Source organism: Pseudopodoces humilis, chromosome 16, assembly GCF_049639895.1.
Source record: "Pseudopodoces humilis isolate 2021_Gansu_Grassland_sample_001 chromosome 16, ASM4963989v1, whole genome shotgun sequence".
NCBI lineage: Eukaryota > Metazoa > Chordata > Aves > Passeriformes > Paridae > Pseudopodoces > Pseudopodoces humilis.
Window position 1 is genome coordinate 5,953,656 of NC_142215.1, and position 57,545 is coordinate 6,011,200.

The 57,545-nt window shown below is 46.6% G+C and overlaps 1 protein-coding gene across 2 annotated transcripts; it reads left to right on the forward strand.

Moving 5' to 3' along the window:
- The first annotated feature begins 22,468 nt into the window (after nt 1-22,468).
- On the forward strand, nt 22,469-38,900 carry FAM174B (family with sequence similarity 174 member B). 2 transcript variants are annotated; one of them, XM_088063345.1, is made up of 3 exons: nt 22,469-22,743; nt 29,723-29,854; nt 35,060-38,900. In XM_088063345.1, exons 1-3 carry the CDS (start codon nt 22,469-22,471, stop codon nt 35,061-35,063), a joined length of 411 nt encoding a protein of 136 aa, XP_087919471.1. In that variant the 3' UTR covers nt 35,064-38,900. The 2 variants fall into 2 exon arrangements, with proteins under 2 accessions (XP_087919471.1, XP_087919470.1); XM_088063344.1 differs by having other exon boundaries at nt 35,675-38,900.
- The last annotated feature ends 18,645 nt before the right edge of the window (nt 38,901-57,545 follow it).

Consider the following 57,545-nt stretch of genomic DNA (forward strand, 5'->3'; position numbering starts at 1 on the left):
CTGTGAGCGTGGCCATCTGCCATCCTGCTCGGAGGCAGCTGCCTTTCAGCCTGCTCATTAGTGTGCATGTCATCACATCACACACTCTCTGCTTGCTGTGGGGAGGGGCTCTTTTTTGCAGTGGAGTCTAGTAATACAGGACAGAGATTTACAGGAAATGAGGCTTTACTTCCTGCTCATGGAGAATCATGTCCTGTTTGTCTGATTAATTCTGGAGGCATTATGCTAACGGGTGCACATTCCACTGCAGGACACACATAATGCCAAACTAGCTCCCTTGAGAACACTTGAAAGGGGAAACCAGTGTTTTGGCTGCTGTGCTCCCTCTCAAGCCTCCAGCAGGCTGGGTCAAAGATCAGTACCCCAGTTTTCCCCTGATGTCAGCATGGCTGTGCTGGTGAATGCCAGCACCACAGCTTGTCCTTTTCCACCCAGGAACTGCAGTTTTCCCTGTGCCACCCACTGCAGTGCATGGGGCAATTGGCAAAGCTTCGCTATGACTTGCACCTGGCTAAAATTCCAGCTGTCCGGGAAGAATGGCACATTATCCCGAGTAAACAAAAACCCTTTCATGGAGAAATGAATGTCAATACCAAAGGTGGGTAAGAGATTAAAGTAGTGTTCAGAGGACACTGGGTTCCCCTGGGGACTTTGATTTCACCTCTGATGCTGTGGTTTGGCTCAGCACTGGAATTTATTCCTGTTAAATATGTACCTAATGAGACCAGTGACCTCCTGGGAGAGTTGCATCAGTTTTCATCCCAGCTGTTCCAGCTTCTGCTAGAGTTTCCATTAAAGGACTGGTAATATGTGGCCCACTGGTCCCATTTATTTCTTTTAGCTGGGTCTGGGACTGCTCCAGCTCCTAAACCTTTACCTGCTGCTGGCTTGGGAGGTTTGTAGAAGCAGGTCCACAACTCAGTCCTGTTGCCAGTGTGAAATGCTGAGGTCCCCTGTGTGCCTCATGGAAGTAACTATGAAATACAGAGAGATTAAATCAGTCCTGAAATGCCATTTCTCTGCCACGAACTTTGTGCCCAAGGCTGAGAGGTGAATATGGTTCTGCTATGCTGAGGAACAAAACAAACCCTATGGTTTTTCTCATCTGTTTACGAGATTGAAATATAAGTCATGGCTTTAAGGTATGTATTGTAGGCTCTCTTCTTTAAACACATAAATATTTTATCAGTGAATATTCTGTTTCAGCAGTCACGCATGAGCTCACTCCAAAGGCTGTTGCAATTGCAAGTTGTTGCAATCTGGAGTTAAGCAGTCATTCAGATTGTGCAATTTCCTAGTGTTTGGGAATATCCCAACAGAGAAGAAACAACAGAAAATGGAAAATGTTGTTTTCTTAATCAAATCGATACCAGTAGACTTAAATCCGTCCTGTTCAGAGCCGTGGATAAGGATTTTTTTCAAGGATTTTTTCCTTAAAAAGGAGAAAAAAGAAGATCTGCTTGTCTGGCAATGTTTCCTGTCCAGCACCAACCACAACAGGGCACAAACATCTGGTATATAGAGAGAGGTCAGACCTGAAACCCAGCCAAAACCAACACAGAGTGTGTAAAGGAAATACATCTTTGCCATGTACTGCTTTGTCCACAGCAGTAACTTGGAAATGAGACTTGCCTATTGCCAAGAAAAAGAAAAGGAAAAAACCCAACAAAATCAACCAAACCTAAAACAAAAACAACAAAAAACCATACAAAAAAACCCCAAGCAACCAAAACACACAAGAAAAATAAAGTAAAAAATAAAATAAAGTAATGAAAAGACTGCTAAAATCTGCCTTATTCACTGTGTTAACAGCCAGGAGAATTGAACTACATCAGATATTCAAATTAAATATTCAGGATTAAATAAAGCAAAAAATATGAAAGACAACACAAGTAAGCTCCCACAGGTCCATTTGGAGATCCCAGAGGACAAAGGTAGGGGAGCCCTCTTACCACCCAGCAGGAGCAGCGTGAAGTCCTTAAATCTGGGGCCTGCTACATCAAACCCTAATCTATTTTAACACCCCTAAATCAAACCCTAATCCACTCTAATGACCCTGAATGAAATCCTAATCCACCTTAACACCCTGCCAGTTGCATGGTATTGCCTCTATCAGTGACTGGAGCTAAATCCTATCTACACCCGTTCCCAGCAAAGCTCAGCCCGAGGTTCTCATGGAGCACATTGCGGGGAGTGGTAAAAAGGCACCTCTCTGGGGTGTATGGAGAGCTGCTCTGCCGAGCAGGGCTTGGGGCTGCTGCTGTGACTGGACATGACCCGGCCATGTGCTCAGGCAGCCCACAAAGCCAAACACATCCTGGGCTGGGTCCAGAGCAGCGTGGGCAGCACGGGAGAGAGGGGATTGTGCCCTCTGCTCCACTCAGGTGAGAGCCCACCTGCAGAGCTGCCTCCAGCTCTGGGCCAGCACAGGAAGGACACAGAGCTGTTGGGGCAAGTCCAGAGGAGGCGACAGAGATGCTGACAAGGCTGAAGAACTTCTGCTCCGGAAAGGGAGGGGGAGTTGGGGATGTTTAACCCGGAGGAGAGACCTTGGAGCCCCTTCCAGTACCTAAAGAGGCTCACAAGAGAGATGTGTACCATCTTTTAGCAGCGCCCGTCGGGACAGGACAAGGGAAAATGGTTTTCAACTGTAGGAAGGTCTATTTACATTGGATATAAGGAAGGTATTTTTATAACGAGGGTGGAGAAACTGGCCCAGGCTGCCCGTAGAGGTGGTGCTTTCCATCCCTGGAAACATTAAAGGCCAGGTTGGATAGGGTTTGGAACAATCTGGTGTAGTGGAAGGTGTCCCAGCCCATGAAAGGTTCCTTCCAACGCAAACCATCCGTGGTTCTGTGATTCGGAGCAGGGGCAGCTCGGCGGGAGCCGCGGCATTCCCGGGATGCGGGTCCGTCTCTCCCGTCCCGCTGGAAACCGGCTGCTGCTGCCCCCGAGCGGCGGGACCGGCCCGGCGAACCGAGCATCCCTGCTCCTCTCCGGGACCGAACCGAGCATCCCTGCTCCGCTCCGGGACCGAACCGAGCATCCCTTCTCCGCTCCGGGACCGAACCGAGCATCCCTGCTCTTCTCAGGACTGAACCGAGCATCCCTGCTCCGCTCCGGGACCGAACCGAGCATCCCTGCTCTTCTCAGGACTGAACCGAGCATCCCTGCTCCGCTCCGGGACCGAACCGAGCATCCCTGCTCCGCTCCGGGACCGAACCGAGCATCCCTGCTCCGCTCCGGGACCGAACCGAGCATCCCTGCTCCGCTCCGGGACCGAACCGAGCATCCCTGCTCTTCTCAGGACCGAACCGAGCATCCCTGCTCCGCTCTGGGACTGAACCGAGCATCCCTGCTCCGCTCCGGGACTGAACCGAGCATCCCTGCTCCGGGATCAGCAGGGCTGTGCCCAGAGCCCAGGGCAGGGGGCTGAGCCACCGGAAAGCTGTGTCTGTAAACTCTGGCCTTAGAGAGCTCAAAGGCTTAAGGATGGATCTATCTATCTATCTATCTATCTATCTATCTATCTATCTATCTATCTATCTATCTATCTATCTATCTATCTATCTATCTATCTATCCATCCATCCATCCATCCATCCATCCAGCTAGATAGCTATTTAGCTATCTATCTAGCTATCCAGCTACCTATTTCCTACCTCCCTGACCACCAGAGCAGGATGCCAGGCAGCATGGGCATTCCCTTGCCTTGCCTTCCCAATGTATTTAGATCAGACGGGCAACAATACTTTCATCTGATCTAATTTTCCATTTGTTTAATAGGAAATTCGGTATCACTGTGGCTCTGTCTTGTACAGCTTTTAGCATTCTGTAAACTTCTTGAAATAAGGGAAATTTTCCCACCTGCAGCTCCCTCAGGGATGTGACAAGTGTGCTATCCCTGTCCAATGCCAAGCTCCTCCAAAAGCTGTTGTGTTTAAGCATGTGTGTTATTTCTTCTTGGACCAAATAAATGCACACCCCACATGGAAGCTCGTTTTGCTATTAGATTTATAGAGCGTCACTACATATATAACCCCAAATCACTGCATTAAACAGCCTGTGAAACTCCTGCAAGCATATGAGAAAACACATGAGGACAAAATGGTGAGCACAGCTTTTCCCTGGCATTTTTAATGCCTGCAGCAAGTGTTGGTTCCCCAGCAGTTGGTGCAGAGAGAGCTCCCTCTCCTGCTGAAAATTCTCTTTAGCCCCTGTCCACCCATAGGAGACGTTCTATTACCCAGCATGTACAGGGATCAGGCCAGTGGCAATGGGAGATGCCAGAAATAAAAACATTTAAATGCACATAGACACACAGCAGTGATAATTTTGTTCATCTCCTGTATTATTTGCAAGAGAAAAGGTCATTTCTTGATTTTTTTTCCTACTGCTGAAAGACTATCCCTGTCAACAGGAATCATCCAGCATGCAAACAGTTAATCTGAGAGCCTGTCACTTCACTAAAAACGTCAAAATACCCTGGAATAATCCTATTGACTGCTGCAAGGGATCAGTAGCTGACAGTTTTAAGCAGGTGAGATGCTCCTGTCCTGCAGGTGACCCTGTGCAGTGCTGAGGCACCAGGCTTGCACTGCAAACTGCAGCTGATGCAGGGAGGATTTTCCAGGAGCATCCACGTCCAATCTCATCCAGAGTTTGCACTCAGTGTACAAATGTCTCCTATAAATAGGGCAAATGCTTGTAATAGGTAGCAAAGAGAGTGGGATTTCAGAGCAGCTGGAGAAATAATTGAGCCTGCATGGAATGGCTGTGTTATACCAGGCTGCACCAACAATTTTGACTGGCTATTTATACTCCTCTGAAGACTTTGCTATTTCTCACTTTTTTTTTTTTTTTCTTTTCATTTGACCTGATTTGTAATTAATAATCCTGATTTTATAAAACAGGAAGTGTTGTATGGAACATTTTAAAAAGCTCTCCTTTCCAAGAGTCAGAAACCGCTCCAGCTTGCCAAAACATGGCTATGGGTGTAAATCCTTCCTGATAAAGAGGAGGAATTCAGAACAGCAACTTGAGGGCAGCAACAGAGCTGATTGTAGCACAAGGTTTTCACTTCCCAGGGACATTAATAAGGAAAAGAAGGAGCCAGTGACAGTAACTGAATCAGGCTGGAAGGAAAATTGGTTGATTTTTGGTGTGAATCAGCAATCCAAGAAGAGGATGCTCCAGGGCAGAGCTGGCAGAAGCCCTCTGCCTCCAGGATGCATCTCAACCCTCCGGGCTGTCTCTGCTGCAATGTACAATGAAACACAGAGATCTGAGAGTCCTTGAGCAGGCCTGAATGCTCAGGGGGTGCAAAAAGTGAGGGTCCCATTGCTGTAGTGCAGAGTGTGATGCAATCCCCCAGATCCCAGCAGAGCTTCTATCCCTGCTTATCTGAACCTCATCCAAAAATTCCAAAGCTCTCAGCTCCCTCAAGGCCTCTGCCGCCCTGCTCCATGACCACAGCTACTGTGGTCACTGATTTACCCTCTGGGCAAATCCATGCTGTAGGAAGTATTTTCCATGGATTTAACAGGTGGGTGAGCTGAGATGGGGGATGAAGTGTGTCATTTGAGGCAGAAGTGGAAAGGGAGGTTTGTCATCCCACTCCTCCTCCTCATGACCACCCGCTCCATCTGTTGACACTTCAGCACACGATGCCAATTCCAGTGTGACTCCGATTAGTCTGCAGAGCGCTGCATGTTGATGTTGTGGTTTGATACTTGGAGAGCTCTGTGAAGATATTTAATTAGACAAAATTAATTCCTTTGAGAGCAACCTTCTGGCATCATTTTGGAAAGTGCTAGGAAGCTTCTGTTGTTCTGACACTTGTTAAAAATTGGCATTAGCCATTTCCTAATTTATTTTTGAAAGGACAATCAAGCCACGTTGCTTCCCAGGTCAAATGGGAACTGTGACTTGCCTGCCAGCAGTGCTATGAGAACACAAGGTGCCAGACCTCCTCACCAGAAGTCACTTCCCACAGTTGTCACCCTGAAAGGTTTCCCTTCTGCCTGAGTGGTCAAGTCCTTTGGCCTCTTTCTTCCTGTCCCTTTTTTCACAATCACCTTCACAGTGATTGTGGGGTCTGATGATGACAAGACAGACACAGTAGGAAAGGGAGCATCAGTGGTGACCTTGCTGGCCAGCTCTGCAATGTGACATCCCTTACAGCCACCTGATGGGGAGTGGGAGGTGAATGGGTGCCCCTCTCCCTCTCTGCCTTCTCCTGCAGTCCCACAGGGATACTGGAATTTATTGTGGGACCATCTGTGGCTAATTCTGCAAACCTCCTACACATAAGGGCCCAGAAGGGCAAAGTCTTAGTATGATTAAACTTCAGGAGCTGCAGAGGTCTGTGGCTACACCTGGTTTGGAGTGAGGAAGGAAATGGTACAGACTGGAAGTACTGTGCAAAACACCCTTTAACCTGGAACAATCCCTGTAAGCCTCTTCCCTTTCACAGTGCAGCCATGAGGCTCTGGCTGCTTGGGCCCAGTTATATCGTGGAAGAGCCCTTTGGGGTCAGTGGTTGGCAGAGGGGCTGTGTCAAACTGTGTATCCTCTCACCAGAGACCACTTCTCAGATAACCATTTTCTGTCCCAGCTTCCAGTCCCCTCCTCTTCTCCCTCCAGGCTTCCACATGGGTTTTTCAGCACCTTGTCCATCAATATCTGTGCAAAATAAAATTGTCACTTTGGGTGTTTGCTGTGGGTCTGTGTGCTTACACTGGGACAGAACATTCCATGGCTGCCTTGTAAGAAGTGAAGGGTTGCAGCAGCACCAAAAGGGATGGTGTTTAGCCCTCTCCTGACATAGCCTGAGCAGTGCAGCAGCACAAAGGGATGCACAGCAAGATATCCATTTTAGTCCCTCTCCTCACTTTCTTTAAATTGCCTCCTTAAAAAATCCACTCATATCACACCATAAAGGAAGAAGGAATCTATAGTTAAACTCTTAATTAGGAGATGTGTGCAGAGTGCTGCAAATGGGATGGTACCAGAGTGTGCTGCACATTTGCCATTTAAATATAGCTGTATACACACCCTCGGCCTCCTGAACGGCTGAAAGCCTCCTCCTAGCAGGTGATCACAAGCCTTTCTATAATTGAAATGAACTTAATCCCGACAAAAACGTAGCAGCAGCTGCTGTGAAAGCTGTGGCTGCTCTCCAAGTATTTCTTACATTCCCCTGATCTGTATATTAAAGCGAGACTGATTGCCGTGCTGCACAATCCTGCCACAGAGTGTCTCTTACAAGGGAGCTGCTGTGGTTTAGATTTAAGGGCTTTGTTGTATTTTTCATAAGAATGCTTTTCTCTTGTGTGATGATTGTCACATGAGGATCTGAGCTGCTCAGATATTAATTACTTAGGGCCTACAACAATACACTAAAGTAAAAGGTAAATACAGATATTGCCTCTCCCTCTCCTGTACACACTATAGACATACATGGGTGTTGCCTGAGTGGTGGGATGAAGAAGCAGAGCTGATTTTGGAGGTAAAGTGAGCTGCCAGCCCAGAGGATGTGTGCAGGATGCTGAGAGGAGACAGCAGCCGGCTGGAACATATGAGAAATTACTGTAGCTGCCCTCCTAATTTAACCTTCATGCCACAGATCTCTGCCTGAATCCCAATGTGCTGTGCAGGAGTGGGACAAGGAGCAGCGCTTTGTGTAAGTCCTGATTTCTCACCGCTGTTGATTTCTCACTGTCTGCCCTGGCTCCTTCGAGTCCTTCCTCCTCTCCTGTCCCTGGATCTCCCTGGCCTTTGCTGAGTGGGACCTGGCATTCACACAGCACAAACAACGAGCAACTTCTCTGGCAAGAGGGAATGTCGTGACCTCAAAGGCGAGCAATCCCAGCAGCAGAAATCAGGGCAAGCGTGGCTCAGGGAGCGTGCGAGACGGACGGTGCCGAGCAGAGCTGAGCTGCTCCTGCTCCCCCGGAGCCACAGCAGCAGCCAGGGGGTCACAGCCCTTGATAAATCCTCTGAGCAGGAGAACAAGCACCAGAGTCACGGTACCTCACCCCGGAGAGCGCTTGACTGCGAGCGATTTGCCGCTGGATTCCAGGGCTGGCCGGTCCCTGCAGAGCTGGACTTGGGCTTCCCATCTGCTGTTCTACCGCTGCTGTATGGCTTCGACTCCCAGCACGGAAAACATTAACTCAATCTTATTCCAATTGTTCCTTTGCCCCGAGCTAGCCAAGGCACATGCTCCCGTTCGCAGTGTGGCATCCCAGGCTGTTTGAAGGGCAGGACAGAAGATGGTGCTGCCGAGCCAACATATTTTAACAAGAAAACTTCCTGGAGCTGCTGGGTTTTTTGACAGCTCCTGTTCCAAAATAATCTTTGTTTAAACTAAAGAGTTGTCAAGGAGATAAGTTTAAGCAGCACATGAGCTACAGAGAAACATCCCACAGCAAGATCAGGAGCAGATGTGGTGAAATATTGATGGTCCAGGGTTCCTAATTACATCTCCTACTGAAGAGCTGGCTTGAAATCCGGAGCCTTCCTGCTTTGTATGCGGCACCGTTGGGATAAAGCGATGGGATCCCTTGCAGAGCTACATGGGCAATTGGGTTGGGATGTCTGTGGCTAATGAACAGGCATCAGCCTTGTGGGAGCTAATGAAATGTTCAGTACAAAATGTGTCACCTCCAGGTACTGTCTGTGCCTCGCTCCTGGAGTTTAATCCTCTTCCCTGCCGCTGCCTGGGCAGCCGTGCTCCCTGTTTACTGAATCTTCTCTGTGTAAAACAACAGGGGCAGCAGAAGGAACAAAAAGCACCTTTGATCATCAAACTGGGAGGAATGGTGTGAAACTCTTAGGCTTTGCTTTTATTTATTTCTTTCTTTTTGTTAAGACTTATGTTACCCAAAAAAGGCAAATAATTTCCATCCATAGCACTGGCTGCTTATTTTTAATAGGGAAACTTTAGCTCAAACTGAGAACAGGTGTAGGAAACTGGTTTATGTTTCACATCCATTGTACCCTAGTACTTCACAGTTCACCTGCCTGGGAATTTCAGTGGTTTGGTGGAAAGAAACATCCTAAAATCAGATGCCTTTTCTAAAACCGATTTACTTGGCAGCTGTAAATAAAGTGGCTGTAAAAGAAGGGGCTGTTTCACAGTATTTAATGTCTAACTCACACGGCACCTGTAAATGCAATTGAGCACAGGGTGCTGAGCGTTTAATGCACAGTGGGACCGTGTTCTGCTTCGTCCCTTCCAGCAACCCCATGCCTGGTGAAGCATGTGTGGCTGACAGGGCTGGAAATCAGAATTCATGCTGCACCTCAGCACATCTCGATGCTGACAAACGAGGGCTGTGCTGTTAATTTCTCTAGAAAAGGTGCCACACACAGGCACACCCATGGCAGCACAGATGATGATGGCCGTCAACAGTTAGGAGCCTTCACTTTTGGCCTTAATGTCAATTTTCTGGGTGAGCTCAGTGGATCCACTGTGTCTTCTTGTTTCCACTTCTCTGCCTCTAGAGCAACAATGACATTTAGCAGTTTTATAGATCACACTAAAAAGATTAATTTCCTAATGCTTGTTGAGTACTTTGAAGACACAAAGCAAGAAGTACATATTATAAAATAACTAACAGCAGTGAAATCCTCATGAATCTTTCTTTAATAAATGCTTATATGCCATTCTCCTGCATCTTCCATCAATCCAAATTCTGGCACTCTCAATATAGAATGGTCTGGAATTGCCTCAGTTACGCCATTGTGTCTCCAGAACAGCATTAAGTGGGATGATCACAAGCTTTTACTTATTATTTTGTCCCAGCATTCCTAACAGTATGGGAATGGGTGTATGCAGATCAAACACAGAGACACCAGGCTCAGGGACTGGCCCTTGAGCCTGTAATCCAAAACCACTTAACAGAAGCCTACATTTGTTAAACCAGACCATCCATCTTCAGCTGTTCCTAGAAAAGCTGAAAGGAGAGGAAGAGGCAGTGAATCTTTCAAAACATGACAGCATTAGAGGCCATCTCTTCCTGAAGCTCCTGTATTTCTTTCAGCGTTTTCTGTGCAGCAGGTCATTATGAATTACTAATTACCAGAGCAGGCCAGGCAGGTCTGTCGCTGACCTGCTGTGTAAGCTGGGGAAAAAAATGGGTCTGTCCCCTCTGCATTGACTCCGTGTAAAAAATGTGCTCTGAAGAGGCTTGAAGCTTAATATAGGTCTTGTTAAGTGTTCATAAAAGATAGTGAAACCCTTAGATTAAGAGGTACACCAGAGGAGAATGATAGGGTTATAAAATCTACTTCTACACATAACTCATATTTATATAGGGCCTTTCAATCTAACAGATCCCAAAGTTTTTTTTCAGCATAACACCCTGATATACTGTGTTCACTTCACCTACCAGTTCAAGGCGACCTCCTCTGAAGTGAAATGTGGCAGCTGTTTAAAAGCCCCGAGCAGCAGTAAGTTTAATAATAGGAAGGCATTTATATGGTCTTACAAACTTCAAAGAGTTAATTCTCTGCCCCTTCAGGAGGCAGACAAGGTTTATTATTCCCATTTCACAAAGGCAATATAACAAGAGTGGACAAGAGTGGAAGAAATCTGCACTCCCACAGATTTATAAAGCAAAATTCCGTGCATGAGCCTGAAGTGCTTTTAATCCCACATAGAGAAAACATATCAACATGTCTTATTAAAAAAAAAAAAAAATCCTTTTCTAAAAATAATGATGTGGAGAGAGCTCTGATCTGGATTCTAACACCTGCCACTTCTGGTGAAAAAAACCCCTTCTCAAGCACGTGTTGACATAGAAACATCATGGTCCACAAATGCTTCTGTGCCATGAAACAAATTGGGCGCTCCAAATATACTGCCAAGAATCAGACAATCTATTTTAAGAGGTCCCAAGAGTTACTAAAACCCTCTTGAAATACAGCAGGAGAGAAGCTGCAGCAGCCTCAATCCCAGAGCCAGCTCTCCCACCACATGCAGCTCCACAGTTCTCCCCAGCTGGTCTGCATCCCATGGCAATGGTGCTTCCAATGAGCAGGAAAAATTCCTTCTGTTATCCCCAGAGGTTCTGCAAGATGGTCCTGAACTTGGCAAAAGAAAGTTACAAAATTGCTTGGGTTTAATCACTTACTCATGGGGAACTGGAATCCCATCCCCAGGGGATAACACTGTTCCCATATAATTTCTTGAGTGCAATACTGATGCAGGATGCAGTAGGAGCTGAAAAGGAAGGTCTGATCCCTGGGGTCCTAAATACCTTTTCACTTGGTAGCACAGAATTCTCCAGCTTTCATTCCTCTTACTGTTTCCCAGCAAGGATTTTCCCTTTTGCAGGCCAAAGTCAGAAACACCCTCTTTTAGACCACTTTGATCCCTCAAAATCTGCTTGTCTCTCCCATACTGCATAGCCTGTGTCACAGTCTCTGCAGCCTCCCTGTAGCTCTGGGCAGCTTTCAGTTGGGGCTGCAAAGCCGTTTTCAGCTGTGCTGCCCAAGCTCCCAACAAATGAATCCGGAAAATCTTCCATCCAAAAAGCCAATCTCCTGCAGATGCCTTGAGTCTCTCCCACAGTGTGAGCGATGCTCGGGGCTGGTGGAGGGTGAGCTGTGGTCTCTGTGTCTGGCAGGATCTAGGACAGGGAACTGGGAGAGATGAACTGACCCACGCCGAGCATCATCAATCCTCCAGCAAAATGATTTCCATCACAGGAGCACATTTGCTACACGAATCACATCCCATTCATCACTGCTACTGCCTGGATGTAACTCTGCCAGCCAGGGCTTGGCCTCTCTCTCCAAAAAGCCCCTGATGTGCTGTACAGCAGCTTCACTGTGCAGGACCTGGATCAGTGCTCCTGCCCGACTCATTGCCCCCTTCCTCTCTTCTTGGGAGCTGTGGGAGCTGCTCCCTTTCATCCCTCTGCCTCACAGTCCCTGGATAAACCTGTGCCTCCACAGTCCCACTGCAGCTGTGGAAGGGTGGCCAGGGAAGGAAGGGAGCATAGTCAGGGAAAAAAAGGATAACTTCAGCACTGTTGGCACCATGCTGCAGGCAGGTACTGTGCCCTCCATCATCTCCCTGGAGCCATGCAGCCGAGGAAGCTGGTCTGAGAGCGACATGCTATGAAAAGCTGCTGCAGGGCCCTGCCAAACCACCTGGCATGAATTCACAGCCTGAGGATGACACTCCTTTAGGCACATAAATGAGGATGGAGAGCTCCGGTGCTCAGACATAGAGTGTGTGCCTTTCTGACATTGTGAAACTCAAACCCAGGAGCAAAATCAGTCCTTACTGCTGTGGCACTGAGCTCACAGCACAGAGCTTCTCACCTTCACCACCATGCAAGCCAAACAGGCCACCAATCTAGATGATGGCCCAAGGGATGAATCTCCTTGACATATTTGATGCCTTATGAGACAATGCAAATGCCATGGAGGAGATCCTGTGACTTTGCTTCCTTGGCAACCTTGATGTGAGAAGCCTGAACGTGCCACTGGCTCTGTACGGCATCCAGCCACGTTCATCCAGTGCTCCAGCCCTGGAGGGGAAGCAGCCCAGCTCTGCTGCTGCCCTTGGTGGTGACAGTGGCTCTGCATGGCCCCGTGGTCTCCCTGTTCCATGTGTTCTGCGATGTCCCAGCTCCACAGGCAGTGTTGGTTTTGCTCTCAGCCCTGAGGAATGAGTGTTATGAAGTGTGTTCTTGCTGGCTCTGGCTGACGATGTCAGCTGATTTCTCAGGTTGACAGGGAGATTTGCAAGCTTAAGATGGCTTACAGGTCCTTATTTACAGCTCACAAGATGAAGCCCAGACCTAGACACCCTTATATTTGTGCTCAGAGGCTGAGCAAGTAAAGGAAATGTTTAAATATCTCTCCCTCCCCTTGATTCCTTGCCTGTGGGATGACTATCCATCACAGGAGTGTGAGGATGGAGCTGCCCGTCTCTCCTTCACTGATGGCTCTGGGGAATCCCTGAATCCACATCATGGTGGGTGAGCCCTAGCTGGCTGAAATGAAGGGACAGAGGGAAGCCTAGGCCATTCTGGCCACAATTTATGGGATGAAAGCGTGGCACAGGCACAGGATTCTCCCAGCCTTCAACCAGTGTTAAGTCAGCAGAGCTGCCCCCACCTGAGAAGTAGGATTTTTCCATTAAATAAATCCTGCAGCTCTTTCTTTCTTTTTCTCCCCTTCCCTCTTTACATCTGAAAGAATCCCATTTAATCTGTAGGGAGCTTTTCCTGAACAAAAATCCCCACCAGGCTTGACCTTGACCTTTGCAAATGGAAATATGATGTAGTGAGAATTGAGAGCTGAGAGTCAACTGGCATCTTCGCTTTTGCTGCTGAAAGAGAACAGGTAATTTCACATTTCTATTATGAGCCTCAGATAATGGGGAAGAAAATTAGGTAATTCCATTTTTTGGATTAGTTGGTTTCTTGTCAGCTGGGAGATGAGATCTGATGTACGTGGAGAATGACTGGAGGCACAGGATGAACAGAACAGCTGGTCACAGATATTGTTTGGGATTCCATTTCTGCATGACCTGCTCTAGAGATATCAAAAGAGATTGTGGCTGTCTCCCCTGACATTTATACCTGTTTTCCAATGCTGACTTCAAAGCAGTTGCTCTGCATTGCCCACATTTGAACGAGTTGAGAATCTGGACCATTGTTTAAAGATAGTCTTGAAACTTAACTAAGCTTTGAAATGATTGAAAATGAGTTATGCATGGAGACATGAAAATTAAAGTACATCAGGGAACCCACAGACAATAGCAAGATGAGTAGGACAGGGAGCCTTGCCAGAGCTGACAGGTATTGGTTTATGGGGAGAATTAGAAGCTCTAGTTCAAAGTCTGCAAATTGCCCCATGAAAGCAGGGCCTCCTCATCACAGAGACTGAATTCTCCTCACAGGCACATGTGAAAAGAAGAGTTTTTAGAATCAAGAGCAGTGTTAGTGAGAAAAAAAAGAAAAACACCCCAAAGATCACTGCGTGAAACATCAATAAGCACAGTAAGAAACAACAGGATACCAGGCAATCTTTAATCTGAGAAAAAAAACCCACAAACCCAATGTCTAGAAAGCAAAGCCTGATTAAATTTAACAATAAATATTTTAAAACAAACAAAAAAAAAGCAGTATGTGTGATTAATGAAGCAAAGTGTTTGATTTTTCATTTCATGGAGTCTTCAACTCTGGACATTCTGGAAGAGATGCTTTAATGGTACCTTAGCAAGCTCACTCAAGGATTAAAAGGAACAGATTTGATGTTCTCATATTTCCTTCTGATCTTAAAAATCAGTGAGCCTTTTTGGATTTGGTACAGTACTTGATAACATATCACAAAATTTAGCTCTTTGGATGATCTGAATACAATAATCCATGGACCAAATCACAACTGAGTGGCTGCAAAGAAGAATACTAAACAGAGAGTGATTCTGATGCAGAATTATGTTTATTAGAACATCACAGAGATCAGGTCTTTGGTCTTTACTGACATTTTTATTGATGAATCTAAGGAAGGATTAAACAAAAGGATCACAAGCATTCACACAGTGACATAGAGTTGAAAGGGACCACAAACACCATGGTAAGCTGAAAGATAATGCAAAGGAATCTGGATAGACTGGGGCAAAAATACCCCAGTGCAATGAATCTGAGACCTGGGCAGATCGAAAGTTTCATCTCTGCAGATGCCTATAGGCTTTAAAGGTGATGCTTGTTAGGATCATGCCATGGGGTAAAAAGCCTAAAAAGTGCAATGTGTGGGGAGATGTTCCATGTGAAGCCCTAAAGATGTGACAACAGCGAGCCAGAAGGAAAACAACGGAAAGTCCTTTAGCATTTCTGGCAGACAGGTCTTTTAATAAACATATCTACCAAGAACCTTCTCTAATAAAACTCGATGTATCATTTCCGTTCACCGAGCTGGTGTCATGTCAGCAGACTGCACACGGCTTTGCCTCTTCCATGCATTAATTTCCATCCAAATGCCCAGGCAGAGCCTCTATTAGCCACCTCTGTTGACAAGAGTGGATTATTCAGGGAAGCGTAACTAACTCTCTCTTATTTCCCTGAAATCAACAATTGACTCCTCTGCTGGCAGATGAAAATTGAGAAGTGAAAAAGTCTACTGTGTTTCCTTTGGTTTAGGTGTTTGGAGCTGGATTTAAGGAGGGATTCTAGAGATTCCGAACAAGGTTTAGGCCTTGGAACCTGCTGCAGTGTGCAGGCAGTCTCCCTTAAATCATCTCCCAGCACCTCTTGGTTGGAAGAGAAGGGGGCTAGGACAGGGAGAGGACTCCTAGGGACACTCTCAACTGCAAATGAATCATTGATCTGTAAGCCCTGGGGAAACTGGGCTAATTTAGCCAGTTAGAGCAGCTCTTCTGTGCAAGTGTCCCTGCCGTGCTGTGGCTTCCTTCCCTTCAGGACACTATGCCAGCAGCCAGGGAAGGACTTTCTGGAGGAGAGGTAGGATGGAGCAGTGCAGCCAGGGAACTGAGACAAGAAAATCCAATGCCAGATTACTTTAGATGGCTCCAGAGCACCCCGTGCTAAAGGATTTGGAGTAGGTGCGAGCGGAGGAATGACGTTTGTCTTCAGGTTCCCAGCACCCTGCCTGGCATTAGCTGAAGCCCTCTGCATGATTTCACTGTTCTGTGACCTACAAGCCTGTCCTACCTTGCCTCTGCCTGCAGCTGATAGGAATCCATGTGCAGAGCATCCTGTGCCACCACTCCATCCTCCCCTGGCTGGCACTGCTGCCCAGTGTGGCTTTATCTCTCTGTGAAATAAAGGTCATTTTGGCGTTGTGCAGGTAGTGATGGCTTTGAAGAGAGGCTTTGAAGTACACTATAGAAGTAGACATTATTACTCACTGCCCAGGGATTTGGAGAATGTTTAGTCTGATTAAAAAGGCTTTGCATTCTGCTGGCAGGAAGCATGACATAAAGTGGAAAATTTTTCTGAGCTGAATTCAAATGAGTTGATTTTTCTATCAGCCCTTCTCCTAGAGAATGGGTATGCTGTTCCCTGCACTGGATGAGGCTTCATGCTCTAGCAAGGTTCACTCTACCAGTGAGGATTTGAATTTAGGACTGAAGTTTTAAGGAGTTTGATTTGAAATTAAGTTTATGGTACACTGGAAGACAGTAAGTACATCTGGCTCAGGAGAAGGGCTCATAGGGTTTTTGGTGCTCAGGATTTAGAGGCATGGCAGATTTGGCAGGCACAGGAGTTGGAGTAGGGACTAAATTAGCAACTCTTCATAGCTAGAACCCCAGTGCATCCTTAGGGAGGATTGTATGTTATGTTTGGCTCCAAATAGTGTTATCAGACTCCATAAACATCACATTCTTTCACAGATGTTTGGGTTGGGGATAGAAAATTAGGAGAAACAGGATAGGTTTATGGACTAGACATCTTTCATCTGAACTGCAGTAAACCTATTAGCATCCCACAGGTGAGGAAGGGTTTGTGGCACTCTACTGATAACAGCACTGACAGCAGATGTTTAGTGCCAGGCAAAATTCTTCACAGCCAACCTCATTTGAAGTGCTGCTTCCAAAAATCATCAGCTGTATTTGGGGTGATGCTAAAAATATTTTAAATGGTGTTTCAGGAAGCAAAAACAAGAGATGGGTAGAAATTGCAGCTCACATAGGCTGGCTTAAGTGACAATTTGTGTGGTAGGAAGCAACATTTATTTAGTTGGTTTGAAGGGAAACAAACATATTTTACACCCACTCCTCTTGTGTCAAAATTTAGTTGAATAAAACGGGTTTGCTGCTGAGGAACTATCAAGACATTTTCCCTTTCTGCTTTGCCTTTTAAAGGGAGTGGAAGGTAGGAGTGAGGTTTTCTCACAGTGATGAGATACCTGGATCTTCTGAGCAGCTCGATTCCTACCCCAGGTGTCTTTCTTATATTTGAATTAAATAGATGATAACAAGCAACAGTGAATTTTTGGCAATTTAAGAAATAATCCTTCCTTTCCTGATTGCTTATCTTTTATTTTTGGACCTAGTAAGGTCATAATCCTACTATTTCTTCACTCCTCCATAGAGGCCCTCTAGCCACACAAAGATAAGGCTTCATGATGCTGAAGTAAAACCAGAAAAATCCTTCTCTGGGAATCGCAACAAAAAAAAACACAAACAAAAACTCCACTAACAAACCACAGGGTTCAGCCCTTTTAGCAAGCAATAAACCAGAGTGAGAGCTCACGGATTTCCTGCTGTCAGCACACCTTTTGGTCAGCACACCTTCCTCTTGATATCCATCTTGCCACGAGAAGTCATAGGTGTGGTTCACACCAGGGATTTGGAAGCCTGGCTGCAGATGTTAACAGATGTTTCCCTACTTTCCCCAGAGAGTGGGTGCCACTTGTGCATCCATAATCCCCTATGAGCTGATCCCTGTAACAAGATGCCATAAGGATTTAATCTCACAGCTTCCAGGGGAGCTGCTTCACACAGGGAATTATTCCAGGCAACTCAAGATCACTGTCATGCCAGGGAGAAGGCGGGTGCTGGGATGACAGTTACAGGCACTGCTCAGTTAAACCAGGATTACAGTCTGCTGCTGCTGAAAGGGGGATGTTGGAGAGCCAGGAGGCAGTGTGCCTCATCCCTGCTCCCTGCTCTGATGGGTGCTGGGATTCCTGGGACCTGAAAACAGATGTTTGCCCAGGTGTGTGACTCCCAGCACCTCCCTCTTCTGTAGCCCTTTGGGGTGGTTCATGATTTACAGAAGAGCACGCAGGAGCAGCAGCTCCAAATCACAGACATGGTGTGGGACAGGGAGAGTGCATCACTTCTCCAGAGGGATGGATCCCACATGGGATGGAGATGTGAGTGACAGGCACCTCTGTGCCCTTCAGCTGCTCTGGAGATCAGCTGCACGCTGCAGGGGGATGTCTGCTGGTGAGGGCTGCACAGACATCCCGAGCTGCTCTCACTGCAGCAGTGACCATGATGTGTTAGAGCAGCATCCTACAAGGGCTCAGGTGGATTGCCTGCTTCTTCTGCCCGTGCAGGACTTCTAAGACATGGGTAAGTAGGTACTGATGGATGAGAAGCACTATCACAGCACAGATATTTCCCCTTTGAGCCGGTCTGACTTATTTTCCTGCAATGACAAAATAAGTGCTATGTCTGACGATGGTTCAGCTGCACTGGGAGATAGTGTAGAGGTTCAATCCAATTCTGTTTATTCCATATCCCGGTCACTTGCAATTCTGGATGGAGTCCTGCTACCTGGCAATCACTTTAACATCATCAATGAACCTCTAAAAACGTCTGAGCCTGCAAGATTAGCCACTAGCACCCTGACGAGTTTATTTCATGCAGCTGAAATGAAGAAAACCAATCTAAGGACACAATTTGCAAATAATCTTAATAAAATAAAAAAAAAAAGAGGATCAAATTATTTGTCAGTTTCCTTCAGGTTGCAGTTCAGCAGGCCAGCCAGGACAGACTGCATGGATAGGCAGTGAAGCAGTAGGAGGCAAAGTCACAATCGGCTTTTGTGTTCTTTGATTATTGTTATCCAAACTAAACAAAGATTTGTGGTTTGCTGCTGTCCTTCCTTTCCCTGTTTTCTTTAGATTAACTGCTGCACTGCAATGTTGTGTGTATTAGCAGTATTGTAGAACCTGCTGAAGAGATAATCTCTGCACCCCAGCTTAATGACAGCACCAACCTCATTTAAAAGGAATCTGCTGCTTATCATAGACTTAAATTACAAGCCTTTTTGCAGCAGTAACACTGGCTTTTAATGTCTGCAAAAAGCCATAAATGTTTTAGAGCGTTATAGAAGTAACAGGCTAATGCAATGTGCTAACTAGGAATGTGCAAAGACTTGTCCAAGTATATCTGAAGCTCCTGCTTGCTCTACACCACTGGTCTTTAATTAGCAATAGGACATCTTTGCAGCCCTTGGACCACTCATGATAGATGAGGCATTGCAGTTTTACTGCACTGCTGGTTGAGGTTATCTAGCAATAGTCACTGGAAGAATGATTAAATCTTGCAATTACCCTGTGCTCTCTTGTCTGACATCCAAGCTCAAACACGCTCTGATGGAGAGATGATTGCTCCTTGAATTTATCTCTCTGCTAGTAGCCTGGCTTTTTGGTTTTGAGATGTCAGAGGTGGGCTCATGGAGCACAGATATCTTACCAGCTCCATTTTATTTCCTTCCTTACTGGACCCTGGTCTTTTCCAGAAGGTGTATTACTTCTGCAGCAAATCCTTGGGAATGTAGTTTGCCTCATTTTGTACACATTTCATTTCTCTCACAGAAACACTTATTTATTGCTGCAAATCCAGCCTGCCTAAATCTGACAACTGAGCCAGCTTCAACTCCTTTGCTTATTTCTTCACTGCACAATTTCTTGCAAATTTTCCCCTATTCTGAGAGCTAAAAATATATCTGGGTGCTGCCTGGAGGCCATCTGAGAGCACAAAAGAAGGGGCAGCCTGAGCTTCATATGCATTGCTAAGCAGGGCATGAAGAGCCTTCCCCACAAACAAGGTTGCTCCTGTATCAGGCATCCATAAATACAGAAATCTGCCATTCACAGAAGCAATTGCATACAGAAACACACTCGCTCCTTCTATTTAGCCAGCACAGACTCTTCAACAGAAAGAGCAATTGCTACTGAGAGCTCCAACTTGTAATGACACCGAACAGGTGTAAATGGGAAGAAAACTCAGCAGGGAGAAAAGCTACACCAACTCCCACCCCTGCAACCCGCAGAGCCTTCTCCTACAGGAGTGTGTTTGTGTCAGGGATGAAACACAAGCTTCATTGGAGGGGAAACCAAATACTTTCTGCATTTTTCACTGTCTGAATTTCCTCTCGATTTCTCAAAATTGTGTTCTTCTACCAAAGCTCTCGGGAGCGCTGGCTTTCACAGACACCACTGCTAAGGGGGAGATGAAACCAAGATGTTGCTTCCTTGTTATCCAAATGGGAATCTTTGTCCTACATACATGGAAAACATGACTTACTAGGTAAAATCTAAACCCCACAAATTAGTTCAGTTCCCCAAAAGATGACTGTTCAGATAAAATGCTTTTTATAGAAGGGCTGGTAAACTCCTCTTGCTCTCATTTATTACTGCTGTGTTCAGAACAAACCACATGATGTCATTGAAGAACAGAGTTGCGAAATCCCACATTCCAGACCAGGACCTAGGAATGATTCCCAAATTAGGCAAATGACATGTGAAATATCAGTAAAGCATCTGAGGAGAAAACAAAAACAAACCTACAAAAAAGCCAAACCAAAACAAGAAATCCTGAAGCCACTTGAAAAAAATTATGCTCTCCAAAACTGTTGTGTTAATGGCTCTTCTCCTCTGATATATTCACTCAAACTGCAGGAGGTGATTCTTGTTTTGGAAGTCCTTTACAAGTCTTCCCTCATGCTATGGGGAAGCACTGCTGTGCCAGAGGGATCTGCCAGAGGCTGGGCAGCAGCTGGCAAACATCTCAGAGCAGGCAGGGCCAGCAACAGGGTCAGTGTTTACAAATGATAACTCATGTGAGCAGAGCTCACACCAATGTTTGGGAAATAGCCCGCACCACCAATCTGACCTCCAGCCTGGATGGAATTTTTACTGATTTATTTATTTTTTTCTGAACAGAAATAAACCAAGGCCTCGTGTTGGGAACTGGGAAAGTGCACAAAAGTCAGCAATGAAATAAACCCGGAACAATGCCCAATTCAGATGGTTTAGGGGGCCTTCTGCACAGTGTCCACGTCAAAATTTCCTCATCCCAAAGAACTTCCTGCAAAACACACAGAATGCTTTTATTACTGAGTGGGTGGCATTTCAAGCCAATTGACCAGGGAGGCCAATGAACCAGGCATTATTTCACTGCCACCTCTCCAGAGGGACACTGCCTGCTGGAATACACCTCTGTCATCTCCTGCACAGCTTAGTCACACATATAATATAAATCACACCCTGCCATGCCAGCCGTGAAGTACAGAGTTTAATAGGACAGAAATCAGCCCTTTCATCTTTCCCCTTTGTTTCACGTTATTTCTGTCCCAATGTGACCCTCTCCCCACATACAATTATTTGGCATCAATGAAGCTCTTGCTACTACTGAACACTGAAAGCAAAATAAATTGTGTTTGGCAGAACCGTGGCACAGGCACTTTGCCCCCTCATTTATTCCTCACCTCCAACACTGTGTGCAGTTTTGGGTGCTACAATGTAAGAAGGATACAAAGCTATTTGAGAGTGTTCAAAGGAGGGCTATGAAGATGGTGGAGGATCTAGAGAAGGGTGGTTGGTCACTGCAACAGGGCAGTGGTCACAGCACTGAGCTTGACAGACTTCAAGCAGCATTTGGACAATGCTCTCAGACACAGGGTGGGATTTTGGGGGCTGTCCTCTGCAGGGCCAGGAGTCAGATGATCCTTGTGACTCCCTTCCAGCCCAGGGTGTTCTATGATTCCTATAATTCTATGATTTATGCTCCCTGTCTGGCTTGGCTGATGGCACCATTCACATGCTCAGTGCCCCGGGATGGTCTGCAGAACCATGGCTGTGATTTTCTCACATCTTACTTCTTTAAAGATGTGAAAGACCTGTAAATACAATACCCTGGAACCAGAGCCCTGGTGATAAGCGTAAAGGCAAAAAGACATAAAATTGACGTAGAAATTGTTGATGTAGGAGCTGGGCCACGCTGACCCAGCAGCTCGGGACGTCTGTGCCCTGTTTGATGGCAGTGTGAACCCTGGGATTGTTTTGCAGCTGGGCCGATGTTGGGTGTTCTAATTAAAAGTGGCCACAGAGTTACAGAAACAGGGAATTTTGTGGATGGGACGCACTATGATGATGGAAGTCCAACAGGCTCTGCACAGGAGACTCCAGCCGTCCCACCTGTGCCTGAGACTGTTGTCCAAATACATCTTGAGCTCTGTCAGGCTCGGTGCTGTGACCGCTTTAACCTTTTCCCAGTTTCCATCCTAAGCCTCCCCTGTCCCAGCTCCAGCGGCTCCCTCGGGTGACACAGAGCCGAGATCGGAGCTGCCCCTCCCGAGGAAGGTGCGGCCGCGGTGAGCTCTGCCTCACTCTCCTCTAGGCTGAAAAACCGAGTGCCTCAGCCGTTCCTTCTATGGCCCCTCCAGACCCTTCCCCACCATCGCAGCCCCCTTGCATCCTCTAATAAGAGCTGTTCGTGCTGAGCGAGGGAGCCGGCCCCGGCAGCAGCGGGTCCCGAGGCACTGGGGAGGCCGCGGGCAGCTCCGGGAGAGGAGGCCCCGGCCCCGGCCCCTGCCCCGGTCCCGGCCGTGCCCGGCCGCGGGGCCCCGGCGGCGGGAGGCGGTGCCTCTCTCTCGGGGGGCGGGGGCCGGGCCGGCCCGGCCGGCGCTGCCTTCCGGGGCTCGGCGCGGCGCGGCTGGAGCCGGGGCACCGCAGCGGGCAGGATGCGCCCCGCCGCCGCCCCGCTGCCGCTGCTGGCGGCCTCGCTGCTGCTGCCGCTGCTGCTGCCCGCCGCGCCCGCCGCCCGCGGCAGCCCGGAGCCGGCGGGGGGCAACGGCAGCCGCCCGCCCGCCGCGCCGGGCCCCGGCAACCACAGCGGGGCCCGGCTCAGCCCCGTGCCCGCGATGCTCCGCGACCTCTCCGCGCTCAAAGCCGCCGTCATCGGAGCCTGCGCGCTCACGGCCGCGCTCATCGGCTGCCTCCTGCTCCGCGTCTTCAGGTGGGGACCGCCCGCGGCAGCCGGGCCCGGCGGGGCAGGGGGGACACCCGCCATCGGGGGCTCCGGCCGAAGGGCCGGAAGCGGGGAAGCCTCTCCTGTTTTATTATTTATATATATAAGCCGTATCTTTCATATAATTATATATTATATAACCTGCTAATGATGTGCTCGAAGCCCGGCCTCAAGCGCGGCGTGTGTGGCTGGCCCAGCAGCCCCCGGGGAGCCGTGCGGGGCTGCCGGCCTGGCAAGCCCGCGCCTTCCTCCTTTCTCGCAGGAACTCGGGGCAGGAGCTGGGCTCCAAGTGGGATTTTCCAGCCTGGGTACACTCGCTGCGTGGGGCCACGGTGGGCGTTGGGGGCTGGAGTGTGGAACGCGTGAGACTCCCTTGGAACACCTGGAATAGGTGGGGTTGGTGGCGGCGGGGGGCGCTGGGATGGGTGCCCAAGGAGCCGTGGGCTGCCTGGACATGGAGATGCTCCAAGCCCAGCCGGAGATCCGGGCCCAGATGCCGAAGTGTCACAGCTCGGTGTCCGACCGCTGGGCAGGGACAGCCGGAAAGAGACGGGAACAGCTGGCGCTCGGCGGCGCTCGGAGGCGAAGCCGTGGCTCAGGTGACAGAAGCGGCTAAACAAGTGGAGTTGCCAAATTCTTCCTTGTTCTGTCTTCAGGCAGCTCCTTTGTGCATGGCTGAATGTTCTGCTTCTCCTACTTTAATTCCATCTGGGAAGGGCAGCGTTCACGATGGTAGTATTCCAAAGTGTGGTCTATAAACCGAAATGATCAGGCCTGATGCTTTCTGAAGAAATTGACATTTAACTGTATTCTACTTAAGTGTGTGCAGCAGCTGGCAAAGGCAATGCAAATAAACGTGCTCATAAAGTGATACGGTTTGGGAGAGCCCAATAAAGTGTTGAAGAGTTTTCGGTTTTTTTTTTTAATCGATATGTCTGCTTTGCAGCTGTACAGAGTTGTCATGGACAAACAGAAGAATTGGTAGAGGTTATATGAGCTAGAATTAGGACGTCTATAACTAAGGCTTTTCATTCTGCACTAAGTTTCTACTCCTAGCGCTGTGTGATCTTGGAGAGTTTATTTTCTTTGCCACAGTTTCTTCTGAGCATAAAGCATAGAATAGCATTAAAGTATGATATCTTGTGTCAAGGAGACCCGGCTGAATATTGGTAGCCAACGAAGTCAAACTGATAACCTTTAAAGGCCTTCCCTATACCATTATCAGCAAAAACAGGTCCAAGTTAAAGTCACCTTGGGAAAGATGGATTTATTCTTCCATGTCAAAGTCGTCATTATACAGCTGATCAGAGTTAATGCAGCATTAAGGATGCATTAAAATAAACACCCTCTGAGATGTCTTGTATATCTTTGGTAGAACCTGCTGGAGAATGGGAAAATTAAGCTGTTGGCTTCTGAGTATGTTTCTTTATCTGACAGAGCACTTATTTGTAAACAGTTATCCCAGCTGCAAACGAGACAAGAATACCAACAGGTATGTTTGTACAGCGTCACACTTGTAGCTGACAACACAGATCAGTGGAGATTCTGTTGCAGAAGAGATAAGGGATTTACCCTCAATAAATGTAAAGCTTTTCTCCATCAGAATACAAGCTTTGTATTCTTACTTAGTCAAAAACATTGTGATTATTTTTCTGAAGAGTCATGGATTCCTATTAAAGAGATTTTGCTGAAATCCAATCCTTGATTAAACTTTCACTGTGAAATTGTTCTGTGTTGCTGGAAGTAAATTATCCTTTTATATGGGTTGTAGAGATTAAATAAACCAGTGATTGGCCAGATACTCATCACAGGTGTCAGATTAATATTTTATACATTTTATATACATCTCATTTTTACATATTTTTCTGTTGATATTATTTTCCTTTTTTGTTTGAGTAGGAATAGATGTATTTCTCTAGCTTTCAGCTCAGCTCTTAAGGCAGCACTCAGAGATTCCTCTTAATTCCTTTTTGGAAATGTTATGCTATGAATTCAACTGATGGTCGTGTGGTTCAGAATGTGGTGTCACCCAAAGTGGTCTGAATTCCCTTTCCCTCTATGGCTGCTGGGGTTTATGAAGGTCAGCCAAGACTTGGCTATTTGTCTGCATGTGGCAAGGTCTATTTTGCTGTAGTATTTATTTATTTATTCCTTTTTGCTCAGTCCTGGTTTTGCTTTCATTCCTACACCAGTGGGCTCTGCGTACTCCCAACCCAAAACCATTTCCACAGCAAACCAAATTCCATGTTATTCTCAAATAGTTGGGTAGTTTGCATTACCAAGAAACACAGTGTCTTGCAACAGATTGTGTGTGGCTAAACTCACTCTTTGATCTGTATTTTGGATTTTGCCTTTTTACCTCCGTGTTCTGCCCCGTTTCTCTCCCCTGGTGCAGCTCGGTTCATTCCATTGCAATGCAATTCTTGGGATCAGCTCACAGGAAACACAATTTTTCAGATGTGGCCAACTGTGCTGGTAGACCGTGTGCCTTTTAGGGAAACCTGATCAGTTACTTTTGCTCCACTGGGCTAGCCGAGAGCAACCCAAAGCTTTAGTTGCAGTAAACTCTGCTCTGTAAGTGTTCACATAATTTCTTGACCTGCCCTGGAACAAACAGAATGCAGGATGGAAAAGCTGTTGTATATCCAGATTTTTAGAGAAAAGCTATTTGCTTATTTTGCATCTCATTGCTTTGTTATTTTCCTTCTTGTTCACTTTTGATTTCTTCCTCAAGTACCACTTTAAGCTTAGTTTTCCAGTAATAGCAAAAGTGGTATAAATGAGATTGAAGAGAGAGTTTCAAGCATATGATCATAAGAGACAAGACCCTTTGTTCTATGAGCTGGACAGTTGCTCCAGGCCATCCAAAGCTTAACCCCAGAGAGTTTTACTGATTTAAAATTAATTGTATTATAACCAGTTACGGTACTCCAGTAAAGACAAGGCTTCTGCCAGCAACAGGAAAGAAAAACTTAGATTAAATTATGTTAAATGGAGAATTAAAAAAAAATCAACCAAACATCCAACCCCAAAACATATATCTGTGACCTATATTGAAATCCATGGGCAGGCAGCAGCATTGATCATGGAATCATAGAATCACAGTTAGGGCTGGAAGGGACCCCAGAGATAATTTCAACTCCTCTGTGTGGGCAGGGACACTTTCCACTAGACCAGGTTGCTCCAAGCCCCACCCAACCTGGACTTGAACACTTCCAGAAATGGGGCAGCCAAAGATTTTCTTGGCAGCCTGTGCCAGGGGCTCACTACCACCCTCACAGTAAAGAATTTCTTCCTAATATCTAATTTAAACTTGCTGTCTTTTAGTTGGAAACCACTCCTCCTTGTCCTGTCACTACGTCCCCATCTCCAGAAAACAAGGGTTTGGCTTAGTGCTTCTACTTTGTTGTATACAGCACCATCCAGAGAACAGAGATACCCAGAGAGATCAACATAAATGTTGCTGATCTAATTCATCAGCTGGTGGGAAGCCTGGAGTTTCCTGAGGTTTATAGTTCCATAATTTTTTTTTTTTTTAATTTTTAACTGCTAGGGAGTCCATTAACAGGAAATAAACCAGTCCTAATTCCATTCCGGATATAACATCGCTGCAGTTCTAGGAGGGACTGGCTTAATCACATTTCCAGTAAGTGCTCTACTTAGAAGGGATAAGGGTTTTTTTGAGTGAGGGTTTGTTGGTTTTTTTTCTTTCCAGGGGATGGTCCCCTCGCTCTTCATCTTAGCAGGAGGTAAGAAATGCGGAGACCTCTCTCTCTGGGTCAGGAAAAGAATAATCTGTGAATGTCAGGGTTGTGGACTAAAATAGATTAGAGGCGTAAATAATACAATGAACCAGTGAGTTGATTCGAGCACTTACCCCACCGCATGATGCCTCAGAAAGGAGGATGAAGTGCTGCATATGACTGGTGCTTGATCAAAATAGCCCCCGGTCAAAGTACAGACACAAAGTCAGCGTTCTGCTCTCTGTGTATTGTCCTTCCCTGTGGTCTGGAGAGGGATGTGCATCTGATTTCGGGTGGACCAGGCAGACCCTGATGTGGTGTGTGGTGCCTCAGCATTGGGTCTGTAGGATGAGGTTAATGTCCCTGCCCCCGTTTAACCTGGGTTTTCTTTCCTCATAATTCTGGGCAAGACCTGTAGCATTCCTTCCTAATTACAGGGACTGGCTCAATCAGCAGAAGCAACAGGATTTTTTAAAGTGGACGACGGTTTTCTGTGCTAAACTACCCAGAACCACTTCTACCCTGGCTAAACCACTTGGGGGGTGCATTGTCATTGTGCAAGGGCCAAAATGACCACAGCTTCCAGCATGCTTCTTGTTTGCTTTTAAAAAAACCCCACAAAATGAATGTGGCTGGAAAGGAAAGACTCTGTTTGCCCATGAGGTCTAATGTGTCCTGATCCTGTCCAGGAGGTCTCCAAAGTTCATGGAACATTTGTATTCTGTATCTGCTCCGCTGATACTGCTGCCTGGTCTCACCTGCTGAATAAAGTGCTTTTCCTTTTTGTGCTGTCATTGCTGATGGTTACAGGGATCCCACTGAGGTTCAGGAGTTTTAACGTGAAACAATTTCCTGACAGGCAGCTTTATTCAGTGTGTATGTAGGGAGACTTCCAAGGCTTTCCTGCAAAGTTAGCTTTGGTAATTCTTCTGGTATTTATGAAGCCTGGGGAAGTTGTGCAAATGAACAAATGAGAAAACAGACTGCTACAAAGCAGATTAATGACAAATTAGCTAGATAATCTGGGGTGGAATGGATTGAGAAAGGGGTGGCAGGGAAGGACCTTTTTGCCTTATCAATGGTGAACAACTGGTTGTAGCAGCTTAGCCAAAAACCAGCAGCAAAATGAGTTTCCTCCCTATCTTAGATGAGCACCATCATTAAGTGAGGTTGTGGGGATTAATAGGTCACTGTACAGTGAGTTCTGCTGCAGGTTCTCTTGAAAGTGTAGCCCAAATAGACTAATTAATGGCTGGAGGCAAAAGGATTCTAGTTTCTCATTTCTAAAAATACCTGTTCTGCAGTAATTTCTTCAACCACTCCATTAATGGTTTTAAGATGAACTCTGTTGAATAAGTTACACTTTCTAATGGAGGGAATGAAGGAGGAGGGGATCTCAGTAAAGTGGTCCTGATACTTGGGTAGGATCTTAAATGGAACCCATGGAAATCCCCTGTAGCCTGGATGTGAGTGCAGAGTGGTAAGACTGGACTTGCTTAGTTCTGACAGGTTAGTCTTGGTCTGTGTTTAGGCTTCCCAGGATGAGTAAATTTTTTTTGTAAGAACAATGCTTTAGTTGCAAGAGGAGACCTCCCTTCATCACTTTGCTGCCAATTTTGAGCAGGGAAGCAGAGTAACAGAGAAGTGGTTTCAAAATGATTTTCAAGTGTTTGGGTTAAGAGTCCTACTGTACTGGATATAAAATTGCTTGCTTCAACAACAGCAGTAAAAGAACAAACCACCCCGTGCTCTGCATGACACAGCAGCACAGATAGCTCTAAAGATTAGACGAGGAGGTGACTTCTTCCTCACTCCTGAAGCAACCTCAGCCTTCAGAACAGGGAGGAAATGCAAACTGCTTCATCCCAAGGGCTGGGACCTGTTTGTTCAGCCTTGGACTACTGCCCAAAAGCAGTGCTTGGCAGAGGTACTGAGATTTCCATGTCAGAGCTGGTCACTGATTTAAATTTCTTTAAGCTTGGAAGGTACCACTGTGGTGGAGATGCACACTCAGGGCTGGAGTCCCAGTGTCTCTGCAGTGCTCACACCCCAGTTCCTGTTGCTGTTTAAAGACTTCTTGAGGCAAAAGTTGTGCTTCTGAATCTGGCATACCTCGCATGACATGCCAGGGTAAGGCTTCTTGAGAGTGAAAGAGCACTTGGGGCATGCTGACTGCTCAGAACACTAGCTGTGATTACCAAAAATCTGCTGGGCTGCTTGCTGCTGCCTGCACCAACTCCCTTGTCATGCTTGGCAGATAGCAGTTTTGTTTGCTAAAAGGTGTAGGGGAAAGTTCTGTATTTTGTTAGCCAAAACAATCCACTTTTCTCCCCGAAGGCTGGCTGAGTACACATCAACATGTTCTTGAATGTATAATCACAAAAATGCATTCATGCATGAGCAGTTTGACCTTCCTAGTATGCATGAAAACAATAGGTGAAATAAAAAAAAAACCAATGGAATTCAAGCTAGAGGCAGAGAATAAGTTGAAAGGCCACACACCAAGTGTTTATTAATTTAAGTGAAAGTAAGTGTTAGAAAATAGATCTCTCAAAACCATGAGATGTGCAGGTGTGTGAGCATCTCCATTTCCAAAGGAAAGTAAGGCTGGCATCTGTGGGAGGAGAAGTGGTAGGTACAGTTAGCTTTGAACGATGGTTGATTATTTTTCATAGCACTTGCACAGATGGAGCCTAAAACTGCTTCAGATGAGACTCAAGGTTGTTGCTGTGGGAGTCCTGAGCTTGGCCTGACTGCAAGGAAAGCAAGCAGGCTGTTTGTACCCAGACAGCATCACCTCCTTGTTCCTAATCCTGCCTAGAACATTCCCATGGCTCAGCAGGGCTTAACCTGTGCTTTCTCATCTGAACATGTTCACTAAGCCACTGGCTGCTTCAGCTGATTAAGCCCATGTCTCACTTATTGAGTGTGGCAGCAGGAGCACGTGGTGGCCGCGGCGTTCGTGTGCCTGGCCTGGGTGCCAGAGCATCTCTGGTTTGTCAGCAGTGGAAAGACTGACGTTCTGGATTGCAGCTGATGAGAAACTGCTCCACACACAGGCACAAACAGTGGCCTTGGAAAGGCAGCAGGAGGGGACAGAGGCTGGTTCTGCAGTGTTCCTCTTAGGGGGGTCAGAATCCAACAGAGTCAGAGCTGGTGGGAGCAGCTTCAGCCTCTCCAAGGAATACTCCATAAAGGCAATCTTTCCCACCTCTGTGTTTCAGGTCTGGCAAGAGGATTAAGAAGACCAGGAAGTACGACATAATCACCACCCCAGCCGAGCGGGTAGAAATGGCTCCTCTGAACGAAGAAGACGATGAGGACGAAGACTCAACAGTGTTTGATGTGAAATACAGGTATTACTGCCATCCATCCAGTTAGACTTGCTCACTGAGCTCTTGCTAGTGAAGACAGCTCTTTTATTTCTCTGCTGGGCTAACTTGGCAGGGATGAGGCAGTCACGGTCTCTCTTTGCCCAAGTATTATCCCTTTCCTTTACGCTCCTCGGCCTGTTCCCAGCACACATGGCTCTGCCCTCCCCTGCTCCTGCAATAACCCTGGCACTACCCCGGGCTGTCTGCACTCCTCTTTCCCCTGCAGAGCAGCACAACGGGATACATGTGTCCCAGATAGCTGACAGGGTTTGACAGACTGAACTTCCCCTCTCAGGCAGCTGCTGGCAGTCGTTCCTGTGTGCTCACACTGGATGGAGGGCTGTGGATCAAGGGTCGTGGATCCAGGGCTGCTTTCCCAGGCACTGCTGTTGCTGTGAGCCTGGGAGGGAAATCAGAATGAATCTCCACAAGATTTGTACTGGAGTTCTCCTGTGTTGGTCTGTGACACGGAGAGGACTGTGGGCCCTCACTGGTACTGTTAGCAGTTATCCCTTAGCAACAAACTTTCCTTAAATATGTTTGTGTTTTTGAGATGGAAGTGGTGTGACAACCCAGAACTTCTGCTGCCTATTCCGGGCCTGAAGATTTATGGCAACAACTCAGCGCATAAAGATGCTGCTTGTTGATTTATGGCATCAGAGTATCTGCAATCTCTTATTTTTATTTGCATCAAGCCATGTACACTATTCAAGTTCTAATCCAAATAAGGCCTACTCTAAAATCTGTCCTACTTTGGCTGAAATAAGCTCTCCTAATTATAAAAATGCAGATCTTGACATCTTCTAACTGGAGATTTTACAGACTTTACTGACATTGCCCATCTCCTAACTTTGGAAAAGGGGGATCACCGCATCTGCTCCAAGCACATGTGTGCCAGTATCTGAACCACACACACCCATATGCTCCACTGGTTGTTTCCCAAATCATTGCATTGGTTCTCTGTTCAAATCAGGAAATAGTTGGGAGCCATGAAACAATGAAGGGTGTGAGTCAAGCCTTTATGTGTAGACAATTAATTCTTGGTTTAGAAGATTCCTATCAGTCCTTACCTGACTTTTGCTGTTCCCTGTAGCTGCCCTGTGTTTGCTCTAATAATTTCAGTTTGTGCAGGTTGTGATTGAGCTTTGTTAAACCCAGAGTGCAGAGATCTGAGTCGCCACGGCTGTTTAAACAGCCACCATGTCCCACCCTTTTCATTTTAACTCCATACTTTCTCTGTGAACTTTTGGAAATGGGATCTGAGGAGTTTTTTCCCCAAAGAGTGAGAGCAGAAGAATCTCAATCATGGCAGTGCTTCAGGACAAGATGTCTAATAGTGAAATAGTGGATGAACAAAGAGAGCTTGCTGGAGAGCATTTGTCTCTTGAGAGCTGTGTTCATGTTATCTGAGTTGCTTCCCTGGAGCAGGAACTCTGCTGCTATCACTGAAGGTACTGGCTCATCCTGGGTTGCTGTTCTTGGCCAACCAGTCCTCTTTCAGCTGTGGGAATTCCTCCCTTCTGCCACAGTGCAATAGCTATTAAATTGCACATTTTCTGCAGTCCTTGCTTTTTCAGGCATACTTCTGTTTAGCTCAGAGTTACTCAGTTTGGAGTGGAAGATCATCTTACAGACAGCCCCTTAGCAGTGGTGATTTTGGGAAAGCTTCTTTGAGGATACATTTGCTGTAAAAAGTGTCAAGCTCTCTGGTTCCTTTGTGCAGCTTGGAGAGTATATCTCAAACTGTTCACAAATCCTGTCTCCAGTAAAGAGACTCCTTTTCAAATTGGAGTTGCTGAGTTTGACCACTGACAACCCCATTAAACTAGTCAGGACATTTTTTTTGGGGTGCTTGTGTTCAAATGGGAAGAGAGGGACAGAGCTGCAGAAAGGGCAGCTCAGACTTGCCCACAGGGAGTTAGGGAACAGACTTCTAACAGGTCTTCTCTTGGGGTATCTGCCCCAGTCCTCCCTTACCCCCCAAGCTGATATTCATGGTGTGGGAGGCTCTGAGCTGGTTTATTTGAGATGCCCTCCTATTGCTGAGAGATCCATGCTGGCTTGCATCTGTATTTGGGGGAGTAATTGAGATTCTGTGCTGTCTCCCCATGTAATGCAAACAGCTCTCTAATTAAAAGGCAGTTGGTGTGGAGCAGCAACAGGGGAGAAGCGACATTTACCTCTCCAATTGGTTCTCGTGCAGTTAATTTTCTTTCCTTTAATGCTTTGTCCTTGTGCAGATTTGTTTCCAGTCTTACATGAGGCATCAAAGAACAGCAGACAGTGTAAATTGGGCTGTTGGAAGAAGGTCGTTGCTATTTTCTTCCGTTTTTTTTCATGAGGCTTTAAGGTTTTAGGCTCCCAGTAGGTCCCTCCCTGGCTTCCCTTGGGCAGTGGAGCAACAAGAAATAACCACCTTCCTCCAGTAAGGCAGACTAATGAGACCACTTCAAAATCTTACCCAAACACAGTCCTTTCTGTGGATGCAAAAGCCATCCACTGCTGCCTCTGCTGAATGTGTGCTGGATCAGATCTCCTTTTTCCAACCTCATTCCAGTAGCAGGGAAGCAGCTCTGTCAATGGCCTCTAATCCTGCAGGCACAATTTCTGTGTGAAAAGAGGTGGAAAGTATAAAACAAAGATTGTCACAGATTAAAAGTGCCAGATCACTTGGACATTGACACCTCCTTAAAAAGCTTAATGGAAACCACTGTTTTAATATGTGTGGTTTTTTTGTGTATTTGCTCTGATATTGAGAGAGGCATTTGGATAAAAAGTTCAGGAATTGTTCTGAAATTACTATATTATATATTATTTATAATATATATTATATATATGATATTATATATACTATAAAAATATATTTTTATATATATATTATATATTATACACAAAGAAAGCAAATGGAGCAATGGAAAGAGTGTTGTTTCTTGATCACCAAATCTGTGCTGAAGGCCAAAAAGCATTCTTGTCCAGTTGATTCCTGGATCATATGAACTATATTGGTCATCATTTCCCAGATGTCAGAGGTTTTTCCAAGTTTTATGATGGGATTTGCTGCACATCTTCAAAAATGAGTTAGTGGGAAGCTAAATCCCATCCTCCATATGTTTTTCTCATATCACAAATAGATTTTGATTTGAAGATTTCCCTCTCCTCTTTGCTCCTTTGGCACTTTCTTTCAGGAAGGCAAGGGGAATTTGCATGGGTTCTGTGATCTCTTGATGGAGCTAAGCCATTGATTCATCAGGCTTTTGGCACTAAGGGATACTCGAGTAGAGAGCAGTGGAGTAAAGTAGGTTACAGGCAAACATCCCCAGCAAACTGGTGTCCATCCCTCACCACAGAGCACTCTGCTTTTCTGTGTGTAATAAGAGAAAAGAGATTAAAACAGCTGCAAAAAGTACCAGTTTCTGAAAAGGTAAATAAAATTGTTAGCTTGTTAAGCTTATTAACTCTAGCGAAGCTCATTGGGGGATTTCTTGTCAGCTTCAATAGGAAACTGAAAACAAGTTCTGAATAAATTCCATGGTGCCTTGCACATGAAAGGCGTTGAAAGCACTTCAGTAATCTGGGATATCAGCAGTGACTCCTCTCCCTGCTGACTTGCAGCTGTTGGAGGCAGCAAGTTCTGCTCTTGCTTCGCTTGCTGGGCCCAGCTGGGGGAATTTCACAACTGTCCAGGGCGATATGTGCCATGTGCCAGCCCAGAGTGGGGAAAGAAATCAGAATTTAAATGCTAGTCCTGATGTCAGGCTCCTAAATAAATACTGATAAAAAGTTTTTCTTGGGGCAGATTGAAGCCTCTGTCCTTCCTGTCGGCTGAGTAAAATTCCTCAGTTTGTTTTCCCTATGGATTGTCATTTATCCTCTAACAGCAGCAGCACCAGCAGAACGCAGAAGTGGTTTAGGAATGCATCTTCCAAAGTGCTCTTGAAAGGAGAAAGATTTATGTGTAAGGAGCAGTGGTAGGCTAAGGGAACAGGACAGGAATATTTATTCAACCGTTGTGGGTCTAAAGGTCTTTTGAGAGCTTGCAGGATGTTTTAAAGGAAACATGTAAGGGCTGGATTCTGGATTCATCCCTTTTTCAGGCACTGATAGCATGGAACTGTAGAGAAACATCTTCAGCACAGTTGCAGGGCTCAGCCTTTGATGTACTCGAGTCTTGGGAGTCTCTGTAAAATAAGGGTTACGCTATTGGTGCCTTCTCTAGGACTACATCCTTTCCAGATCCTGACTGCATGCAGCTCTGAATGGAGCATGGAATTGTTCTGTTTGTTACTGCGAGGTGTTCATTCTCAAGGGACCAGCTCTAATGGATTTTTTTCTTGCAGTGAAAGCTGCAGGCAATTCTGGATGATGCCAGGTGAATTGTACTGGGGTTTATAGCAACTTATTTTTTTTCCCCAGCAGGCAGCAGTGACAAGTTGTGTGTAAATGGAGGGGTATCATTTATCCTCATCTGAAGGGGGTGCAAATCACCAACACAGGCAGCAGCTCACTATAAATACAACAAATTGCTGAAGCTTTGGTGCTGCTGTTAAGGATTTCCCATAGGCCCACAGCAGGGGAGAAAAAGAGATAGTCAAGAAGCAATTTTTACTGGGTTTTGAAGGCCAGTTCTTTCCTGATGCTACTGTGACAGTTGTTGCAGAGCACACTATGTTCTGCTGCTCTTGCAGTCCTATGGGAAGGCTCTTACCTTCCTGGAGTGTAACAAGTTCCTGTTAAGATTTTTTTTGAACCCTGAAGCATTTAAGGCAGTAGGGCATCAGAAGGAGTGTCCATGGCAAGGAGAATGCTCCATGTGTGTTGGTGGGTAAGGGGTGCACTGGTGTGTAAAAGCTGTGAGGTGCAGGATGTGGTTTCATGTGTCTCCCTGTGCACATTCACTTCTTTGCTCTGCACAGTGACAGGATCTTCCAGCATCTGGCCTTTCTCTCATCTAACTCTGCTTTTGTCTTCCCTTGGTATCTTTCCTCCTGGCATAGCACTAACATCCCATCACTGTCACCAGACACACAAACTGCTGGAGGGGACTGCTGGTAATCCCAGTGAATGATGCTGCCTTTTCCTTTGTGGCCATTAGGATTGTTTTTTCCATTTTGCACGTGGGTTCTCATCTCTGCCTGTGAGTAATTTTAATTGCAAATCTCCAGCTGCTCTAATTCTTCTGCTTTCCAGGTAAAGCAGCTCCGTGGAGCATCGGTGCCCTGCAAGACGTCATTCTGCTGTCGAGGGACCTGCTGAACCCATAACTGTGAAAGGGGAGGCTTTCATCTCTGCAGCATTACAACCAAACCAAGCCTCACCTCCTCCAGGTGCTGTTTGTACAGCAGGCTGTGGATCTTCTGACTAGAACAGCACCATTTGGTTCCCTGGTGTCCCAACTCCTGTGTTGGAATGACCAGAGTTCCTCTTTGCTCTCGCTTTAGGAGGGCTGCAGTGTCACCAAAGCATGACAAGGTGCAGCTCCTTTTCTTCTACATACGTTTTGCAGAAGGAGGAAGACAAGGAAGATTAAACTAAGCTGCCCCAAGGAACTTATTTTCTAAAATCCTAATTCCACACTTCTGTTACTGTTAAACTTCGGTCATTGTTGAACGGATCATGTGTTTAAAAAAAAAAATCAAGAAGTATTTTTGGGCCTTACGGAGGTGACTTAAGATGGTAAAAATGTAAGCCATGCTGAAATGCCACGCTATGTTTGGTGTAGGGATTTGGGTAGGAAGGGGTTGGGAGGTTGACTCATGTAGGAAATTTTCTTGACTTGCTACTGATTTTTTTTTTTTAAACAAGAATTGCACTAAGTTTTCATGATGACACTCTCATTGTCCCAAGGAGCTCTGATCAGATCAGCTTCAGTAAGTGAGACCACAGGGAAATAGGAAGAATCAGGCATACTCTAAACTACAATCTTGGATTAAAGAAGATATATTTTTGTAATTTTCTGCCCTTCCACTGGAGTAAAACCAGTGTTTTGTACTGTCCTGTGCTGACTGTAACTTGTCTACAATTCATTACCTTTTTCTAAGCAAAGTAAGTCTTCATGTGGAATGATTGGATTGCAGAGAGAACATGTTATATTTTTCATGGAATCTTCATGTAAGTGATGTTATTCTCTGTCAAACTGGAAGTTTTCCCTTACTACCTGCTTGACAAAGCTCATTTAACTCAAGGATGCATTTTTAGCCATTGCTCCCTGCTGTACTTTGTGCTGCAGAGGTCAGAGCTGTGGGATGACACTGTGGGAATTAGATTGCTGCATCTGGAAAGGTCGGGTTTGGGAGACCACAGGCATCCAGGCATTCCAGGCCAGCGGTAGAAAGGGCAAACCTAACTGGGTTAGTTTCTTTATTTGTGGTTTTCCTTTAGAGTAACCACAGATGAAGTTCAGACTTTACTGTTTACTGCACTCCTTAACACCTTCTATTTTGGGTTTTTAAGCTGGCTGGAACCTTGCTTTTCTTGGGGAACACGTCTTTTCCCATTGTTTTAGGATTGTCCCACTGTTTGCTTGAACCTCTCCCAGCCTTGCAGTTGCAATCCCTCAAGGAGACTGCAGTTTCTGGCAAAGCACCAGCTTTGCAACAGGCTGCCACTTTTGGGATTTTTTTTTTTTTTTTAAAGCCCTGTTGAGATTTGAGGCTTGTTGAGAAACCAAACTTCTTTGTTGTGATACCATGACCTGTGCCAGTTCTGTGTGATTCCCCTTGGCCCTTCAGTCAGTAAAAGGAGGTGAAGGGGAATTTTGTTTCCTTTCCAGCAGCCTTGTGCATTCATCCCAGCAGCTGCCATACCACAGCTTGCTTTCCCTAGCCGTGACTCAGCAAAGGCTTTGCAGACAGCCAACTCAGCCTGGATGGAAAAATCCCAAAGCAGACTGTTGTGTTAATATTAGTCATCAAGGCAATATAAAATGCTCTGTTATTTTCATTCATGGAATAGTTTGAGTCATTCTGTGCCACTGTTACCAAGCAATATTTGACATGTCAGCTGCGAGGTGAAGATGTGCTGGGCAGGTTGTTCTGGCTGGTAGGAGCCACAGGGAGCAGAGAGTGGAACAGTGCTGCAGGTTGAGGTGAGGTCTGGAGCTCTTTGCCCAGCTCAGTAAAACAGGTTTCAGGCTTGTCTTAGTTTAGGGACACCTAAACCCCAGGACAAGGCTCTAGCCTGGATGCTCCAGAAGGAAATACTGAGTTTCTTCAGGGCTGCAAGACTTTGAAGGCTGGGAATTGAACTTCCTGAGCAGCCCAAGCCCTTTTGAAGTCAGAGAAGTGGCCATGCTGAGTGGAGGGAGGGAGGTTGAAAGCTTCTGTTGGCATTTGTGGAAGGAGGGGACGGGATGAGGTGGCTGCCCTGTCTGTGCAGGCACCATGGCAACGTGCTCATGCCCACTCTCCTGCCACGCTCATTAAACTGAGCATCAGGCACTCTTAGAGTGGGGGACAGGAAATGAAACCATCTCTTTACACAAAAGAAAGGCAAGACCAAGTTACGTAGGAGAGAGATGAGAAGAAATGATGCATGAAGGGCACTTCTCCCTTCTGAGGGCAAGTTGGTTCCTAAGTCAGGTTTTCCAGCAGCTTCAGGTCATTTGCTGAGTTAGGCTGGCAAAGGCCCTCTGCTCCCCTTGCTTGTAGCTTAAAAAAAAACAACAAACCACTATTTTCACAACATGGCCAAATCTCAATGGTGGACAGGGACCAGATATTTAAGATGTTGAAGATGGAGGTGCTCAGTGGCAGCTGGGATTTCCTGGCTCCTCGGGGAAGTCCCAAACTGTGTGCCATAAGCTAAAAAGTGCTTATAGAGAAGCAGCATCTGCTTGGTGGAAGTAAAAGGTCAACCTGACCAGTTGCTCACGGTCATGAAAATAATCCAAATGCTCTGTCTGATATTCAGTTGCTGTTGCAAATGTGAGGCAGTGTTTACCTCTACAAAACTTGCTGTATGTGATTTAAAATGTCTGGTTAAATATTCTATAGCTATATTTAGTTAAGATTTTAAGAGCACTTGACGTGACTCATCTAATAGTATATATATATGAATATTTTTTTAATTGTAGAAATCAGTTTAAAACATAGTTTTAATAATTGGAACTGTTTGGTTCAGGTAGTTCTAGGAGTTCATCAGAGAAGAAATAGCCATTAACCACTACATGAGTTTTTAACCTTAATGTTCTGTGTATCTCACACTGCAGATTTAATCTGATTGTGACTGTAACGTGTCTTAGTATCTGCTGCTATTTTGTGTTGCATAGTCAAACTTGCTTTGTTGAAGAGCATTTTAAAAGGCATATTTTTTTGTTACAGAAAATGAAAACAGAAATGTTATTACAGCTGTCTGCCTGTAGCTCACTTACTGCTTACAGAATCCACCAACTCCTGGCTGAGGCAGAGTATGTGAGTCAGAGGCTTTTCCCTTTGTGCATGTGGAGGAAGAACCCTGCACAGAATTGCAGCTGCTTTGCTCCAGCCACAGCCCTGTCACCAGAGATTACACTTGAGAAGCCAGAAATCAGTGTGCCATGCTTACCTGCAGAACTAAGTACACAGATACGCTTTGTGTTTGCATTTTCCCCCCCTTTTATTCCCTGGAAGCTGCAGAGATGACTGCAAACACTTGTTCAGCACACGATGTGATCCCCTAGTGTTTATCTTAAGGCCAAACTTACTTGTAGGAGTCTACAGGCACTAATGAAGCTTAGACATAGACACTAATCAACTAAAACACTTTGTTTATAACTGTTTCCTCTAATTCCATCTACAGGGTATAATCTCTGCAGGGTGGTGGGCCGTGGTTTTTGTTAAAGCTTTTTCCTTGTTAGATGAGTTTCTGTTGCTGCAGTTTGTGTGTGAGGAGTTAGCAGGATCATGTGTTCAGTTTTGTGCAATTGCTTTGAAGTTTTTTTAAAAGAATTTGTCATCATGACCAAAGCTTTTTTTAAGGAAAAATTGGTTGTGTTTGAATGGACTTCACCTGTTTCAGTAGAAACTGCCATCATTAAACATGTCAAAATCCCTGTAGTGTGTGTTATATTTAAAGCAGAAATGGGAAAGGGGTGTTGCTTTTTGGGATGAGGTGGATGTCAGAGCACTTGTGTGCTCCATTATTAGAGGGTTGCATGTCCCCTTGTCCTGTGACTCTGAATCAGAGCCTGACAAGGGGGAAAACTGTTTTTAGCAGCATGGTGGAGGAATATGTTTAATCATACAAGGTCCCCATCAACCATCAGGAAGATGAGCTTACTTCTGGGATCAAAAGGCAAAATCCTTTGCAATAGGGAAGGGATCTCAGTGTCTCTGACTGTAGGACTGTGTTTGGTACCTCAGAGCCCACAAACTGCAGCCCTGTTGTCCCAGACTGAGCACCCCTGGGCCAAGCCCTTTCCCCTCCCTGGGGTGGCCAGGTCACACCACAGCTGTTTAACACTTCCTTCCCCTCCAGACTTGCTTGTTGAAGTTGCCCATCTCTGAAGCAATTTTGCCTTGTGGCTTTCAGGGCATGGCAAGATGCTGAAGTGCTGGAGGTAAGGATCAGGGCAGTCTGAGGCCACTTATTCCACTCTTTCAGCAGTTCTCAGAGGACTGTTTTCCTCCTGGATATGGAGAGCAGACACTCCTGGGCTCTGGAGCAGCTGCAGGACAGACTGGTCCAGCACCCTGTGTATGGGGTAGCTCTGCTTCTCTCCTCTGCCATGTGCCACATGATTTCTCTGCCTTGATGTCTTCATCTCTTCAGGAGCAGTCTTAAGAGTAATTCACTGCTGCAGACAAGAGGCAGCTGCTGTCCCACCTCTGCCTTTTGAATTATGTCCTGCCAGCAAAGTGAAGCTCAATCTAATTCAAAATACCCAAGAAAATGCTGTCAGCCTTGAGCTAGCTGTTGAGCAGCTAAGCTGGTTTGTGTAGGAAGCTGTAAGACCCCTCAAGGTAAGCCCTAGCCTAACGCTGGCTAAGCAGGACAGGCTGCTCTTAGCACGGGCTGCAGGAGTGAGGATGTGACAGAACAAAAGGCAGAGGCTGCAATCACTGGTGTACTTACCTTTCTGATGGGGTCTCAAGTGGAAGATGAGCAAATGACCTGTGGAAATTATTACCTAAGTAAGAGCTGAAGAGCTGAGTTTGATGAAGGTGATTGCACCCGAGGCTGTGTGAGGAAAGGGCAAGGCTCAGCTTAGCCCTTCCTGAATTTTGACATGGGGAAGCCCAAAGCTGCAACAAAGATTTTCTCAGGCAAGTCTTAATACATTTTTTTTTCCTAAATGCATCCCATTTAGGGGATGTTTCTGCAGTATCTAGAAGAGTTCTGCATGGGCCAGAATACAACAAAGCTTCCCCTCTCCCGTGGGTGGCTGTTACCACCCTCGTACAAGCTGCTGCTCTTATTAGCGAGTCTGTGTGCGGGAGTGAGGTTAAGTGAACAGAGCTAATTCACATTTATAACCCTGGAAAAGGCGGGGGGGGGGATGGGGGGGTGTGTGTCTTCCTTGTGTCTCAGTGTAAATGATCTTTGGATGCCTTGATACTGATAACTGCAAAATTGTCAGTGACGTGTGGCAAATGCTATCAGAGACAGGAGCTGAGCACTGAGATGATTGGAATCATGCCTGACAACGAGCTCTATTAAGAGTATGAAACAGGAGCAGCTCTAATTGCTGAAGACTGAGTAGTCTGTAACTAGGCTGCACAGAAACATTGTGGATAGTTAATCTCCCTATCAGCTGGCAATTACCAATTTTCAAGAGGCCAGAAGCTCTTCCAGCTCTGGTTTCAAACAGACACCCACTCCAGGTTGGCTCACTTCTCCTGTGGCCGTTTGCTCACAGTGTGTTAGATGAGCCAAATGTATTTCAAAACAGTACTTCTAATTCATGGAAAACAACTCTTCAGCTCAAGAAAGCAGCATGGAAGGCGTGCCCAATGCTTTTAAAGCTAAGAAGCAAAGGGTGTTAAAAATCCAGATGCTGGTTTTGATGGCTTAGGAGGCATAAAGCTGGTTTCTAGGCTTCTCTCTCCATGCTGGTGTCTCCAGCCACCTTGTTCCTACACTTCCCTCCACAGTGGGGGCCCAGCAGCACAGCTTCCTCCAGCTCCATGGGGAGAACCCACTTAGGCTGCATATGGACAAGGAAGGAGAATCCTAATTGCCAGCCTTCAAAGGCTGCCAGCCCTGCCTTGAGAGCACACTCCTATCTCTGCCCAATCCATACTGCCCAGTGATGGAGGGAACACACTGATCTGAGTGTGAAACAAGGACGAGGACTCAGATTCCCTGGCCAGGGTTTCAGCTCTGTCGTGTGCAGATGGGGAACTTGGTTTGAAGGATGAGGAGGGATAAGGATTAGATGACCTACTCCACCACCTCAGCCAGGGCGATTTATTTTAAGGCTTTTCTGTGAAGGGTAACACATCATCAGCTTAAAGCTCATCCTAACTCCTCTGAGCTTCTTGCAGTGGCTCTTTCTAGATAATTTAATTCAATGTATATGTTGTTATTCTGTCCTATCAACAGTCTAGCACCAGATACCTGCCCAGGACTTTTACCAATTCCAGAAGCCAGATGAGCCAGTTTAAACATCTTCTCTGACCTGTGCTGAGAAGCACAGAGCATCCTTGGGGACTCTTCTGCCAAATCTAAATGTCAGTGAAATAACTGTGGCACAATTCCCTCTTACATCCAGATTGGAAAGAGACTCTCTCTGGGCTGTAGGATCACAGAAGCCAACCTCCCCTCCAGATTCACTTGCCCTGCTCACAGTGAATCCTCAGCTGTGAGTTTCAGATGTGCATTTCTTGCCAGGGAACGAGTCTGTTAAAGGGGCCTGTGTTGATGTGGCTGGTCCTCACCATTTCTGCTGCCAGCCCAAAATAACTGCTGCACTGCTGCTGAGCAAAAATAAACTCTTTGTCATCAATTCCTTGAAGCATCACTTCCAAATCCTTTGCCTCCTCCAGCTGTTTCCCCTCCACAGATTTCCAGACTGTCTGTGCCTTGATACAAACATACTTATCTGGAGAGAAGCTCTTCTTTACAGACACATTTCTCTCCCTCTGCCCTCAATTCATGAAAGTTTAAGCTCAGGTCAAGAACATTTGACATTTCCCCACTTCATTTTTGCCTGGCTGTCAGCAGAGTTGTCTCAGTAGCGCCTTCTGGACAGTGTCTGAAATTACCTGGTTCTCTCCATCTCCTTGCAGAAGGACTCATACAGCACAGATCCCAGTGGCACTGAGATGATTCTCAGGTAAATAGAAAAAAAATCCCCAGTCTGTTTAGGCAATGTGTCCTGTTTCCTTTACTGTGTATAACTTGTTTTGGGTCAGACCAGTTCCTCTTGCTGATGGTGCAGCAATGCTTTCAGAGCTCAGCAGTGAATGCAGTGGTCCCTGCCCTTCTTCCCTTCCTGTCCCTTTTGCCATCCAGCTTCCCATGGTATTTCTGCCACCAAATTCCCAGGTTCCTGACTCCCACCTCCCACTGCTGTGCGTTACCTGCGGTACAGGTTAACAACACCCTTGAGGATAAAACTGTGGCAAAGGAGAAATAAATCTCTTTATTTTGGACTAACAAGGCAAAACATTGCTGCAACAACCTACTGATGAGGATGGGTCTTGCTAGAAAGGCAGGGGTTATCCAGAGCAATGCTGAGATCCTCAGGAAATGCCGTTTCCCATGCCTGACTCAGTGGGCAAACACACAGAACTGGGAGATCTTCAATGTCCCTTTCAATCCAAGCCACTCTCTGATTCCGTGATTCAAGGTTCCAATCTGAGCTCCTGTAGTTAAGAGGCAGGAATTTTTAGGTGCTCTTAGCACTCCTGAAGCTTTCTAAGCTTAAATAAAAGAGTGGTCCTGCTCAGGGCGCTCACAGACAGGGCAAGGCTCTTGCTGAAGAGATTCTATTTAATGAGCTGCTCAAATGAAGGACATAACTCTGTCCCCCTGCTCGTACATAATATTTTTAAAATCATGTATTTGCAGTGCATTGTTCATTGCTGTTCAAGGAAACAAATGATTTGCTTTTAATATAATCACTATCAGAAATAAGTTATTCAGCGTTTACTGCTTGGAAGTTAAAAAGGGAATCTGAATTTCTTTTTAGTTCCTTCCTCTTTTTTTATAATAGATATACAAGCTGCAGGGCACACTTTTATGCTCCTGTAGCCAAGATTTTATAGAATTGACTAATAATCTATTTTGCATATTTATAAACACTTTATTATTTATTAATGGTGCATTTCAGGAGTAAATTTATAATCCTGCCATGTGATCTCAGCCTTTTAGAGAAAAATGGTTGCTCGTGTCAAAGAGCTGGAAATTAGAGCTGGCATAACAAAGAAATGGGTGAGAATATCTCATTAGTGTGAGAGCAAACAGGCAGGAGCCTCTGCGAGGATGAACAACGCACACGAGGTGCAAGCACGGAGATGTCAAATGCAGAACACAGCACTCAAGATGTGTCAATTCCTGCTCTGTTTGCTCTAAACCCACAAGAACACAGCACAGCCCTTCAGCCCTGTAAAAGCACAGGCTCAACATACCCAGAGCTCACTCTCCTAGCTGACATTATGGCCATGCCACCTCCAGGCATTTTAAGCTTCAGGATTTTGAAGAGTCCTGATGTCCACCTTGGTGGCTTCAAGCCTGAAGATCAGATACAGGTGACCAATCACCTCACTACTGCTGGAAGTCACAGATCCCTCACTCATTTCCAGTCTGAAATCTGGATGTTTCAGGCATCCCCTCTCCACGCTGAGCATTATCAAACCATTCAGAGAGGGGTGCCAGGAGCAAACAAGCACAAGTACAAATGTAGTTTCTGACACCAGCATTATTTCACTTAAAACACCTTCTGTGTACTCAGAACACGTCCTCCTGAACTACTTTTTCTACCTTACCTGTCTCTGGATGCCTCTGGAGATCTCTCTGGTCAGGTGTGGAGCTCTGCTGGCCTCCAGGAGCTCGTAGCTAACACTTCCCAACCAGATTGTATCGCTTGCAGTGATTGCTCCACTTGTGCCCTTTACCATTTTCTGGTCCTGACCCTTCCTCCCTTCAGTCTCAAGAAGCAACCCAATATCTTCCAAGAGCTGTCCTTTCTAAAGCTTCTCCTCACAGCCCAGTCACTATCCATGAGGCCTGGGTGGAGGAGGAAGCCTGGTGAAGAAGGCACAAGGCTGCAGATCCAAACAGAGCTGGCAGCTTGTGTAAAGACACAGCATTGGGCTGAAAGTTTCTTGGTTATTCAGATTCACCAAATCACATCCCTTTAAGTGCAAGGATGCTGAGGCTGCTCCAATGCTTGGCCTGTGGCACCAAGGCTGTGCTTCTTGGGAAACATCATTTTTGGAACCCCTGTGTCCAGAACTCCATGATACAAAATCCTCCAACAGCTTCAGTGGTGCTGTGTGCTTTTCTTACCCCTAGAAGATGCTTTTTCCTGGCTCCTTCCAGCCATAAAATGAATGACACTTCCTTCCCCAGTGCCAGGGCAGGGTTATTCAGCCATTTAACTGTGTGGCTGGGCTTGGAATTGCCGCATGGCTGGCTGGCTTTCCATCAGGCTGGGCTTGCAGCTCATGCCAACCTGGGCAGCCTGAGCCACAGGAAAGACCTCTCAGAGCTCCATCCTTTAACCAGGGCTTCACAAGTCATCTGGGGCATCACCACCGAGCACAGAGGGCTGCAGAACCTGAAGCTCCCACGACCTCAGGTCAAAAGCCCAGGAACCCCATCTGTCTCTTTTCACTCCAAAGCTGGCAAGCAGGGAGCATGTAGTGAGGTCTCTCTTGGTAAGGGAGAGGTGATTAATGAGTCTGGCTCATAAAAGCTGGGAAGGAGAACTGAGGAGACCTGCCAGGCTCTTCATCAGCAGAACAGGCAGCCGGGCACAAGGTGGGTCTGCTCCTGTCACGGGGAGCTGCTGTGCAATTTGCCCTGTGCCAGAGGCATCAAGGTGCTGCTGCTGCTCTGGGGCAAAAGCCTCTGAAAGGCAATATTTCCTCTGCTCATTTTATTTTATTTTTCTGAAAGGAACTCGGAGCGTTTGGAGTTTTCTTTGATAGGATTTTCAGAGGAAGCAGAGCAAACCGGCTGTGCCTCGCTGTCTGACGGGGAGCAGGTGGGGAAGAACAGAAGTGGAGGGGAGAAGGTGAATGGAGCTGCAGTTTGGCAGATACGAGTGTTGCAACATGTCATTAATGCCATCAAATTGTTCCCTGCACCTCAAATAATGTGAAAAGCATTAATAGCAGCTCCGTTATGTTCCTGTTTTGATGTGCTGCCTAAAAAGGTGAAATCTGAGGAAGGACATGAGGAATGTGGAATTTTAAGCTTCCTTTGGCATTTTGTTTTTGTTCAGGACCTGAAAATACTTCATTTCAGCCTATTAAGGGCTAATAAAAATGTGTGCAAACAGAGGAAACATTTATGGAGCTCACAAATACCAAGTGTTCAGCAGGTGTGGGGTTAGCCAGAGTGGTTTTAGGTGCTGCACTGAGCTTTTGTACACCATGTCTGTTACCATCCCAAAAAAATACGAACTGCTAGGTCAGAGACCAAGAGCCCTTGTTTGGAGCTACCTTCATCTAGCAGAACTGATTCTGCTGGCTTAGAAGCCTTGTTGGGATGGAGGCAGAAGCAGGGAGAACAGCCTGGTTTGAAGGACTGGGGGAAGAATCTGTTCCTGCTGTTGTGGAGGTCAGCCCAGCCCCTGGTGATGCGTGTGTAACACGGCCAATACATTAAATCATCTGGCTCGATGGCTCCAGCTCTCTCCCCATCACACTCCACTGGCTGTCTCTCATCACTGGGGTGTTTGGAAATGTGGTGTGGCACCTCCAAGCACCCAGAGGATGTCACAGCTTGGTGTCATTCAGCCTGCATTAGGCTTCGGTGCAGCACATACTGACCTCGAGTGAGGGAAGGAGGAAGGGTTCCTGCCAAAAATGCGGCTGGTTCAGCTGTGGCTCTGCTGAGATGACACAAAGGTGGATTTCCTGTGCTGCCAGCTCCCAGCCAACAAGCCCTTACTTCGTTCTCAGCACATGGACATGTTGTTTTGGTTTCTTGACTTTGCCCACCCAGCAGTAAAAAGCCAGAAGGGTGGACCCTGCTCCTGCTGCCAGCAACACGGACGTGGAGCTTCCCCCACTGCTTGCAGGAATGCAGTGCCTTGTGTGTACGAAACAAACTGATTTTCCTTTCACTCCAGTGGGGGTGGTGGATGGGTGGATGCACCAAAGTCACTCAGGTGAGATGCTGGAGTTTGTCACACCTCACCCTCTTTTCCTGCCCGAGGCAGCCTGCAGCCCACAGTGCTCACCCTGTCACAGGGCATTTGCCATTGCTGCTGCCAGGGGATTTGCTGGCACTTGCTGGGGAGCAAGGACTTGCTGAGAAGGAAGAACTCAAGTGTGGCAGCAGCCCGGAGTGATGGGAGGTGAGAAAATCCTCTTGCACATAAGGCAAGAGGCCAAGCTGAGATTTCACAGTTTGCTGAGACATGGCCTTAGCAATGACCTACATTTGTGCATGATCTATGGGATGCAAACATGCACAGTTCATGGTGGAAGAGCTGGGGAAGGGCAGGAGTGGTGTGTGGTTCTGGGAAGGCTCTGGTCAGAGCCAGACCCTCAGGTTTGGGATCTGTGCTGCACCGAGTGTGCTGCTCTTGAACCAAGCTGGGGTGCCTGACCTGTTTTCCATCAGCCAGCAGCAGCATGAAGCCAGTGCCAGATATGGCTCTCCCTGGGCAGCCTCAGAAAGCCATGGGAGGCAGGAAGAGAACAGGATTATCATCATTATCATTGATAATGATTTGTCCAAAGCACCTCAGTCTTGAAGTAAACAGTTCAGGAAAGAATTTGGGCTATTTCTGCTCCCTCAGCTGTTCGAACTCTGCTGTGTCCTTGATGCCAGGCTGTACAGGATTTGGAGACATTACCAGGGTGAACATCATTGCCCTTTCAGATGTTTTTTGTCACTGAAGGGCCACCAGGCACAGCTGGGTGACCTGGGTGGATGCTGTGAGCTGTCACAAGCTTTCCCCAGGGCATGTAGGCACTAGGAATGATGGTTTTTCCCATGCCTTGTCTCCAGAGCATACAAGGATGCTGCTGCTGCTGCTTCTTCTTTCCCCCTTTTTTTATGCCATTCCTTCTCCTTCAGGTTTTTTTGTCTTTAATCTTTAGCTTGTGAAAGGGATTGCTAATAATAATCCAGGACCGTTTTAAACATCCTCCCAAACTTAGAGAAAGTAACAGGCATGTGAGAGCTTTTCCTTTCCCCCAGTGCACACAATTTAGTCAGTGTGACTCATATTTTCTGGGCATCCTAGGTGTAGAGGTGATGTGATGGATGGTGACGAGGTCTGAAAGGATCAGTGAAAGTGGCACTTTTGTAAAAGACAGATGAAGCATATGAAGAATTCTGTTATGCACAAAAAGCACCTGACAGGTTTTTTTTTTTTTCCTCACCTATGTGAAGAAAGAAGAAACCTGGAGTGAAAAACTTGCCTCCAGTGAAGACAACAGCAGGAGTGCTGCCAGTGGCAGCCAAGGCAGGACATTTTTCAGTGAACAAAGATGGTCTGAGGGTTGGAGCAACTCTCCTATGAATACAGGCTGAGGGAGCTTGGGTTGTTCAGCTTGGAGAAGAGAGGCTCTGTGGAGACCTCATTGTGACTTTCCATACCTAACAGGGGCTCCTAAAAGAGAGTGAGACTGACCTTTTACAGAAGCAGATAGTGATAGGACGAGGGAGAACAGTATTAAACTTTAAGAGGAGAGCTATAGATTAGATATTAGGAACAAATTCTTCGTTGTGAGGCTGCTGAGGCCCTGGCACAGGGTTGTCCCACCCCTGGAAGTGCTCAAGGCAGGTTGGAAAGGGCTCTGAGCAACCTGGTATAGTGGGAGGTGTCCACTTGTCTTGAAACAAGATAATTTTTCAGGTTCTTCCCAACCCAAACCATCCTGTGATTTTGGGATTCCACAATCATTGCTGGAGCTGCTGCCTCCCCACGGCTCTGCCAGGGATGCCATGTGTGGGATGCACTTTCCTCTGCTCCTGCCAGCCCCCTCCAACACACTAAAAAGGCAACAGGAATGCTAAAATTCCTTTTGTTGTCTGTCCTTCTCCTGCAGGGCATAAGCACAGCTAGTGCTGAGTGAGGAGATGCTTTTACAGAGACCTGAGTTTGCTGTTGGCTCAGGCAGGGCCTCGCTGCAGCCAGGTGTGCAGCACACGCATGGTCTGGGCAGCATCTGCTTGGGCACGGTCATAACTTCCCTCCTTGGACACCCAGGCAAAGCAGGGCACTCATGTGTGTATTACAGATTCAACTTGAGGCCAGAAAGCATCAACATTGGCAAAAGGGGCTTATTTGGAGCTGTGAATGTAGGTCATGCTGAAGATCGGTGACCTACATTTCCCAGGTTTGAAGCTGCAGAATAAAGTCACAGTCATCGAGCCCCACAGTGTCCTGCTGCTTGCCATGGGGGAAACCAGCCTCAAAGGTCCACAACTGGAGGGAGATGGCCTGTTCTGGGGAAAACTGAGGTGCTCTGGGCTGCTTTGAAAGAATTACAGGTTGTCAGCCAGTCCTGTGTTTGTGCTGAGAGGGCTGTGAGCACCCTGGAGCAGCCACGGGGTGAGGAACCCAGGATGTTGGTGGGAGTTGACCATCTCATCCTTTCAGCAGCAATCAAGGCTCTCTGCTATGGGAAAAGCTAAAAGTCTTGCCCTCGGCCAAGCTGGCTGTGTTTATCACAACAAAGAGGTGAACCAGGATCTCTCCCCAAGAGAGCATGAAACGCTGAGTCCTGCTCCTCTCTCTGAATCACAGCTCTGTGTTGCCTTCCCACCTATTTCTTCCAGGCTCATGCTCTTCTTCCCTGCTGCTGCTTCTGCCACTTCTCATGCTCTCAAGCATCCAAAAGTCAAAACACTGCTTTGAAAGGGTTTGGAAAGATCGCAAATGAGGCTTGTTTGTTTATTCATTAGTCCTTTATTGTGTTTTATATAATGTCTCCTAATTAACTTGAGCATCTCAGTGGGCAGCTATTTACACACTTCTTTGCATACCCTGCCACCTGCAAGGTCTTCTAGTTTGGGGTTTGGAAGTGAAAAACGAGCATGGACTCAGACTCCAGAGCTGGAGCTGCAGAAAAGCTGGAGCTGCCTCTTTGAAGGCATATGAGGCTCAGAGGAGGATCACAGTTTTCTGAAGAGGTGTGCTCAGGTTGTAAGGGCATCACATGAGAGGCAGAGCTATCCTGCTTGCTCCAAATGCATCCTCCTGGGGTGTGTTTGATGCTGGAGAGCCGGAGCATGTTGGATTTCAGGCTGTGTGGAGGTCAGGAGCCAGGGCACAAACAGTGGTCTGGCAGATTTGGGCAATTAGCAGCCCTTTTTGAGTCCCCAGCAGCTTGAGCTGCTACCTCTGTGCAACCTGTGTAGTCTCATCAGGCTTTTCAGCATTTGCAAGTGCCAAAGCCTTAGCGGGGGATCAAGTGTTAGATCCCCTGTTCACCTGCCTTGACGTTAACTGAAGAATTATTAGTATAATAAACATTTAGCTTGTTTTTTAAGCCTTTGGTGCAGAACATTTTGTAGAATTTGACTGCAAATCCAAACCCTGTGGCTTCTGTCAAAATACTAAATACTGAATTCTCTGCTTGCCTCCCTTCTGACATCATTAATGATAATAATCATCCCCCACAGCTGCTAATCCTCTTTGCAGAACACTCTGCCGGAGCCGAGCCGAGTCTCTTCTGCCCTGCATATTCTGCAGTTATTTGTATCAATTTGATATGACCATGGAAATGACCTGGTGGGACTTCAGACTGATGGAAACGACCATGGAAGGTGCAGGGCAGCAGAGATGAACACTCACTGGTCAGGGATGGCTTAACCAGCTGCTGAAGTGTAGTGGCCATGGAGTGGCTGCTGTCCTTCAGTGTGGGGATGGCACAGCCACATCCTGCTCTTCATGTGAAGAAAACCATGGCCGTGAGCAAGGATCTCCCTGAATCCCATCTCGAACTTCCAGACGTCCTAACTTGCTTTTATTTTTAACATGGGCAAAAATCGAGTGGGGTTGCTGTGTCAGAAACACACCCAAGCAAACAGAACCTGCAGGTGATTAGCCTGACCCCCTGCCTGAGAAACCCATTTATTTTTTACATATATCTCCTCTTGATGTGCGGGTGTTAAGTCTCAGCTCATTTCATGCTCCCCTTTAGAATCACCTCTGAAGTGATGGGTCCCCTCAGACTTACTCTTGAAGCAGTGATTGCAGTACCTCTGGGACAGCCTTTGCCACGGGATCACATTCATCAAGCACCAGTTATGGTGCAAATTCAGCCTTGCAGGAGAACGGCAAAACCTCAGACACTCCCTCGTACAACGGTAACAGGGAGCTTTTATTTAATGTTCTCCAACAATCTGTCTCCAAGAGCTTTAACAAGGTGGGCTACTGTTTCTCTCTCCCTTTGGAAAGTCAAGAGCTGCAGCACATACCAAATTATGTCCTCAAGTTCATACATTTTAAGGGCTGCCCAGCACCACCAGGGAAATAATTCCCGTTAAATATACTTCTGTGTGCCTGAAGTTTTCTATGGGAATTATATGATTTTTTGCAGGTGTTCTTGACTGGGAAAAAATCAAGATGACCCAACCTGCACATTTCAGGCATGTTTATCCAATCTGTGAACTTGTGGACCCTGCAGCCCCACACAGGAGAGGAGAACCCAGGGTATGTTTGATACAAACTGATGCCAGTAGGGCTTTTCTTCATGTGGATGAACGTTGGACAGGCTGGAACCTTTTTAGCCAGTCCAAATTCCCCCTCTCTTGTATGTGTGTCGCTTTCTCATCTTTGAAATGTGTAGCTTTGGTCTCCATTCCCCAAAAAGTCAAATGCTGAGACACTGCAGTGGAAATGCTCTTCTGCCTGGTGGGTGGGATGGGATTTAATTGTCAAAGGGGTGGAGCACACAGATTTTCCTGCTCACAGGTCCCCTGCCCTCTGCAACAAGTCTGTGCTCTAAAAATTGCAAATCTGTGCCCTGCCTCAAAGTTTTGAAGTGCCCACTCGCTCAGCTTTGTGATAATTACTGATGTCTCCAAAGACAAATAGTTTCTCCTTGTGGCCTGTAGAACATTCCCAGTCTTAGTCCTTTGGCACAGCCTTTCCCTGTTTCCCCCTTCTGGTTTATCAAGCCCTGAGACAAGGTCCACAAGGCTCATTCTTCCTTTTTTTTTTTTTCTTTATGAAATGCCTCGTGGTCCTTTTATCAGCACACTGTAAAACCTAATAATAAATAATAAAAACTACAGCTGTCAAAATAAACGGCTGAAGTCCATTTTGGCAATGCTATGAAATATTATCCTACCAGGCTTTGCGGGGGCAGTTGGATTTTTGTGTGCTGGCGGCCAGAGCCTGGCAGTGCCCTGTAATCAGCAATGAGTTCCCCAGTCATTAGTTCAAATTAGAGCAGCTCTGATGACAAGTCGATGGCAAGTCCAAAGGCTGAGCAAGGTGCAGACTGACCCTCCTCGTGAGCAGAGCAGAATGGTTTATTTTGTCCCAGTTTCTGAAGAGAGGAAGGGCACAAAGCACTTGTGTAACGCTGTGTTCAGATGGGTTGGCAGCTGGGAGGGCTGGGGCCAGCAGAGAGCACGTGGCCTTGGTCAGAGAAGCAGAAATCTCAGCAGGAGCCAAACTCCTGGCATCTGGACAGGGCTGGAGCTTCCACATGCTCTGCAGACCATGGTCCCCCAGTGCCCTTTCCTGGGGCTTCATTTCAGATGCACCTTTTTCTCATCTTCCCCTTCCAAAACAAAGCTAGAGAGACATTTTTCCTGCAGGTTAATACACGCTGATCTGGACAGATCCAGTGGTCTGATATGTGCAGCAGAGTTTGCAATGTGATCATTCATCTTAGAGACCCCAGCACAGCATGGGGCAGAAATTTCCATCTGGGTCTTGCTTAAAATTGCTGTGGAAGGCTGTGGCTGTCAGGAACTCTGCTCCCATTGGTACAGCAGCAAGAACAAGCTCTTAAGATCTCCTGAACTTCTGGTTTCTCTGCCAGCCACCAGGCTTATCCCCTGGCTTCTAACGGTGAAAGTCCTGACCCAGGAGCTGCAGCCATGCAGGAGATGAAAGTAGGGTGAGAGTGGGATGAGAGCTCCAGGTAAAAGCTGAGCTTTGCAAGAATTTGGGGAAGGGGGGCTTGAACTACTTTTTTTCACAGGGCATGGTATTTGTGGGGTTTTTGAAGTCACAGCTCTTGAACCTGAGGTTATTTGGGATGCTCGGCTTTCATTAATGCAACAAAAGCTGTGAGTTTCTAGCCCTCATGGTTACAGGGGCAAAACTTGAAAAGAGACCCTGGGAACCAGAAAAAAACATAGTAAAATTAAAAATAGATGGCATACAGGAAGACTCCCACAGGTATTACTCCAAAAGCATTCCCTGCCACTGCCTTGCTGCCTGATCTGTGTTGGGTCATTCAAACCAAGCCACCCCAACCCTGTAATGCCCAAAATGTCGTGTGCCAGCACTTGGCCAAACTACAGAGCAGCTGCTATCACTGGACTCCAAGCTGCATTTTTAAATGCTGAATTTGGCTATGGAGATGACAGCACCCCCCCATGTCCCTGTTTTCCTTCTCTGGAGTGAAGATAATAGCATTGGCTCATTGTCACAAATCACATTGAGCCCTTCGTTTGAGGTGGGAGGGGATGTTTCTCAGAGAACCTCAGGCATTTTGGAAGCATAAGTCCTGGTGAAAATCAGTTTGCAATTAGTCTTAGATGATTTTTGAAATGATTATTTCTCTGCTGGAGGGTGAGGTCTCATCCCTTACATGGAGTTATTGCTTTCACTCCAGAGCAGCAGCTTTTCTTGCAAAGGTTTCCCCCAGTCCTACCCAGCTGCTAAACAAGCCCTTCTCCAGGTCCTGGAGACCTGAGGCTGGACACACATTTCATGGGTCCAGTGCCCTTATGGGAGTGACCTCTGGGCACTGCTGATGCTGCTGCCTTCTCAGCCAGAAGCTTTTCTTGGATTCTCTCCCTTCACGGATCTGGCTGAGCCCTGTGAGTGGCTTTTAAATGCCACCTCCCCTGGGACTTGTTAAAGTGCTTTATCAGTGCCCATCTTCCTCTGCAGGGATGACCTTTAACTCATCCCTGCTGTTGCTACCTGACTCAGATCACCTTGGAAGAAAGGTTGCCATGGCGATTTCATATTCAGCTCAGCCAAAAAAACCCTGCTTCTGTATCTTATTTAAATGCTGCCTTTTGAGGACCCTACTCATGGAGAGCCAAGACCAGGGCTTGCCTGCATTCACTGCAGCCAGGAGTTTGGTCACCAGGAGTTTCCCTGCCAGCCAGCCTGGCTGTTCCTTACTCCTTTGCTAAACCAAATGGTTGTTTTGGTTGTTTTTTGTGGTTTTTTTTTTTTTTCCATGCTAGGTTATAAGCTGGGGGTTTGAAGCCATTAGTAATACTATGAAAACACTCCTCTGCAAAATGTCAATCTGCCTTTTCAAGGGGATTTTTCACTGCTCTAATCTAAACCGCTCTGTCAAATGTCAGGAACGGAGGTTTAATGAGGATCAGTTGGAAGCCTTAATTGGATGGGTATTCAATGGGCTTCCCTTTTTTTTGGTTGTTGTTTTATCCTTGGGATGCTGTTTTCACAGAGATCCTCGTTAAATTTTAGAAGCTAATCTCCATTTAAACTACAAGCTCAGGGAACTCTGGTCCTTGGGGGCTGCTGGGAGCCACGGCTGTTGTGGACTTTCATTGAATTCATCTGGAAGGCAGAGAGAAAACCCATCCAGAATGCTTCTGTGGGAGCAGTGACCATCTGGGGGCATTGGCAGCTCTCCTTTTGCAAAAAAACTAAGTAACACACATGGAGAAAACAGTCTAAAGGCATTAAGGTCATGGAAGAGATGGAGAAAGAGCCCAGCAGTGTTGTGGTGGCTGGCTCAGGGCCCCCTTTCTCCACTGAGAATGTGAACACAGAGACAGGAGGAAGGGGACCAGCTGACAGACATATCCAGATACATTCATCTCCAGATGGATTGGGCACCCCAACAGTAGGCAGCAAACCCCTGATCCTATCCAAGGCCATGGACACACCCAAACCCTCATAATCCCTTAAAAACAGCCAGAGATGATGCCTGCAGGGCCTGCAGCCGCCTCTCCAGGCCTCATTAACTCCTTTTCATCCTGTTCCAGTGTTATCCTGCTGTCACCTCTGTCAGAGGCAACAGGTGCTCCACAAAATGGTTTTAGTGTGCCTGTCACCGAGAACAAAATGCATCGTGCTCTGTTGTCTCAGAAATTACAACTGCAACTCCTCTGAGCCATCCAAAGATCGTCCCAGCCCAAATCCAACATCCTCCTCATCCCACCTCCTGGCGTGTGATCCTGCTCCCAGTCCTCTGGCATGTACCATGTTTCTGGCAGACAGATGTACCTGATGGGGAAACAGCCACTTGGCAGATCCCCACAGCAGCATGGAAGCCCCCCTGCACTTTATTGCCTGTGCACGTGCTTCCTGACAGGAAAACCTTTCCCACAGGGTTTATTTCTCCATGTGAACTCAGTGTCCCGAACTCCTTTACATGAACAATTGTTCTTTGATTTTCTTTCCCCCCCTACAAAACAATTTATAACAGCTGATTGTTAAAACATCCTGGTTTCCTCTCGTCGTGCTTTTATTGCATTTTTAATTAAAACCGTGGGAAGACCATAAAAGACACATCACAGATGCTAGTGTTTCCATGCCCTGTTTCACATTAAACACCCATAAATACCCACACACACCTCCTGCACCTCCCTGCCCCCTTTGGCCTGTGGCACATGCAGGGGTCCACGTTTTTAACAGGCCTTTTGGCTAGGAGCTGGCTCCTATTCCAACACACATGCAACACCTTCCCTCCATCCCTAATTGCCTTTCATTTAATGCATGCAATTACCAAAATTGCTTCCTCCAAAAATAAACCACAGAATGTTCAGAGCTGCCTGGCTTCTCAGATGGTTTTCGGCCAAGAAATCTGTGCCCTCCAGGTCTCTCCTGGGAAGCCCAGGAGGAGGCTGGCATGCTTGTAAATCTGCCCCTTCCATAAAATCCAGAGAGAAGGTGCCGTGAAACCTGTGCTCGAGGCAGGTGAGACGCACAGGTTACAAATCACAACGCCTGCCCGGTCATTTCTAGCCATTTGTTATGGTGTCTTAAGTCAGCAACCTCAACAACTCCCCTGGTCTCCAGCCAGGAATAAAAGTGCTGAAGGAAATCAGGCCACGGTAATTTCCCCAAACCCCAGAGCTAACATGCATGGCAATTAATTAATTTAGTGGAGAGAGGATTTTTTTTCTGCTATGAGCTCTCCCAGGGGCTGCCACAATAGCCCATCTCCTTGGCGGTCATCCCATGGCTTTAATCATGTGTCCCACACAATTCTGCAGGAAAATTCAGCAGAAATGTTTCCAGCATGGTGCCTGAAATTCAGCCTCTGAGGCCCATCTTTCAAAGCAGAAATGTGACCTGAAGAAGTGGATGAAGTCGTGGTGCTGCTGGGCTGCAAGTGCCTCTTGAATTCAGCGAGGTCAGGACAAGTCCCACCACATGCTGGCTTCTCAGCGCAAGAAACAGCACAGCATGCTAAGAATTGGAGTCTTTTGGGGCTAATTATTTGTTTTAAAAGAAAACGTCCAAGTCTGGAGCTTGTGGTTAATAAAGAGCTTGTAGGAGCAAAGTTCATTTTCCCTAGAGTTGTTTTAGTCGTGGAAGAACTTCAAGAGCTCTTTCTCCAGCTTCCTTGAATTTGTCATTGAAAGTTGCCTGAATTATGCCTGCAAACATCTTTAAATCTGATCACAGATGGAGCATAAATGCCATGTTATTGAAGTTGAAGGACACAGCTTACTTTCCGGGGAATAATACATGGGAGGAAGCTGATACAGAATTACTAGGATGATTCTTGTTTTGTTTTCTTTTAACCATGTTTCCTTCAAAGCTTCCATCCACAGCACAATACTCACCCACCCCCGTAACTAATTCATTATTTTACAGCAAGTAAAATCAAACAGGAGACAAATGATTGTTGTTTAGTGCCGTTAGTTTCAATGGCTTTGCACAATATTTGAGTCATTGGCTCTCGTCTTGCTTTGGAGGAATCCCAAATCTGGATGAATCTATGTGCATTATAAACCATCCGTGGGGCCAGGCCAGGCCTGCCTAACAGATGGAGGTCCATATGCTTTGGCTCTGCACCCATATGGAACACTAATATGCAGTCCAGGAATAGAGCATGCCTCTTCTCCTCTTCCTAGCAATCTCCAACCCAAAGTCGTTTCCAGACACAAGCCGAGTTAAGCAAGTTCATCTGGAAGTGGTGCAGCAAGACACTACGAGACTGATGGTCCAAGCATAACATTTTCCTTGCTCTGTGGTTCCTGCCCAAGCCTAGATTGCAACATTTTCTAGAAAGCGGCGTGTGAGGCTTTCCAGAGCACTGGATAAAAACCTCATTACGCTGCTCTAATGTGCTTTAACCTTTGCTGCCTGGGTCATGCGAGAACACCGAGTGCTCCATCAGCCCTCCACGGAGCAGCTTCTCCAGGCAACCAAGCCAGCAAATAGCTGAGGATATTTCACAATGCCTGGGAGGCTCTGTTTGCTGGAGGGACAGGATTAGTGTCAGATGGCCTGCCACCATCCCAGCACAGGGGGACTTAACTTTTATTGCTGGCAGCGTTCCTCCAGCAGAGCCATGGGTTTGTTCTGGCCGGGTACTTTGAGAGGGGACAATGGTCCTGGCTGCTTTTTGGCATTTCAAGGACAGTGTTTTTTCCTAATCCATGCTCAAACTCTGGGCTTTTCTCCTGGATACAATCAACAGATACTTCTCACTTCTATTTTGGGCATGAGAACAGTAAATTCAGTGCATGCACTGTGCAGCCTACAAGGAGTTTGGTATCTCCTTTAGGATGACATCTCCATGACCATCCCTGAGGTCTGTCCTCCACCCGCCTGTGCCTTCTTTAGGGGGTTGGAAATGTCTGAAGATTCCTGAATTAACCAAGCAGGAGATATTCCCATCCATGTTGTTACTTCGCATTTGTTCTCAGCTCATGCGCAAGATCTTGAGGGCATCACAGTAGGAAGGGCCAGTGAGTGCTGATCCTGGTTCTTGTAGGGACACAGGAAGATTTGTTTGGAGATGATGTTAAGCAGCCAAATACATCTGCCTCCAGATGGGCTGTGAAGGGAACTGGCCTGTGACAGCTTTGGTCATGCATTGGGTTAGGTTTGATGAACAGGAGTTCATCAAACAGGAGTTATTCCAGCTGGAAAAGGAGATTATTGCTGAATGCCTCGATGGTGCTAATACTGGGAGAGAAGTCCCATCCTCTTGGGTGGATGATGGTTTTTTTGGTTATCATTCAGGCCTCTGTCCAAGGCCTTTCTCAGTAATCTCCTTGCCTGTATGAGTGATGTGCAACCATCTGGGGGACACAAGTAAGACATGCCCTGCTGCTGGTGGAATCCACAGTGAGAAGATAACCCAGTGTAGAACTTGCACATGGGCACTACTGGAGTTGCAGTATGAGATTTGCCAGCTCAGAAGTGCTC

What these genes read in the sequence shown, in the direction of transcription:
- FAM174B (XM_088063344.1), top strand. Translation starts at nt 22,469, where the DNA reads ATGCGCCCCGCCGCCGCCCCGCTGCCGCTGCTGGCGGCCTCGCTGCTG. An exon ending in CTCCTGCTCCGCGTCTTCAG is followed by an intron (nt 22,744 to 29,722) that starts GTGGGGACCGCC and finishes TCTGTGTTTCAG; the next exon opens with GTCTGGCAAGAGGATTAAGA. An exon ending in GTGTTTGATGTGAAATACAG is followed by an intron (nt 29,855 to 35,674) that starts GTATTACTGCCA and finishes TTTTTAAACAAG; the next exon opens with AATTGCACTAAGTTTTCATG.